Genomic DNA, 60,948 nt, shown 5'->3' on the forward strand with positions numbered 1-60,948 from the left:
GGGAGGCAGGGGGGGTGGGGGGGGGAGGCAGGGGGGGTGGGGGGGGGGAGGCAGGGGGGGTGGGGGGGGGAGGCGGGGGGGAGGCAGGGGGGGCGGAGCGGGGGGGGCGGAGCGGGGGGGGGCGGAGCGGGGGGGGGCGCGGGGGGGGGGGCGGGGGGGGAGGCGGGGGGGGGAGGCCGGGGGGGGCGGCGGTGGGGGGGCGCGGGGGTGGCGGTGGGGGGGCGCGGGGGGGGCGGTGGGGGGAGCGAGGGGGGCGGTGGGGGAGGGTGGTGGGGGATGGTGGTGGGGAGTGAGGGGGATGGTGGGGGGGAGTGAGGGGGATGGTGGGGGGAGTGAGGGGGATGGTGGGGGGAGTGAGGGGGAGTGAGGGGGTTGATGGTGGGGGGAGTGAGGGGGGTGGTGGGGGGAGTGTGGGGGATGGTGGGGGGAGTGTGGGGGATGGTGGGGGGAGTGAGGGGGATGGTGGGGGGAGTGAGGGGGATGGTGGGGGGAGTGAGGGGGAGTGAGGGGGTTGATGGTGGGGGGAGTGAGGGGGTTGGTGGGGGGAGTGAGGGGGTTGGTGGGGTGAGTGAGGGGGATGGTGGGGTGAGTGAGGGGGATGGTGGGGGGAGTGAGGGGGATGGTGGGGGGAGTGAGGGGGTTGGTGGGGGAGTGAGGGGATGGTGGGGGGAGTGAGGGGCAGTGAGGGGGAGTGAGGGGGTTGGTGGTGGGGGGAGTGAGGGGGATGGTGGGGGGAGTGAGGGGGTTGGTGGTGGGGGGAGTGAGAGGGATGGTGGGGGGAGTGAGGGGGATGGTGGGGGGAGTGAGGGGGATGGTGGGGGGAGTGAGGGGGTTGGTGGGGGGGGAGTGAGGGGGTTGGTGGGGGGGGGAGTGAGGGGGTTGGTGGGGGGGGAGTGAGGGGGTTGGTGGGGGGGGAGTGAGGGGGTTGGTGGGGGGGGAGTGAGGGGGGTTGGTGGGGGGGGAGTGAGGGGGTTGGTGGGGGGAGTGTGGGGGATGGTGGGGGGAGTGAGGGGGTTGGTGGTGGGGGGAGTGAGGGGGTTGGTGGTGGGGGGAGTGAGGGGGTTGGTGGGGGGAGTGAGGGGGTTGGTGGGGGGGGGAGTGAGGTGGGTGGTGGGGGGGAGTGAGGGGGGTGGTGGGGGGGAGTGAGGGGGGTGGTGGGGGGGAGTGAGGGGGGTGGTGGGGGGGAGTGAGGGGGGTGGTGGGGGGGAGTGAGGGGGGGGAGTGAGGGGGGGGGAGTGAGGGGGGGGGGAGTGAGGGGGGGGGAGTGAGGGGGGGGGAGTGAGGGGGGGGGAGTGAGGGGGGGGAGTGAGGGGGGGAGTGAGGGGGGGGAGTGAGGGGGGGGAGTGAGGGGGGGGAGTGAGGGGGGGGAGTGAGGGGGGGGAGTGAGGGGGGGGGAGTGAGGGGGGGAGTGAGGGGGAGTGAGGGGGGGGATGGTGGGGGGGAGTGAGGGGGGGGATGGTGGGGGGAGTGAGAGGGGGATGGTGGGGGCGAGTGAGGGGGATGGTGGGGGGAGTGAGGGGGAGTGAGGGGGATGGTGGGGGGAGTGAGGGCGAGTGAGGGCGAGTGAGGGCGAGTGAGGGCGAGTGAGGGCGAGTGAGGGGGATGGTGGGGGGAGTGAGGGGGATGGTGGGGGGAGTGAGGGGGATGGTGGGGGGGATGGTGGGGGGGATGGTGGGGGGGATGGTGGGGGGGATGGTGGGGGGGATGGTGGGGGGGAGTGAGGGGGATGGTGGGGGGAGTGAGGGGGATGGTGGGGGGAGTGAGGGGGAGTGAGGGGGAGTGAGGGGGAGTGAGGGGGAGTGAGGGGGGAGTTGAGGGGGGAGTGAGGGGGAGTGAGGGGGGAGTGAGGGGGGGAGTGAGGGGGGAGTGAGGGGGGAGTGAGGGGGAGTGAGGGGGAGTGAGGGGGAGTGAGGGGGAGTGAGGGGGAGTGAGGGGAGGGGGGGAGTGCGGGGGAGTGCGGGGGAGTGCGGGGGAGTGCGGGGGAGTGAGGGGGAGTGAGGGGGAGTGAGGGGGAGTGAGGGGGAGTGAGGGGGATGGTGGGGGATGGTGGGGGGAGTGAGGGGGGATGGTGGGGGGAGTGAGGGGGATGGTGGGGGGAGTGTGGGGGATGGTGGGGGGAGTGTGGGGGATGGTGGGGGGAGTGTGGGGGATGGTGGGGGATGGTGGGGGGAGTGAGGGGGGGAGTGAGGGGGGAGTGAGGGAGGGGGAGTGAGGGGGAGTGAGGGGGAGTGAGGGGGAGTGAGGGGGAGTGAGGGGGATGGTGGGGGCGAGTGAGGGGGATGGTGGGGGCGAGTGAGGGGGATGGTGGGGGCGAGTGAGGGGGATGGTGGGGGGAGTGAGGGGGATGGTGGGGGGAGTGAGGGGGAGTGAGGGGGAGTGAGGGGGATGGTGGGGGGGGTGGTGGGGGGGATGGTGGGGGGGATGGTGGGGGGGATGGTGGGGGGAGTGAGGGGAGTGAGGGGGCGAGTGAGGGGGATGGTGGGGGCGAGTGAGGGGGATGGTGGGGGCGAGTGAGGGGGATGGTGGGGGCGAGTGAGGGGGATGGTGGGGGGAGTGAGGGGGATGGTGGGGGGAGTGGGGGGAGTGGGGGGAGTGGGGGGGAGTGGGGGCGAGTGAGGGGGATGGCGGGGGCGAGTGAGGGGGATGGCGGGGGCGAGTGAGGGGGATGGCGGGGGCGAGTGAGGGGGATGGCGGGGGCGAGTGAGGGGGATGGCGGGGGCGAGTGAGGGGGATGGCGGGGGCGAGTGAGGGGGATGGCGGGGGCGAGTGAGGGGGATGGCGGGGGCGAGTGAGGGGGATGGCGGGGGCGAGTGAGGGGGATGGCGGGGGCGAGTGAGGGGGATGGCGGGGGGAGTGAGGAGGAGTGAGGGGGATGGTGGGGGATGGTGGGGGCGAGTGAGGGGGATGGTGGGGGGAGTGAGGGGGAGTGAGGGGGATGGTGGGGGGGAGTGAGGGGGATGGTGGGGGGGAGTGAGGGGGATGGTGAGGGGGAGGGTGGGGGGGAGTGAGGGGGAGGGTGAGGGGGAGGGTGGGGGGGAGGGTGGGGGGGAGGGTGGGGGGGAGGGTGGGGGGGAGGGTGGGGGGGAGGGTGGGGGGGAGGGTGGGGGGGATTGAGGGGGAGGGTGGGGGGTGGTGGGGGGGAGTGAGGGGGAGGGTGGGGGGGGAGTGAGGGGGAGGGTGGGGGGGAGTGAGGGGGAGGGTGGGGTGGTGGGGGGTGGTGGGGGGGAGGGTGGGGGGTGGTGGGGGGGGAGTGAGGGGGATGGTGGGGGGGAGTGAGGGGATGGTGGGGGGGAGTGAGGGGGATGGTGGGGGGGAGTGAGGGGGATGGTGGGGGGGAGCGAGGGGGATGGTGGGGGGAGTGTGGGGGTTGGTGGTGGTGGGGGGAGTGAGGGGGTGGTGGGGGGAGTGAGGGGGTGGTGGGGGGAGTGAGGGGGACGGTGGGGGGGAGTGAGGGGGACGGTGGGGGGAGTGAGGGGGACGGTGGGGGGAGTGAGGGGGACGGTGGGGGGAGTGAGGGGATGGTGGGGGAGTGTAGGGGTTGGTGGTGGTGGGGGGAGTGAGGGGGATGGTGGGGGGAGTGTGGGGGTTGGTGGGGGGAGTGTGGGGGATGGTGGGGGGAGTGAGGGGGATGGTGGGGGGAGTGAGGGGGATGGTGGGGGGAGTGAGGGGGATGGTGGGGGGAGTGTGGGGGATGGTGGGGGGAGTGTGGTGGATGGTGGGGGGAGTGTGGGGGATGGTGGGGGGAGTGAGGGGGATGGTGGGGGGAGTGAGGGGGATGGTGGGGGGAGTGTGGGGGATGGTGGGGGGAGTGTGGGGGTTGGTGGGGGGAGTGTGGGGGTTGGTGGGGGGAGTGTGGGGGTTGGTGGGGGGAGTGAGGGGGATGGTGGGGGGAGTGAGGGGGATGGTGGGGGGGAGCGAGGGGGATGGTGGGGGGAGTGTGGGGGTTGGTGGTGGTGGGGGGAGTGAGGGGGTGGTGGGGGAGTGAGGGGGTGGTGGGGGGAGTGAGGGGGACGGTGGGGGGGAGTGAGGGGGACGGTGGGGGGAGTGAGGGGGACGGTGGGGGAGTGAGGGGGACGGTGGGGGGAGTGTGGGGGACGGTGGGGGGAGTGTGGGGGACGGTGGGGGGGAGTGAGGGGGACGGTGGGGGGAGTGTGGGGGACGGTGGGGGGAGTGTGGGGGACGGTGGGGGGAGTGAGGGGGACGGTGGGGGGAGTGGAGGGGGACGGTGGGGGGAGTGAGGGGGACGGTGGGGGGAGTGTGGGGGACGGTGGGGGGAGTGTGGGGGATGGTGGGGGGAGTGTGGGGGATGGTGGGGGGAGTGAGGGGGATGGTGGGGGGAGTGTGGGGGATGGTGGGGGGAGTGTGGGGGTTGGTGGGGGGAGTGTGGGGGTTGGTGGGGGGAGTGTGGGGGTTGGTGGGGGGAGTGAGGGGGATGGTGGGGGGAGTGAGGGGGATGGTGGGGGGAGTGAGGGGGATGGTGGGGGGAGTGTGGGGGATGGTGGGGGGAGTGTGGGGGATGGTGGGGGGAGTGTGGGGGATGGTGGGGGGAGTGAGGGGGATGGTGGGGGGAGTGTGGGGGATGGTGGGGGGAGTGTGGGGGTTGGTGGGGGGAGTGTGGGGGTTGGTGGGGGGAGTGTGGGGGTTGGTGGGGGGAGTGAGGGGGATGGTGGGGGGAGTGAGGGGGATGGTGGGGGGAGTGAGGGGGATGGTGGGGGGAGTGTGGGGGATGGTGGGGGGAGTGTGGGGGGAGTGTGGGGGATGGTGGGGGGAGTGTGGGGGGAGTGTGGGGGATGGTGGGGGGAGTGTGGGGGGAGTGTGGGGGATGGTGGGGGGAGTGTGGGGGTTGGTGGGGGGAGTGTGGGGGTTGGTGGGGGGAGTGAGGGGGATGGTGGGGGGAGTGAGGGGGATGGTGGGGGGAGTGTGGGGGATGGTGGGGGGAGTGTGGGGGTTGGTGGGGGGAGTGTGGGGGTTGGTGGGGGGAGTGAGGGGGATGGTGGGGGGAGTGAGGGGGATGGTGGGGGGAGTGTGGGGGGATGGTGGGGGGAGTGTGGGGGGAGTGTGGGGGATGGTGGGGGGAGTGTGGGGGATGGTGGGGGGGGGGAGTGTGGGGGATGGTGGGGGGGGGGAGTGTGGGGGTTGGTGGGGGGAGTGAGGGGGATGGTGGGGGGAGTGAGGGGGATGGTGGGGGGAGTGTGGGGGATGGTGGGGGGAGTGTGGGGGGAGTGAGGGGGATGGTGGGGGGAGTGTGGGGGATGGTGGGGGGAGTGTGGGGGATGGTGGGGGGAGTGTGGGGGATGGTGGGGGGAGTGAGGGGGATGGTGGGGGGAGTGTGGGGGATGGTGGGGGGAGTGAGGGGGATGGTGGGGGGAGTGAGGGGGATGGTGGGGGGAGTGAGGGGGATGGTGGGGGGAGTGAGGGGGATGGTGGGGGGAGTGTGGGGGATGGTGGGGGGAGTGAGGGGGATGGTGGGGGGAGTGTGGGGGATGGTGGGGGGAGTGAGGGGGATGGTGGGGGGAGTGTGGGGGATGGTGGGGGGAGTGTGGGGGATGGTGGGGGGAGTGTGGGGGATGGTGGGGGGAGTGAGGGGGTGGTGGGGGGAGTGAGGGGGTGGTGGGGGGATGAGGGGGGTGGTGGGGGGAGTGAGGGGGATGGTGGGGGGGGAGTGAGGGGGATGGTGGGGGGAGTGAGGGGGATGGTGGGGGGAGTGAGGGGGATGGTGGGGGGAGTGTGGGGGATGGTGGGGGGAGTGAGGGGGATGGTGGGGGGAGTGAGGGGGATGGTGGGGGGAGTGAGGGGGATGGTGGGGGGAGTGAGGGGGTGGTGGGGGGAGTGAGGGGGTGGTGGGGGGAGTGAGGGGGTGGTGGGGGGAGTGAGGGGGTGGTGGGGGGAGTGAGGGGGTGGTGGGGGGGAGTGGGGGGGATGGTGGGGGGAGTGAGGGGGATGGTGGGGGGAGTGAGGGGGATGGTGGGGGGAGTGTGGGGGATGGTGGGGGGAGTGAGGGGGATGGTGGGGGGAGTGTGGGGGATGGTGGGGGGAGTGAGGGGGATGGTGGGGGGATGGTGGGGGGAGTGAGGGGGATGGTGGGGGGGGAGTGTGGGGGGGGAGTGTGGGGGGGGAGTGTGGGGGATGGTGGGGGGAGTGAGGGGGATGGTGGGGGGAGTGTGGGGGATGGTGGGGGGAGTGAGGGGGATGGTGGGGGGATGGTGGGGGGAGTGAGGGGGATGGTGGGGGGAGTGTGGGGGATGGTGGGGGGAGTGTGGGGGATGGTGGGGGGAGTGAGGGGGATGGTGGGGGGATGGTGGGGGGAGTGAGGGGGATGGTGGGGGGAGTGAGGGGGATGGTGGGGGGGGAGTGTGGGGGATGGTGGGGGGGAGTGTGGGGGATGGTGGGGGGGAGTGTGGGGGATGGTGGGGGGGAGTGTGGGGGATGGTGGGGGGAGTGAGGGGGATGGTGGGGGGGAGTGTGGGGATGGTGGGGGGGAGTGTGGGGGATGGTGGGGGGAGTGAGGGGGATGGTGGGGGGGAGTGTGGGGGATGGTGGGGGGGAGTGTGGGGGATGGTGGGGGGAGTGAGGGGGATGGTGGGGGGGAGTGTGGGGGATGGTGGGGGGAGTGAGTGGGAGTGAGGGGGTGGTATATCGGAACTGTCACGGTAGAGATCAGACGCCGGGACCGCGCTCCCGAACTCACCCTTCACCTCCTGCCGCTGTTACTCACTCAGGTAAAGGCCATAGCTCGGTGTCCACGGCTGGCCCCGCTCCTCCTTCCCGTAGCTCCGGCACACCGTCCTTGTGCAGTGGTGCAGCATATTCTCTGCTTCCGATCCTCTTCTCGATCCGAAACCGAACAGCCAGCGAGCGGCCTGAGCCAACCTCAGGATGGTGTACATCTTCCTAACGGACACTGTACTCGCGGGAGGAACGGTTACCGGGGACAGCCCGGAGCGCTCAACCTCCGAGGCTCAGCGCCCCCTCTCGGTGAACGCCATCACCGTCATTGCGCCACTGGTGCTTTCAGTGCTCCCCCTGCTGTCGGGTCGTTGTAATCACAAGCTCTTGCAACCATAGTGTCGTACAGCGTGGAAGTAGACCCTTCAATCAATCTTCCCAAACTAAACCAGTCCCACTTACCTGTGTTTAGCCCTTATCCATCGACACCATTCCTACTCATGTACCTGTCCCAACGTCTTTTAAATGTTGTAAGTATATCTGCACCTACTATTTCCTCTGGGTCCATTCCACATGTAAACCATGGAGACAGTCAGGACTGCAGATGGTGGAAGCTGGAGTCAGTAAATGTGGAGCTGGAAAAGCACAACAGGCCAGACAGCATCCGAGACAGGGTGAAGAGTTTCAACCCGAAACATTGATTTCCCTGCTCCTCAGATGTTGTTTGACCTGCTGTGCTTTTCCAGCTCCACATCCAAACTATCCTCTGTGACAATGCTGCCCCTCATATCACTTTTAAATCTTTCTCCTCTTAAACGTATGTCCCCTAGTTTTGAACCCCACCCCCTCTTGACGTTTGCTGGGAGGTTGCTGGCCTTTATCTAAAAAAATGCATGATTTGTAAAAATTATAAATCTAAACAAAATTACAAAAATTTGCAAATATGTGCAACCTGTCTGCATATGGCTCATTCCACCCAATAGCATTGCAATAGTCTGTGTCTGAAAATCAGATAGTCTGTATTCTGGTAAACTGGAATTTACAGAAGCTGGTCTGGATGAGCGGTATAAAAATACAGCATCTACCCAAGCAGGTCAGAGGCTAGGAATAGCTCCAACAACACACAAGAAACTTGCCACTGACCTTGTCCTCACCAGCGTGCCTGCTGCAGATGTGTCTTACCATGACACATCTGCAGGAGACCAGTTTACAGTTCTTTTGGAGATAATGTCCCGTTTTCACACTGAGGATGGCAAACTTTGTTTTAATGACACCTTATGAACTGGTGTTCTCAATAAACAGTCAAAAATTGTATCCCTCAAATACCCCAAGAGTAATCACGATCTTGGAACCGGAGGGTGCAAGTGCAAGTGAGGGTGCTGGTAAGTTTTATCTAAGGCAAAGTTATGTTTTATCACTGACCTTTGCTGTAAATAAACTATAACAGTGATATGTATACCCTTTGCCATATGTTAGTGTGTGTTTTTACATTAATTTTGTGGACTTCTTGATCAACTGGCACAGTCCTGATTCCATTTATGCTATTTGATAAAAAGTTTGCTGTACCCTCCATTGTGAAGGTACAACACAGGACTACTTGTATGCCAAGCAGTGGAAATCCCATGCAATAAAACAGGGCTAAGCAATTCCACTAACAGTGAATCAGATCCAAGATCTGCAGTCCTGCCACACTCAGTCATGAATGATGGTGGATAATGAACAACTTATAGGAGGAGGAAGCTCCACAAACAGCTGCATCCTCAACAATGGGAGAGCCCTGCACATCAGTACAAAAAATGAATCTGAAATGCTTGGGCACTCCTGACTGATGATGAATCCAAGTGGATAATCCATCTTGGCCTCCTCCTGAATCCTCCTGCATTATAGATACTAGTCTTTAATGAATTTCATTCTCTCCACATGATGTCTTACAGGGCCAGGACTGGTGTTGGATTCCAGCTTTGGGTGACTGCCTGTGTGGAGTTTACATGAGCAAGAATGTGTTGGTTAGGTGGATTGGCCATTTTAAATTTCTCGATAGTGTCCAGGGATGTCCAGACAAGGTGGATTTTCCATGGGAAATGTGCGTTTACAGGAATAGGGTCAGGAGCTAAATTTGCAAGGGATACTGTTTGGAAGGTCAATGCAGACTCAATTAGCTGACCTAACTCTTTCTGCGCTGTAGGGATTCTATATCAGGAAACACCTGAAGGCACTGCATCATTCAAAGGCTATAGGCTCAGACATCATTTCAGCAACAATGCTGATGACTTGTGCCCCAAAACTAATCACACTTCTAGCCCCAGCACATTACCACTGGAGTTCTTCAGGCTAGTGCCCTAGACCCAACTATTTTCAGTTGCTTCATTGATGGCTTTGCCTCCGTCATATTTGGTAATAACTGTGCAATACTCAGAATCATTCACAACTCCTCAGCTGTTGAAGCAGTTTGTGTCCATATGCAGTAAGACCTGGAAAGTATCCAGGCTTGGCTGGCAGGTGACAAATAACATTTGCACCACACAAGCACAAGCAATGACACCTCTAACAAGAGACGATCTAACCATTACTCCTTGATGTTCAATGGCATCATCATCACCACATCTCCCATTATCAACATTCTGAGGTTTTCCCATTGATCAAAAACTGATCTGGGCTAGCCACATAAATACCATTACTGAGTACAGGTCAGAGGCTATGAATTCAGTGGTAACTCACCTCCTAAATTCCCCAAAGCTTGTTCACCATCAACATAGCACAAGATTAGAACATGTTGTAATACTCCCCACTTGCTTGGATGAGTGCAGCCCCAACAACATTCAAGAAGCTTGACACCATCCAGGACAAAGCAGCCCGTTTGATTGGCAGTACGTCCACAAGCATTCACCATCGATGTTCAGTAGTAGCAATGTGTATTATCTACAAGATGCACTGCAGAAATTCACCAATGATCCTCAGACAGCACCTTCCAACCCCATCACCACTTCCATCTAGAAGGACAAGGGCATCAGACATCTGGGAACACCACCACCTCCAAGTCCCCTCTAACTCACTCACCATCCTGACTTGGAAATATAAGAAGGATGTGGAAGCTTTGGAAAGGATGCTGAAGAGATTTTCTAGGATGTTGCCTGGTATGGAGGGAAGGTCTTATGAGGAAAGGCTGAGGGACTTGAGGCTGTTTTCGTTAGAGAGAAGAAGGTTGAGAGGTGACTTAATTGAAACATATAAAATAATCAGAGGGTTAGATAGGGTGGATAGGGAGAGCCTTTTTCCTAGGATGCTGACGGCGAGCACGAGGGGGCATAGCTTTAAATTGAGGGGTGAAAGATATAGGACGGATGTCAGAGGTAGTTTCTTTACTCAGAGAGTAGTAAGGGAATGGAACGCTTTGCCTGCAACGGTAGTAGATTCGCCAACTTTAGGTACATTTAAGTCGTCATTGGATAAGCATATGGACGTAAATGGAATTGTGTAGATTACATGGGCTTGAGATCAGTATGACAGGTCGGCACAACATCGAGGGCCGAAGGGCCTGTACTGTGCTGTAATGTTCTATGTTCTATAACCATCTTCGATGTTGTGGCCATTTCGGAGACATGGATAGAGCAGGGTCAGGAATGGATGTTGCAGGTTCCAGGGTTTAGATCTTTCATTAAGATCAGGGAAGGTGGTAAAAGAGGGGGAGGTGTGGCTTTGGTTGGTCAAGGAGAGTATAACGGTGGCTGAAAGAACTTTTGATGAGGACTCGTCTACTGAGGTGATATGGGCTGAGGTTGCCGAGGATGGTTTATTGACTGAGTCAGTATGAGTGGAAGTTAGGAACAGCAAGGGAGCAGTCACCTCATTGGGGGTTTTCTACAGACCCCCAAATTGCAGTAGGGAGATTGAAGAACTCATAGGCCGGCAAATTGTTGAAAAGGGCAAACGTAACAGGGTTGCTATTATGGGTGACTTCAACTTTCCCAATATAGATTGGAACCTCCTTAGTGCAGATGGTTTGGATGGAGCTGTTTTTGTCAGGTGTGTTCAGGGGGGTTTCCTTACTCAGTATGTGGACAGGCCGACGAGGGGGGAGGCCATTTTGGATTTGGTGCTCGGCAATGAGCCAGAACAGGTGTCAGATCTCGTGGTAGGAGAACACTTTGGCGACAGTGATCACAACAGCCTCACATCTACCATAGCCATGGAAAGGGAAAGGAGCAGTTACCGGGGAAGATATTTAACTGAGGAAAAGGAAACTATGATGCTATCAGACAGGAGTTGGGAAGTACAGATTGGGAGCAATTGTTCCACATAGACACGTGGAGGCTATTTAAGGAGCAGTTGTTGCGAGTGATGCATAAATTTGTCCCTTTGAGACAGGTAAGAAGGGGTAAGATTAAGGAGCCTTGGATGACGGGTACAGAGGTGCTTCTTGTCAAAAAGAAAAAGGCAGCTTACGTAAGGTGGAGGAAGCAAGGGTCTAGGACAGCTTTAGACGATTACAGGCTTGCTCGGAAGGAGCTCAAAAATGGACTGAGGAGTGCCAGGAGGGGGCACAAAAAGGCTTGGCAGGAAGGATTAGGGAGAACCCGAAGGTATTTTACTCGTATGTGAGGAATAAGAGAATGATCAGGGAGAAGGTAGGGCCGATCAGGAATAGCGTAGGGAACTTGTGTGTGGAATCTGAGCAGATAGGGGAAGCCCTAAATGAGTTTTTTGCTTCGGTTTTCACTATGGAAAGGGACCTTGTTGTGAATGAGAACTTTGAGGAGCAGGAAAAAAGGCTTGAACAGATCAATATTAAGGAAGTTGATGTGCTGGAAATTTTGGCAAACATTAAGATCGATAAGTCCCCGGGGCCAGACCAGATTTATCCGAAGTTGCTCCGGGAAGCGAGAAACAAGTTTGCTAAGCCGCTGGCGAAGATCTTTGCTTCCTCACTCTCCACGGGAGTCGTACCGGAAGATTGGAGGGAGGCAAATGTTGTTCCTCTTTTCAAGAAAGGGAATAGGAAAATCCCTGGAAATTACAGACCAGTCAGTCTTACGTTTGTGGTCAGCAAGGTTTTGGAAAGAATTCTGAGGGATAGGATTTATAACTATTTGGATAAGCATAGCATGATTAAAGGGAGTCAGCATGGCTTTGTGAGGGGCAGGTCATGCCTTACAAATCTTATTGAGTTCTTTGAGGAATTCACGAGACAGGCTGACGAGGGTCAAGCAGTGGATGTGGTGTACATGGACTTCAGCAAGGCATTTGATAAGGTTCCCCATGGCAGGCTCATTCATAAAGTCAGGAGGTATGGGATACAGGGTGATTTGGCTGTCTGGTTTCAGAATTGGTTGGCTGACAGGAGGCAGAGAGTGGTTGTAGATGGTATGTATTCTGCCTGGGGGTCAGTGCTGAGTGGTGTCCCGCAGGGCTCTGTTCTTGGGCCTCTGCTCTTTGTAGTTTTTATAAATGACTTGGATGAGGAGGTTGAGGGGTAGGTTAGTATGTTTGCTGATGATGCAAAGGTTGGAGGTGCTGTTGATAGCTAGGCTATTGCTGGCTTCAGCGAGACATTGACAGAATGCAGAGCTGGGCTGAGAAATGGCAGATGGAGTTCAACCTGGATAAATGCGAAGTGATGCATTTTGGAAGTTCGAACTTAAATGCTGAATATAGGATTAAAGGCAGGATTCTCGGCAGTGTGGAGGAACAGCAGGATGTTGGTGTTCAAGTGCATAGCTCCCTCAAAGTTGCCACCCAGGTGGATAAGGTTGTTAAGAAAGCATATGGCGTTTTGGCTTTCATTAACAGGGAGATCGAGTTTAAGAGCCGCGAGGTTATGCTGCAGCTCTACAAAACCCTGGTGAGACCACACTTGGAATATTGTGTCCAGTTCTGGTTGCCCTATTATAGGAAAGATGTGGAGGCTTTGGAGAGGGTGCAAAGGAGGTTTACCAGGATGCTACCTGGACTGGAGGGCTTGTCTTACGAGGAGAGATTGACTGAGCTCAGACTTTTCTCTCTGGAGAGAAGGAGTAAGAGAGGTGACCTGATCGAGGTGTACAAGGTAATGAGAGGCATGGATAACATCGATAGCCAGAGACTTTTCCCCAGGGCAGGATTGACTGCCACGAGGGGCCATAGTTTTAAGGTGTTAGGAGGAAGGTATAGAGGGGACGTCAGGGGGGGTTCTTCACCCAGAGAGTTGTGAGTGCATGGAATAGTTTGCCAGTGGTAGCCATGGAAGCAGAGTCATTAGTGACATTTAAGCGACTGCTGGACATGCACATGGACAGCAGTGAATTGAGGGGAATGTAGGTTAGGTTATTTTATTTTCGGTTTAGGATTAGTCCATGGCACAACATCATGGGCCGAAGGGCCTGTACTGTGCTGTACTTTTCTATGTTCTCAAGGGCAACTAGGGATGGGCAAGAAATACTGGCCAGCCAGCCAGTAATGCCCACATTCTACAAATGAATAGAGACAAAAAAAAAATTCTGATTAGGGTAGCTATTATCCTGCAGGATGTGTTCTATTGCAGCAAATTCATATGGTGAACAAATACCTATTTACGATTCACCAACTAAGCCAATCTCATAGCAGACAGATCTGTAGGAATTCTGTCTTTGACAATACGATGCCCGACTTCCTTCTACTTGCATACTTCCAATTTGTAGAAGACACTGAGTCAGTGTTGCAATTCTTTCGACGTCTCAATGGGCCCCATCCAATGCTCAAATTCACACTTGAAATGGAAATCAAATAAGCTTCTTTTCAGCAATGTCCTAATCAAGATTTGGTCAGAGGCTTTTCTCCCTCAATCTGTGACAAACCCACCCTCACTGATCAGTATTCACATTGATGTTCCTGAAATGTGGGGCATATTGGGGGATCAAGAGTTCTACATCATAAGTTGTCCACCTGGTGCCAAGGTAAAGGACATCCGAAGCTAGCTTAGAGAATAAAAGGAACAATCTAGACATGTTACAGAGGCATAGAACACATACCCTTTCTCCCAATCTGTCCACGACAGCCAAGTTCCCCAAATTGAACTAGTCACCAATATTTTATAAACTGCTATAAAGTCACCCATGAGCCTGCTACATTGTTCTATGTACCTGCACCCCTAGGTCTGTCATTCCCTTGATTAGTTTCCACAAGATCAGAGTCCCTAGTGTGGAAACAGCCCTTTGGCCCAACAAGTCCACATCAACCAACAGAGCGTTCCACCTAGACCTATCCCCCTATAAACTCACTTAATCTGCACATCCCTGAACAGTATGCGCAATTTAGCATGGCCATTCACCTAGCCTCCATATCTTTGGATTGTGGGAGGAAACCGATGCAGACACAGGGAAGAACGTGCAAACTCCGCACAGACTGTCACCCGAGAGTAGAATTGAACCCTGGTCCCTGGCACCGTGAGGCAACAGCGTTAACCACAGCCACCATGCTGCTCAGAGACAGTGGTAAAAACGGTCCTGAGTAATTGTAATTAGTACAAGCTTGGACTTCATTCATTGAAAGGGTGCAGCCGCATAGAATTAAGATGTTAATATTTAGAAAGACAAAAATCATAAAACTACAGGTGACCTCATGTTGCAAAGGAATGGGAGACATGATATCTACAGTCCTTGCAGTAACAATCATTTGTTTTAAACTTATACAGAGGCTGAAGGCATTACTGGCCAGGCACATCCCTAATTGCCCTGACTGCAATTAAGAGTTATTTACATCACAGTAGGTCTGAAGTCACATGTAAGCCAGACCAGATAAGGATGGCAGTTTCCTTCCCTTAAAGGACAGTAGTGAACCAGATAGATTTTGTAACAATCAACATTGAACTTAGTCATTGTTAGACTCTTCCTTCCAAATTTTCATTCGATTCAAATTCTGCCACAGAACAGAATCCCTAGTGTGGAAACAGGCCCTTTGGGCCAACAAGTCCACACCAGCCCATCCCCATATAACCCACCTAAACTACATAATAATCGCTGAAAGCTATGGACAATTTAACATGGCCAATCCACCTAGACTGCACATTTTTGGCCCGCAGGAGGAAACCAACGCAGACACGGGGAAAATGTAACTCCACATAGACACCCAAGGGTGGAATTGAACCAGGGTTCCTGGTCTTGTGAGGCAGCACTGCTAACCACTGAGCCACTGTGCCGCCCCCTATTATCTACCATCTTGTGTGGTAGATAGGAATTAATAACTGTAAAGAACAAAACCACAGGCAAGGCATCCTAATGGTAGACTACCAAGTAGAAGAACTCTGGATTATTACCTGAGCCAGCTATTTATCCCAATACCATTTTGCAAGGTCAGGAGTGAAGAGTGCTGAATAATTGGTGTGGGAATGAGGAGTTTTATTTCATGGAACATGAGCCTAAGTATTGGGCTCCACCTAAACCCAGGATGGATGGCCTCAAAGATTTTAAAAATAGCAAATTGAGGGGAGGGCTTAGATAGAAAAGGTAGTACAAATTATATGCTGTAACCTCAGATCAAACTCCAAAATTTGGAAATGCCAGTAATTGATTTTTTTTTTGTCTATGCAACTCCAGGACTCACCATAGATAGTGCTGCAACATGTTAAAAGAAGTTTTAAAAATGTCAAAAAATATAGCAACATTTTTAAATAATGAGATTCCAAAACACTTCAAAAAAAGTCTACCTGCATCACCAAATGTTATCTCTGCAAATTTATTGCAATTTGCGGTTCACAATTATTTCTCTAATTCATTAAGACATTACAAATGTAGCATGTAGCCCCTGGGCCTATAGATAATTGTTTCTTATGTTTTTCCTGTACAATATTACAAACTTAGTGTTCTGAAATCAGTTTATTCCCTGTTCTCAGTCTTGTAAAATAAAAAGAAAAATCTTTGCTTGTTGGGATATCTAGGCAGTGAATAGAAAAAAAAATTAAAATTCTGCAGGAATGGAATTAGCAAATACCTCTACAAAACAGAGGTATGCTAGCTGTTTGACTTGCTTGTGCATTCAGCAGTTTATAAAACAGAGATCAATAGATTTTTTACCGATCAAATGTTTTAAGTTGCAGTTCAGCTATTATCTCAATGGATGGAGGTAAAAACTGTAGGAACTAAATGGCTTATTCCTTAGGTACATCCAACAACCCAGACTTTAACTGTTTCATATATGGATGAACAGTTTATGATAATAAAATGTGGCAAGACAAAAACAGACTAACTTGATCCAGTTTTTTTTAAAACGTCTTTATTTACAATTGGACATATCTTTTACAAACACCAGTTGATTTTTTTTAAATATAAAAGCTATGCTAGTTGTTTACTTTGGTCCTTCTGTAAAATTGAAACTCATACATTATTCAATGCAAACATTCCGCATAATTAATTCCAAGTGCAAAGGTTTGCAAAACTGATTGTAAACACCAATTGACTTCAGTTTTATATTTTGATAGTATTCACAGCTCTAGACTCAAAAAAAGAATACAGCATATAGGTAACAGCTAAATTAGGTTCTGGGTTGAGCATTTTAGACAATGTGTAAAAACTGAAAAGAAAGAAATCCTTGTAACATTGAAACTTCTGAGCTTCTAAAACCCTCTTGAAACCCTCCTAAAATAACACACAACAGATTAAAGCCAAAATTCCACAGGACTGAGAATCTAAATGATCAAAGACTGCTGAGGCAGTTAAAAAGAGGATAAAGTCCTGATGGTCGGCACAATGATTAAACTGAGGTGCCGCCTATAGATTTCAATCACATATTGCATCAAGTGGTTTAACACGTAGTGAAATTAAGTGACATGTGACAAACAGCTAAAATCAATGAATTTCAATGGCGGTGACTGGACAAAACTGGATCTGTTAAATGTCACTCATACCCCAAGTGGCAAGACAGGTAACATTGGATATCATGGAAGATCTGACACTGCAGTGGAAGACAGCCTATCAAACCTCTGACTAGAGGAAAACAGACCACCAGCAGAACCAATTCTTAATGCAGAGCCAATAAGTCTATTGACTTGATATTAATTATTTGATTTAAACACTGTATGCATCATTTGATACTTGTGTAAACTGAACAATAAAGCACTGTGCATTATTGCATTGTTCAAAAGGTAAGTGAGTGAATTAGATACAAATTTTGGCTGGCACAATTCAAGATCAGAATCTCACTGTCAGTTTTCATGAGCTTTCCTGGAAAACAAGGCAGTGTTTTGGTTAAGAATAAAGCTACACACGAACACAAGTATATCTTTTGCTACCGGGGAAGCAGCTTAATGGAATTGTGAAGCAGAGCGACAACATGAGAATCACCCTGTTTAACAAGTTGTTTGTTCCCCCAAATACAGATGCATCTGCAGTGAAGTACATAAATTTCATATTATACATAAAAATTTCAAGCTATTTATATGTTGCTGGTGCTGGACATTCGTTCAGTTTACTGAATGCTTGAAACTGGGACTGTGATGCACACATGTCAAGGAGCGCGAGAGAAGAGGTGACTAGAGAGGCGGTGCTAGATTGGAGCATACAGCCATTGCTAAAGGCCGAATGAACCAATTGTTTTAGGAGTCACGAAGCCTTTCTCTCCGCGCCCCCCCCTCCACTCACACAGCCTCTGAATGACCTTGATACACATTTAACAGTGGTTTGCATCTGGATGGCCTCCCAATTAGACCTTGTGGTCTTACAGACAGCCTGGATGCTATGTGCAGCTGCAACACAATTATTTGCATTAATATTACAGTAGTGATTTATTAGGAGGAAGACCGCAGAAAAGATACAAGTAAAATGCCTTCCATTGTAAAGTACCACTAGAGGCTTCATGTGGCTAGAATTAGAACTTTTCAGTTCATTCAATTTTCTATAAATGGAGCCAATTCTACATTACCATAGAAATCCAAAAAGAAACAAATTTGTTCATGACAAATAAACACCTAATAAATGTTGAAAAGGCTTTGAACAAGTACCATGTGGAATTTTGTTTTGCTTTGGTAGCACTGGGCTCAAAAGTCAAATAATGCACATACTGTCTTGCAAACAAATCACACTTCATAATGATTCAATGGAAAGTACAAGTGACCACACAATAAATAACTATTGCACTGAAAGTTTTCGTAAAACAAGACTGAACAAATACTTTTCAAGCAGGGTAGCCGACAATTTACCTTACACCTGACAAGTCAATTTGATGTCAAGGTAACAAGAATTTTTGCTCCCAGTCATTATTCATTCACAAAGTACAACTGAGGGGCAAGGGTAATTTTATGGCTCTTCAGAAACTGGATTATACCTTTATCAGAAAGTGGTAAGGTCTGAGCAGAATTATTCCTCAAGGTGAATCAAACTGAAAAATCCAACGTAAAAAGCCAAAAGAACTGCGGGTGCTGGAAATCAGAAATAAAAACAAATTGCTGCAAAATCTCAGGAGGTCTAGCAGCACCTGGAGAGAAATCAGAATTAACATTGTTTCTTCAGAACACTCATTTTAAAGTGAGTGCACTGATTAAAGTGCTACTAATTTAGGTAATTATTGCTAACTCTAGCAATATAATATGATGCACATTATAAAATGGCAAATGACTTTGGTTTAAAGTATTTTCACAACGGCCAGATAAAGAAACAATGGTAGGTAGCAATTGAATTATCAGCACACGCAAGCAGTCTCCAGATTAGCCACAGGCCTGCATACTATGCAGTTTAATTCCAAAAAAAACTATCCAAAAAAAAAACAGCTGAATAATAAACTTGCTGTCCGTTACACTGCATTTTCACTTTCACTGTAACAGCCGCAAGAGTGCAATTTTTATATTTGTTCAATATATTAAAAAGTGGTCAGTTTTAATAGTATAATGCATTTAAATATTTTTGTTAAAAGGCCAACTAAAGCTCGAGCTCAAATCAAAGGCACCAACAAGTCACGTAGATTGAACAGTGAATGGTCATCAGAACGAGAGGTTAATTGAAGGCAAGGTGAGAGGTTTGTTAAAAATCTCAACATTCCATTACTGGCTTGGCATTTCCAACTACTGGATGGCCAATCTTCTCAATTTGGCTGAGAATTTACCAGAATTGACAGCTATTCCTCAGATTTCTGGAAATGAATTGGGAGAAATTTAATAGAATATTTAAAAAACAAAGAAAGTGGATAATTCAAAGAAGGCTTCATTCATTCTTAAAACACAAGTTTCAGATGATTTTTTTTTCTTTCCCTAGGCAGCATAATGACATGATATTTACGTAAGCAGGTAATACCACTAAAAGTGGCATGCATGCTCATGAATGTTGTCTGCTTTTCCTGCAAGGTGAACATGATTTTTAAAAAAATCTGCATCGGCTATTTAGCTGACTATTCAAAACTAAAATGCAAAATATGATTGACAGGGGCAAGGAAGATTTTATACAGCACTGAAAAATAAGCATATTTGCTAATAGAAAAATGGCGTTCAAAAATTAACTTTGCAAAATCAACATGATTAAAACAGACTGCATTCTACATCAAGGTTTTCAGTGAAATAGAGACAAGTGCTGCCCAGCCACTCGAGAGAATAAATCAGAAGCAGCAGAATGTCACAAATCAAGTATTTAAACAAAGATTCAGCCTACTAAAATCTGGTGGAACAAGTTTGCCACCATTCAAGTTAACCTTTTAACTGAACCTCCATCGCCCCACCTCAACCTCATTTTTCAGAGCTATAATTGAGCAAGGTGGGTCAAATAGCTCCCTATGATTCAGTGAGACAAAAGAAATAAAAGCTCCAAAGACTGTGGATGCATATTACAAAGCTTTCTCTGAGGATTCAAGGGGTGTGTTGCTTACTTATAAAATGCAATCTGTTTTATGCCTGGAGCAATTGCATCAATTGACTGTAACTGAAGCAGAGTCAAGAACTTGGAGTATAAGCTGAAGGCTGAAAATTTACAAATGGTTAAAGTTCCAAATTGTTTGAACACTAGAAAACAGTTTTAATGTTAACCTTATCCTGCATGCATTAGTTTCACTCAACTTCATGGCCTTGTCCTTTGTAGAACTGGTTTAAAATTACCTACAGTTCGCAACTTTAGGTTTCAGAAGCTGAACAACCCAAGATGCAAAGTATCCTAAAGAAACTAGGCCATTTTTAGGGTACATTGTTTCTGCATAAGAAATGGCTGCTTCAAAAACAGAATAAGCAATCTTGAACAGCAATGTGCAGACTGACAACCACACTCAAAGTGCTGCTAAGAGTATCAGAAATGCCAGACTCTGCAACTCGGAATAATTCAAGTATGAGCCAGCCCCAAAGAGATCAGCCATCTCCCAAAATGAGAAATAAGAATGTTCAGGCTAACAGTGCAAACTGCCTCAATTGCTAAGTTTGTCTTTCTTCCAGGTTCAACTAAAAGCAAGAGAAAGATAGTCGAAAAACTTTAGATATTAGAAGGTGGGCAAGTAATAGCCAATATACAGTCCAGCAACTATGGTCCCGTAGCAGAAAGTTGATTGTATTTAAACTTGTACATAAGAATGAAATCTGTAGCAATAGCACTTTGGAAGTTCCAGGAGTAACAGCAGTGGCCATGAAATACATCCTGTCAGAAGATCTTGCTATCATAAATGCTGGCAATTTCATTGATGCAACTTTGGCCAAAATCTAGTATTGGTCTGACAATACCACTTTGGGCACTTTGCCATTGGATAGACTGGACCCTGATAGGACAATGACCACTATCATATCTCTTCTTTACACTTTTGGATATTTTTGATGCAGCCTATAGATATGACATCTGAATCATTCTTCAGCTGAACATTTTCAGTCTAAAAGCAACATTTTGTGTGTGAAAGTGTTCAATCACACCCAGTTTTGTGCATGCTTTAAGGGTCTACACAAGGAAGATGTCAGCATTCACAGCAAATGGCACTGTTAATGCCTGTATGTGGTATGATGCATGAAGCATGTGCAACATTGCAGAGATTTGAAACAGACTGAAGAATGTGTATTATATGCATGTATTTGCACAAGTATGAAGAATCAGGCATGCATTTGCGATGGTATTTTCCTGAGGGGGGGGGGGAGAAGAAGGGGGAGACACACAGAATCAGATATAACAACTGAAGAGGGAACTAGAAAGCAAGCACAGCTCAGGTTATGCTATATTAACAACCTTATTATGCTGTTAGGCATCTCTTCAAGGTTTTTCCTGACTGATTAATTATGTAGTTAGATCATTATATAAAAAAACAATGTTGCATTTTAGTGAGCTAGTTTCATGTGCTCATATTTTGACTGCTGTGATAACCAAAAAATTGCAAATACAAGAAGCAATATTCTATGTGAGAATATACTTCAATATTAACAAATGCTTTCAATAAAATCCAAAGATCCCAAGCCTGCATGTTTGCTAAAATTAACCGTTTCTTCCTAGGGAGATGCCCTATTTGCATACCAAGTTTTGATGAAATTCTGTTAGTTTTTGAGATGTGTTGTTTCCAGACAAAAGCATTATCTCCACCACCTTCAGATTCAGAGGGGAAGCTACCCTTCCATTTGATTACCAAACATTAAGACAAGGAAATATTTTCACATTGATGTAAAACAATTTTAGGTGAGGTCACTGAAACAACCACATCTTTCAACACATAGGGTAATACATATTACCATAATTTCATCATTAGGTTAACATCCTGAATATCCTAACCAATAGCAATGTGGAAACAGCATTACTGCTAGTACAGGAATGAGGGATGGGCAATAAATGGGACCATCAAATGACAGAGCAGACTCAAAAGAGCCAAATGCTCTAATTCTGCTCCTCTAACTTATAATCTTATCAGAATTACTCACATTGGAGAAAAAAACAACACAAAAAAGCCACACTGGCAATATATTATTAGTAGTTACTTTCCTAGCCAGCATCCCCAGTGAGCTAAAGTCCTCTTCACAACACTTGAATTCACAATGGATAGCTGACTTTTGATGGGACATCACTCTTCAAATTCAACGTTGAATTTTCTCCTAGAGTGAAAATGTGTTCAATCATCTCAGCCAAAGTCTTATAACAGTGAAATGTAATTCATTGGCAAACAGGCAGCTTGCCTTTGCTGGGTCTGTATCACATTTCAGATATCATATTCTCAGACATCTGTGTGAGTGCACACAAATTACAAATGCTTCATCGGCGATCTGAAGTGAAATAAAAGCATATGCTTCAGCTGATGAATGAACTGACGAAGCAACATATTTAGAACATAGGTGACAGGGTATTCATGAGAGCCTGAAAGTCACACCTAGGTTAGAAAACAAATGGAAAATCACTTTAGCATTCAGACTTTAAAAGTTTGTTTTGAAATAAGGGCGTAATTCTGAAACTGTCCACCCAGTGTGATGTTCGAGTTTCTGGAGCTGACATGATGAAATCCCAGCGGCAATTTGAGTTCATCATCAACAACTCTTGATAAAACAAGGAGAAAACACAGCGCATGAAGTTAAATTAATAAGGCACACATGGTACTCAGGATGAACAGAAAGACTCTTGAGTTTAAGGACTGAGTTCTCCACAGCTTTTTCTTATCTTGAAGGTGATCTTCCAGGCCCACCAATATCCACATCAATAAAGGTGTATAAAGGATATTTCTTGACCTCTAACACCGTGTACTTGAGTGAATTTAAACCATCATGTTCCATTGTCTGTCTTGTTTTAGAAATTCTGTTAAACCTGTAAGCAAATATTTCAGAAGAAGCAATAGCACATTAATAAGATTACATTTTTGTCAACCGAAGTTTACTTATCCTAGAATTCACACACATGGAAACAGTGAATTTATATTTAGTCTATTTCATTTGCACCACAAGATTAATCTCACTGGGTATTTAGACATTTATGGCTTAAGAACTGGCAGAAATTATTAAAATGCATGTAAATTGAAAAAATGAACTCATTTGAAAGATGTCTCATTAGATAGGCATGGGGAATGTAGTAGATTTATCATGTACGGGTTTTCAGAAGGTCAGAACCATAGAATTATACAGCACAGAAACACAGTGATTTGTATCAATCTGCTGTGGTAGTTGTATGTATAGATAATGCTGTTCAGTCAGTCCTATTCTTGCCCACTGCCTTCTCCCACCGCTAATGAATCACTACTCCACCTGTTTGAACACCATTTGAAGGAAGCACAGAGGCTGTCAACAGCACAAAAATGTACTCTGGGTGAGGATATCAATGTGCAGCACTAAGGCCACGTCAGTAGTATCATTACAGACTGAAGTGGCTGGGTCCTGAAGGAATTGCTTCAAGACCGGGTCTGAGACAGCTGGTAAGGGAACAAACCGGGGGAAAATAAGCTTTTTGTTTTAGATCCACTTGGGCATTGCTGGCTGGCCGGCATTTATTGCCCATCTCTAGATGCCCGAGAAAGGGGTAGTGAGCCGCCTTCTTAAAAACTGCTGCAGTCCATGTCCTGTAAGTAGATTAAAAATGCTAATTCCAAGGCATTGAGCCAGTTACATTGAAGGATAGTGACGTAGTTCCAAGTCAGGCCAGAGAGTGACTTGAAGGAGAACTTTCAGGTGGAGGATTATCCATATATTTAGAAGGATAAAGGCAGCAGATAGAAGCACTTGTGGGCTTGGAAGGTACTAAGGATCTTTGAATTTAAAAAAAAATTCACATTATGTGGGTGTCAAAGGCTAGGCCAGCAATCATTGCTTGCTCAGAGGCCAGTGGAGAGCCAACAACATTGCTCTGGGTATGGAGTCACACGCAGGCCTGACCAGATACAGCCAGCAGTTTCCTTCCCCAAAGGATAGTGAACCAGATGGGTCTCTTTCTTCGCACCTCCACCACCCCCCCCACCCCCAACAAGTACCAACAGTTTCAGGATCATTAGACTTTTAATGCTTGAATTCAAATTTCAAAAAAAAAAAGCAGATCCCCAGTACATTACCTGGGACTTCAGATTAATAGTCTAGCAACAATGCCATGAGGTCATTACCTCCCACAAAGTGAATCAGTAGATTGGAAAACTTGCTACTGCTGAGTACCTGTGGTGGTGTGGTGAATGTGGTAATAAATCTGGTGAGTTACTTTGTACTGGATGGTGCCAAGCTTCCTGCGTTGAAGGAGCAGCACCTATCCAGTTAAGGTGGGCGGCTTCCAGTATTCCATCATATTGAGAGTTGTGCCTTGTAAATTTTGGGGGGTTGTGTGGGGGGGCGAGGAGGAGGAGATCTCTACATTCTCCTTTCCTTACTTGTTGCAGTATTCCTAGCCTCTGACTTGCTCTGGAAGGCACTATGTGGCAAGTCCAGTTGAGTTTCAGGTCAATGGTAGAGGGGTTTAGTGATGATAACACCCATTGAATGGTCAGGGGTGGGGGGGGGGTGGTGGGTTACACTGTCTCTTCTTGGAGATGATCATTGCCTGTGTGGGGCAAAAAAAAAGAAAAGAAGAAGTCTTGCTTGCCACTTGACAGCCCAAGCTTGGATATTGTCCAGATCTTGTTGCATTATTTCAGTATATGAAGAGTCACGAATGATGTTGAAAGTTTGCCAACGATTGTACAACATCCACACTTCTGATTTATGGAAGAAAGGTCATTGCTGAAGCAGCTGAAGATGGTTGTGCCTAGGACACTACCCTAAAGAACTTCTGCTGAGGGGTTCTGGAGCTAAGATGGACGACCTCCAACAAACAGAACCATCTTCCTGTAAGCAAGGTATGACTCCAATCAGCACAGAGTTTTCTTCTTGATTCCTATCGATTCTAATTTTGCTAGGGCTACTTGATGTCACAGATTGTCACTCTCACTGCACCTCTGGAATTCAGCACTTTTGTCTATGTTTGAACAGAGGCTGTAACGAGGCCACGAGTGGGTGGCCCTGGCAGAACTTACCCTCAACTTCACCAATTGACTACTTGCAGATACATCTGTCCATGACAATATCCCTGGAGTGTCCACTACACAGTCAATGCACAGACAGGCAATGTCCCATCTTCATACTAAGAATACCCTTCATCTTGATGTGAGGCAGCATTGAATAGATAAATCTATTTGAAACCTAGGAAATAAAAATTCAGCATCCCCGATGCACCATGAGACACCAGTTTCAGAATTACCTTTAACCTCAATCTGTAACCTCATGGCCCAGCATAAGCCCCATCCTACCAGTGCCACCAAGGGAGGTTTATCCCGATTCACTGAAAGTGTAAGTGTCATGCCAGAACATGAACTAAGCATACCTAAAATGTCAGATGTCAATGTGGTGAAGCTGCAACACAACCAGCTACATGCCAAAACTGTGGCAGCTACACGCAACAGACAGCGCTAAGCAATCTCACATTCAATGGATAAGATGTAGGTCCTGCAGATTTGCACCATCTGGTCATGAATGGCAGTGGACATCTAACAAGACGTTCAGCAAAATCTACAGGAACGGTTCCACCAATAAAGGGACTGCATTTACGTGGACAGGCTGGTGAAGTTGCATTTTTAAGAAGCAAGGAAGGCTAATAGATTTAGTAAAGATGTTGGATGTCATAAGGACTTCAGTGGAGAAAGGGAGCCAGCTTCCAACAGCCGCAAAGTAAAACCACAGGGCACCGATTTACGATGGCTAGGAAAGAGTCTAGCCCAAGAGGTATTCAATTTTTGTCCTGATTCTCAATATTTAGGGCGCAACACAAACACTACATGCTGAAAAACCAAAACAAAATAAATGTTGGATAAGCTCAGTAGGTGAGATAACAATGGAGACAGAAGTGGCATGAACTGAATTGAGAAATTAATCCCATTTCTCTCTATCCCAATCAGTTGAGCGCTTCCAATATGATCAGGATTTATATTATGCTATGCTGTTTCAGAAGGTGACAACTTACCTCTGAGGGTTAGGTGCATTGTTTTTATCTCTGTTATGTCTGATCATACGACATTTCCCAAAGCCACCATTCGGACGAGAAATCTTCATGCCCTTGAAAATTATCCTATTAGAAAAGAAAAAGATAGGACTTGAGCAAAGTCCTCTAAGGTCTCTTTAACCATTATCTAGCTGAGTGGGATTGTACTCATATGATTCTATTATCAAACTGTAGTCACAGAATTACCTCTGATGGATTTGCTTCCCAGCCCTGCTGTACTTCCTCTCATGTTCCCCCAGAAACTAGCCTTAAGCCCCCACCTTTTTCTCTGTTACGTTTTGCTACAGCAATATAATCTGGAAAGTCTTAGTCTCCACAAATACATTGATAACACCCAACTCTACTGCATCACCTTTCATAGCTGTATCACTATCTAGACAGATCGATCGCTTGTCTAGCATTTAGACAAGAAATTCCTTTCAACTATATCCCCAGACTTGAGTATTCATATGCACACTTGGCCAGCTACCACTTTCCACCCTCCCTAAATATGCCACATGTGCTCTTGCACACTTCAAGTTCATTCACTTACCAATGCTACATCTGGTCTACATTAGCTCCTAGTTTATAGAACAGCCGGACTTTAAAATTTTCACTCGTCCTCAAGTTTTCCATGGTCTTCTGCATCGCTTTAATTTCCTTCAGCCCTACTGCCTTCTGAATACTTATGCTCTGCCTGCTAATTCTGGCCTCTTGGTCATTTCTCATTTTAAGCATCCCACTTCAGCTACTAAAAACCTAAAGGATTGGAATTTCATTTCTACTCTTCTTTCATTGAGCTGATTTTGTTTTACAACATACCCGTGAAGCATTTGTAGTAACATTATACTAGAGGTACTGTATAAAGAATTATTTGCTGTTATACCCCCATACCAGTAACTATCGGAGTTTAATATGTAATAAGCAATGCAGAATTTGAACTAGCTGAACACCCACTGGACCCTACACATTCCAACTTAGAATTATCTTCATAAAATTATCTGGCACACCCCACAGAGAAGACACGGGACCCAATGAGTCAGCACCACTCATTCAAAAAGAAATCAAGCTGGTTTCAAAATGTCTTTCTTCATATGCCTGGTATCTTTTAATCATTAAAACTGCAGCAATTCAGAGCATGCGGGCAAAGGTTTCTCCATTGTGAGTAACTGGTAGCAAACTCCAGACAGAGGTAGACAAGTGAGTTACAGCTTAGGTCCCTTGTTTATCATAGGTTGGCTTCTTTGCTTCACATTCATAAATGAGATGAAAATTGATACCACGTCAGATGGGGAACAGGGCTGCATCCTGTGTGTACATGATGCTCGAAAATGGATTGATTAGTGCACGTTTAATAAGTTTCAGGAGGCAGGTGTTGAATGAGCTAATTCCTGCTATGAGGAAGTGAGTGGCCAGAAGCTGTCCAATAAATAAATATATTGGGAGTGCAATCAGTGGCAGTAAAAGAGATTAATTACTGTTGGAGCAAGGAGAGGAGAGGAACAGGACTGAAAAGAGCAGAAAGGGGTGCGGACTTTAGGGAAGGTAGTAGGGAAAGCATTTGCCAAGTCTTCCACTACCAGGTATTGTTGAAAAGATTGGCTGAAGAGAGCGAGTACATTTAATAACACTGTTAAAAAGTTGATCCATGATGATATGTAAATCATTACATACAGAGTATTACTATGTCTTCTTATTGCTCCTTTGTTTCACTGGCATCGAGCATCATGTTAGTTTTTCCAAGCGGCGGCAAGGCAGGGTTGGGTACACAAGGATGGGAGGAGCAGATTTTAAAAACATGATAGGGGGAGGAGGTCTCTCAGATGAACAGAGGATCACCAAAAAGGAAATATCCACCACATCCACAGCAGCTCAGGCAGCTACCAGGCTACACACTTGCATGCACCCCCTTCTGCAATGGGATGAGGTACTTAAAAAATTTACAGGCACTCTACCTTCCAACCCACGGGGAGTGGGCCACTAAATTCCAGAGTGTTAACTGCATCAGAATTACATTAACAGAAGTTGCAAAACAAGTATTGTATGGAACAATCTTAAGATCAAAAAAAATCAACATGATTGAGATGAAAATCAAATCTTATTTTTAGCTGAACAGTAACCCAACAAGTTGAACATGCATGCTGCATGCATTACCATTGTGCTGCTCTCTCTCCAGCTGGGTTAGGTTGAAAGTTGCTATTGAGATCACACTGCACCCTTCAATTGGAATGCTCAATATCCACCTACTCACTGTACAGGCACTTTTTAAAAAAAAAACCAACTGACAATCATTTCAACTGCCATGACGTGATTATTCGGACTGCAACTTCAGTTCTGGTCCCAGAAGTTGATCTAACTTAACAGTTGTGAATGAAATACTATTCGTATTATTTTGCAGACTCCTAGAAAGGCTTTGCAACCACAAATACCAGGTTGAGAACTGCTGATTTTGTTTGAACAAGGAACTACATGGGTGCTACACAACGGACTCAGATCTACGGCATTAAAGGTTCAATTTGGCATTCTACTGCTTTGCTATTTTGTTTTTCTGAAGTAGTTGCCAATGACTGTATTGCCTATCATTACTGTCAAAATGAAGGTGTCTCTGCTCAAGGTGTTTCAACACATTATGCTTACAACTTAATTTGGATTGGGTAGCATTTCACTTAACCATTCAACTTCACATCTTTATTTTCTTCATTTCCACATTTCCCATATTTAGTGACTGGTTCTTCAGACAATTGCTCCACTTTAAAACATGTCCCATTCCCTATAATTTTGATCTCAATTTGCAATATTCTGTACAGTACACATTAAATTTTTGTGACTTCGTGTTTCTACTTTCCAAAGGCCAGAATCAGCCTCAATCTGTAACAGATTCCCATTTATTCATTGACTTCGGACTTTTATCGCTTGTTGAATTTCACTGACAAAACTGCAAAGCTGGAGAGACACATACACGATCTTCTTGTTGCCTTGGGGAAAATCCAAGATGCGCACTTTTGGGCCTTCTGAGACAAAACGTAAACATGTAACTTTACCCTTTTGTACCGGATTCACATTTGAAGTGCATTTTGAGAGAAATGACACAATAAGAAAGGCAGGTGGGCGCAAAGGCAGTGAAAAGGCCTACCGAATCTCCGACAATGGTCCAGTTCTGAACCAGCATGGTTTACAGATACACACTTGAACACCACTGCCTCCAAAATATCACTCCTTAGCCATACCCACCACATTCCCCCTCAGCTCACATTCATCTTCCATGTCCTCCACAACATTGTAATACAATGCACAGCCCACAGGAGCCCTGCAGTACGTAGGAATTATTTTAAAATCCTCAGAAAAAGACGATGACATTGCTAACAATTTAATAAAATCCTGAAGTCAAACACACTAACATTGATATCAAGAAAAGTGCTCTAATGTAAGTGAATGAACTTATTCTGAACTCTTCCTGATGAAATTTTACAATTTAATAACCAGATATGTACACAGCAATTTAAAATTCTCATTTTTATGTACAACTCCCATACAACAAAATTGCCTCTACTTAAATAACCAAACCTACCCTTCGAACAATTTACAAACTGTTGTGCATCTGCAATTTTCTACCTTCCCCTGCCTTCTGTGCTCTATTTATCTCAATTTCTGCTTTGGCTCAGTGTCAGTAACTACAATAACTGGTTTACCGATTGCACGTACCTGGCAAAGAATTGTGCTTAAATTCAGAATCGATTTTTTAAAAAAAATCAAAAAATGACAATGTTTGTCATTAAGAATTCAGAGTAAATTATTCAGCAACATCAAACATAAATCCCATAAAATAACTGATGCAAACAGTACTGTCAGATCTAAAAAGGGCTTGTTCTCGGAGAAACGAGAATCTAGGCATTTGATGGAAAATCAAAATTGTGGGTGGATATCAAAAATACTGGCCTTAGAAGTTCCACGTTTTTGTAAATGCTCACTAGAAGCTTATTAAAAATAGCTGTAGTGGTCTGGACCTACAATCATTTAATCGTGACTTCTCAAATGATTTTGAATGATAAGAGATATGAAATCTTCAACTCAGCACCATTGTGGTAGCACCAGAACAAAGTGACAACTAAACCCCTCTTGCTCCTCTACAGTTCCTAGATATTCTTCACAATAAAATATTGGATCTTCCTTTGAAGTACTCTCACGTTCCCCATATTTAACTTCATCTGCCAAGTTTATGTATCTGTTCCTTTGTGACTTCCCAATTTCTCAGCCATTAACAAGAATTGTGAAGATTGATGTGTTTGTGTTAACTACAGCAGAATTTAAGATCTATAATGTTTTGAAAAAATATATAGTAAAATCTGGGTCAAAAACACAAACCACTTGACTACATGTTCAATTAGTTGCTGGTTTCTTGTATGTATTGTCTTGGCACACTTTCATTGGCAAGGTGCCAGTCTTTCTTTCCTCCAATGATACACACCTTTTGCAGCTACGGCCTAAATTATCAGGAGACTGCAGAACTCCTTGAATTTTTATTTAAGGGTTGCATAAACACTATTCAAGATAAATCTAACATTTACTGGTAACTGAATACCTGTTGCGTGACGATACCATCAAGATTCAATTGGAATTCACACGCTAACATCTGTATATAGATGCCCAATGTAGAGTCACGACAGGGCAGAATTACAGTCAACTTATGTGAATCCTACACTCAATTCAAGCCATTTAAATGTACCCCATAAATCAGTTACCACTTCTTTATTGACACAGCTTTGCACAAGCTTGAACATTAAAAAGGGAGAGATTTATATTAACATAGGATCTTGTTTTCTTTTCCAGAAGCACGTCAGAAACATTTCAGAGAGCTGTTTTGAAATGCAGTGTCTGCTGGTAATTGGGTATACCTCACTGTCATTTTGGGCACAAAGGGGTCAATGACCAGGTAAACTACCTTAAATGTGATTTTATGGGAGGATGTTGACCAAGATACCAGGAGAACTCACTGGCTCTTCTTCAAAGTAGTTCCAGGGACAGGCAGCTGACAAAGCAATTCAGTATCTCTCCAAAAATGCAGTATTTCCTGCAGACAGAACATTAGACCATGGTGGAAGTAATCCAGAGGCCTGGACAAATAGTTTGGAGAAACTAGTTCCAATCCCACTACAGTAAGTTTGAAAACTTATCATTGCAAACTTATACAGGTGATTAAATTTAACGTGTGATCCAGTAACAGTGACTATGAAACGACTGATTTATTGTAAAACCAATCCTTTATTACTGAGGGAAATGCACCCACAATTTAGTTAATCTTCTTACGAAATGTCCAAAACAAGCTTCTAAGTTGCATTAAAAGAAATAAAGACACTACTGACCCATCAATAGCTCAAGTTAGGGATACATCATAAGCACTACCTTGCCAGCAAAACCCATATCCTGTAAATGGATTAACAAAGAAAATGTAATAAATATCCAACTGCATTTAGTTTGTGAGCAATTCCAACAGGGATGCTTGTTGGAAGCAAATTTCAAACAAACTCTCATTGCTCTAAGTCAGAAGACACAGAAAAGCAGTCAAAACATCTAGATAATTCAGGAAGAATTAAATGCAAGGTTTTGGAACAAGTAATTAAATCAGCAACACACCTGTTGTAGATGTCATCATCTTCTCCTCCCCAACCCCAGTAATCATTAGGGAACCCATTAATCTTTTCATGCTGTTCTCTACTTAACGCTGATATCCCTCCAAAGTACTGGTTATAGGGTAATCTGAAACAAACAAACAATTTAAAATTCATTTTCAGCATTTTACATAAAAAAGGTGGTAAAATCTCTAAACTAGCTTGAGCTTTTAAATGGCAGATCAGAACACATTCGAGAAGTATTTCATCCAAAACAAAAGTGTTATACAATAGAAACTGTGGTGTTACATTTTATTTTGCTTTTCAACTTACTACCCATTTACAGTGTCACAAAAAAACCTCCAAACTCAATGCTCACCACAAATGGCTTCCAAGTATTGAATGGAATCATCATGAAGTGTAATTCAGCTTAAACAGGTACACAGGATTCTTGCATCCTATATTTGTTATAAAGGAAAGGCTTTGAAAGTGAAACAGCAATAAACTCCACGTAATCTGATATTACTCAGTCTGAGTACAGAAGAGTCAGTACAGCATGAGGTCCCAGAGATAAATGTATCATCAGTAATTAGAGGGGCTAACCAGTCAAATTGTACCTATTACCACACCAAAAAAAAACTCCATGTTAGCCAAGACAAAAGGGCTCTTCTCATAAAGGCTCAATAGTGGATAATTGTCTATCGTTGCTATTAAGGATTGGTGGCAGCAATTTACCCCACCCACAAGTGGTTGATACTGTACTATGCAACAAGTTTGTGCTTAACGTAACAATAAAAAGATACCAAAGATGTCCTTTGGGATACTGATGTTCGATCTGAACCAAACACCCTATTTATGTTAATAGGGAGTTCATTAATTTGAATCTGGATATAGTAAAGAAGTATTAATGTTGTATCAAATCATATCTTGTCTGATAAAACAGATGTTTATAGACCACAAAGATGAAGCTACATGGTTGAAGTGAAACACTTAAGATCAAAGAGGGATGTCACAATTAAGTACAAACAGATGAGAGATGAGAAAGCATATGTAATTTACGATCAATACTTCTCACTTGTGCAACTGAAAGCGTGCGTTTTCCTCCACAGCCTTGTGGGAGCTAAAGGTGCTCAACAGCTCCAAGAGAACAACTGGTCCAGGAACAAACAGTTGATAACCAACCAGTCAAGGGGAAACTGGCAGAAGATTTCACTGGGTTTCACAAACTCATGAAGAAACCAAAGAAAGAAATAATTTATGCAGAATGCTCATGTTGGCACCAGGATCTGACTAAATGCTGGAAGAGCCTCAAGGAACAGACGTGCCACTAAAAACCAAGAATCATAGGTGGTCTAACATTTAATTTGGGTAATTACAGATTAGTTAACAACATGCATAGCAAGAAAATTTAGGACTTTAATTTAGTACACAATTATATCTGAGCAAAAGCCAGCACAAATTTTGAACGGTACTATGTTCAGTAAATAGAAACATAGAAAATAGAGTAGCCCATTCAACCTGTCAATCCTGCTCTGACATTCACGATTACATTTAAACTCAGTACAATAAAAGAGCACTCTAATAATACTTGACAATTTTAGTATTTAGACGTCTATTCCCTTCTTCAATGTATTCAGGGACTTAGCCTCCACAATCTTCTATGATAGAGAATTCCACAGGTTCACCAGAGTGTAAAAATTTCCCATCTCAGTCTAAAAAGGCCTTTCACATAGTCCAAGACTGTGATCTCCTGTTCTGGTCTCTGGTTAAAGAAATAACATCCCTACAATAAGTCTGTCAAGCTGTTTAAGAATTTCATACTTCTCAATGAGAACTCAAATCTGTCATCCCTGGAATCAGTCCTATTAGCATTTGCTGCATTCCCGCTATGGGAAGGAAGTACATCTTTCCTTGGGTAGGGAGAGCATAACTCGACGTGGTAGTCTAGGCATGATCTTACCCAGAACTGGGCAGCTGAGTAACACTTCCTTGCTCTTGTATTCAAGCACTCTTGCAATGAGGCCAATATGTACAAATGGATCTGGGCATCCATTTTCCACTCTATCACCATTTAAGTAATGATATTGAGTAACTTCATATTGAAGTGGACAACTTCACAGAAAATCAATGACTCCTTTATTCTTAATAGATAGAAGAAATGCAGATGATGTAAACAACATGAACTTTAGGCAAGTACCTTGACACAGTTGGTCACTTTGCTTCATATGGCTCAGGATAGTGTGGTAGGCAAGTCCATCAAGGAATTCCTCACACCATTTACCACTGACCCATTAGAAGGCTGGGCTTCAACAAGCTTTTCTTAGCATGGAAGCCTAAGCTCAGCAATGCCTTTTGTTAACGCAAGTTACTCATTTTGAATGATGCAAGGTACTTCAGCAATGGTGTATCAAACGCTCACAGTGAACCAGAAGGATAAAATGCTGACTAGTACTAAAAATACCACACCTAATTCTTTTGCTTTACATCCACATGCAATTTGCAATGAGTACATCCATATTAAATGGAGATATACTGATTGGATTGAACTGGCACATCAAGTTTAAAGCGGATTCCGTAATTAAAATACCATTCAGTTAATGATGACAGCTAATTACCGCCAATTCAAAAAGAAAGGAATGAATGTCCTTTGGATTATAAGTATGGAATTTTGTTTGTAATCTATCCATTGCAAAATAAAATTGCACACTTGGTCTTACCTGAAACCAAATTTATCCATTGATACAGCCAGGTGCCTTGGTTGGCTGTAACACCTGTATAAATTTCGATCATCCATGGGAATCAAATCAACATCACTGAACACAAAGCAGTTGTAGTCGTATTCTTTCAAAGCTTCCATAAAACCTACGTTGAGAAGTTTGGCACGATTAAAAGTATCTTCTCCATGCTGAAAAAAATTAAATTGGAGAAATGGAACACCAAAACACCAAACACAAACTAGGGAGCTATTAAATCAACGTTTTTACATGTAAAGCTCCTTTCCTATTTTGAAGCATTAGAAATTAAGGCACAATTAAATCAATGCAGATTCTTAAACGATACAAAAATATCCAAAGTTCAGATTCTGAATACTGCAATGGTGACTTTTCACACAATTTTGAGAAGTGGTACAGGTACAGCACCTTCATTTACATTGACCCACACAGTGGTGGTACTCAACTGCCATTTCTGGATCAAAGCACAGTGGACTTAAAGGACTATGCAGTCACAGTATCTTTGCAGCCTCCTCCACCGAGTGGTTTGGAGGATCATTACCACCTTAAGAGCAACAACTATCAGTGACATTTACACCTGCTGAAAGATCAAAAATGTTCACTACTACTCATGCCTAATGTGCTTGGGCTTGCAGAGCTCTGATCCGATCTATTGGTTGCTTGGATTACTCAACCATTTATAATATGCAGCTCCCACTACTTAGCATGCGTCCAATCTTGCGTTGTAGGATGAACAGGCTAGCGCTATATTTTATCGTATGCCTGATGATGCTCTCCTACAAACTCAAGTTCACCCCAGTACTTCGGCATCATGGCTACACTCAATCAAGGATTGGTCCTTTGACAACATCATAAAGAAGAATGTCAGGTCATGAGATTACAGACTTAGCCATATACAATTCCACTGATAATGGTCCAAAGTGCCACGTGACCAGCTTTGAGCTGCAGGATTTGTTTCACATCTGTCCCAGTTACTGTGGTAACAGTTCTACACAACGCAGTGGTCACTTATCATGGTTGATCAACCTAGCCTGCACATCCCTGGACACTACAGGGCAATTTAGCATGACAAATCCACCCAACCTGCACACCTTTGGACTGTGGCAAAAGTTGGAGCTCCCAGCAGAAACACACAGACACAAGCGTGCAAAGTCCACACAGACAGTCGCTGAAGACTTGAATTGAACCCAGGCCCCCCTCACAGAGGCAGCAGGACTAAACACTGCCTCACCAAGCTGTACACATGCTTTGTATTTAACCAGGTCAAGAGGTGCTCCTGTGCCAGTTTTGGTGATCAGCATGCAAGTCCCCCAAACAGAGTACACTGTGCTGTTTTTACTCAAAGTTTAGTGGTGGTCACCACGAAGCACACAAAACACGAATATCAGCAGGTTTCTCTCCAACACCATCTTGACCGAAGGCAGATCCATGTTTCAAATGTCACTGGATGAAAATCTCAATGCGCTTACTAAACAGCAATAAGAATCTGCAAAGAGTGGGCTGCAGGAGTTCAAGAAAGCAGCTTAATGCTTATTCCCGGGAATTAATAGCACCCTTGCCAGAGATGCACACACCCTAGTAATTAATAAGGCAGGTAAATGCCAAGCAGGAGAGGGAGGAGCAAATCTCCAGTAAGGCAGTAATGGGTAGACTGTAGAGAGAGGAAGGGTGAAGCAACAGAGACTGGAAGAAATGCCTTCGCTTACTAGCAATCAAGAAGGTGGTTAATACGTAACTTATTTAAAACCAAACTCCTACTTTCTGTAAATATCAGTTAACAAAATTACAGCTTATGGCTATATATGATCTTGCTTACGTTGGTCTAAAGCACCTCAATGAATAGCAACTTTGAATTTATTTGTTTCACATCTATCCCATCATAGTAGTTCCATGTAATGCAGTAGCCAGATTCTACAGTGATAAGACAGGACTTGGTCTCCACAAGGACTGAATGATTACCAATCACAAATGCATCTGTCCATGGCAGTATTAGTAGGGGTGGCAAACTATTCAGGGCAACTAAAAATTGTATGAAATAATAGTAAGCCCTGTGGCCTCTCAAGCCAGCTCAACCATTCAGCAGATCATTGCTGGTCTCTTAGCTCAAATCCTTCTTTGCCATCTCTTCCCATATCCCTCAATTCTTGGTTAATGATTCTCTCAACTTACATATGCGTCCACGGTTCTGATCAGGTACAGGAAGTCCAGATTGCAAATGCATTCCATTCTGGAATCTGTTTGCAAGTCAAATTATATGCAAAGCAGGAGAACGGGATAAGTACAGGAAACATTCCTATGTTGGTCTTTAAAATTGTAAACATGCATGGGATTGTGTTCAGGAGGGTAAGCATAAGTCAGATGTTTGTAAGTCAGGAACCACTTGCAATTCAGAGGTGAGGAAATTGACCAGCGAATTTCTCGATTCTGGTGCCTCAGCCACACACACAGTCACTGTTCTCCCATTATAGTTTGATCAGTGATCTACGAAAACCCCATGCAATAATGTTACACAGCATGTTGACAAACCACATCGCAGTAACTAAGGATCAGGTCATGGACAGTGAACTTTCTAGCATTCAGATTTATCAAATACTGCAGATAATACAAAGATCTAATTCAAAACATAAAAGACCAAAATAAATCAAAAAGGAACACTTGGGACAAACAGGATAAAAGTAATTTAAAGAGGGGACATTTAAATCAAAAACTTCAGAATTAGGCAAACGTAGATGTCGGCATTAGCTTCATGCATCAGGCCCTCACTGTGTGGTGATATTGCTTGTATGCAAAGTAATTATTCTGTTTCCTACATAAACTCAAGTACATTTCAAAATTCATATTGGGATGGCCTTAAACACATTATGCAATTGCAACACTTTCTTTTTAGTGCTTAAAAGTTCCACTCCATCTTCGAGATCTTGATTTTTCCAAGAGATCACTGGATTATCTAGCCACTGATGCATTTATGAGCAACTATTCAGCTCAATTCAAAATGGACGCTGTTTAAAGTGGATCTGAATCTCTAGCTTTACATATTTAGATCTGAAACTCTAGTTCTGTTATGTCATTTCTACTTTTGTAAATCTGCTTACATTGAGTTGAAACCTCATGTCGAAATTACTACAATTAAATATCCATAGTTGCTACTCCCAGGTTTCAGTTATACATCACAATTTTCTATTTTTAATAATTTACTAAACTCTATACATTGACGACAATGCAACAATGTTGCATTTCTTCTGCACTCGTCACAATATGCATTCAAGTCTACTATTTCATCTCAGTTGATAAGGTTCCCCATGGTAGACTCATTCAGAAGGTCAGGAGGAATGGGATACAGGGGAACTTAGCTGTCTGGATACAGAATTGGCTGGCCAACAGAAGACAGCGAGGGGTAGTAGAAGGAAAATATTCTGCTTGGAAGTCAGTGGGGAGTGGTGTTCCACAGGGCTCTGTCCTTGGGCGTCTACTGATTGTAATTTTTATTAATGACTTGGATGAGGGGATTGAAGGATGGGTCAGCAAGTTTGCAGACGACACAAAGGTTGGAGGTGTCGTTGACAGTATAGAGGGCTGTTGTAGGCTGCAGCGGGACATTGACAGGATGCAGAGATGGGCTGAGAGGTGGCAGATGGAGTTCAACCCGGATAAATGCGAGGTGATGCACTTTGGAAGGTTGAATTTGAAAGCAGAGTACAGGATTAAGGATAGGATTCTTCGCAGTGTGGAGGAACAGAGGGATCTTGGTGTGCAGATACATAGATCCCTTAAAATGGCCACCCAAGTGGACAGGGTTGTTGAGAAAGCATATGGTGTTTTGGCTTTCATTAACAGGGCGATTGAGTTTAAGGGTCGTGAGATCTTGTTGCAGCTGTATAAAACTTTGGTTAGACCGCACTTGGAATACTGCGTCCAGTTCTGGTCGCCCTATTATCGGAAAGATTGGATGCTTTGGAGAGGGTTCAGAGGAGGTTTACCAGGATGCTGCCTGGACTGGAGGGCTTATCTTATGAAGAGAGGTTGCCTGAGTTCGGACTTTTTTCATTGGAGAAAAGGAGGAGGAGAGGGGACCTAATTGAGGTGTACAAGATAATGAGGGGCATAGATAAAGTTGATAGCCAGAGACTATTTCCCAGGGCAGAAATGGCTAATACGAGGGGTCATAGTTCTAAGGTGGTTGGAGGAAAGTATAGAGGGGATGTCAGAGGTGGGTTCTTTACACAGAGTTGAGAGAGCATGGAATGCATTGCCAGCAGTTGTGGAAGTAAGGTCATTGGGGTCATTTAAGAGAGTGCTGGATATGCATATGGTCACAGAAATTTGAGGGTGCATACATGAGGATCAATGGTCGGCACAACATCATGGGCTGAAGGGCCTGTACTGTTCTATGTTCTATGTGCCCCTATTTTGATTGAATCAGATACTATCCTAACCATTCCTATTGTTCCAACTACTGAATCATTCATAAGCTTATTTCCACTTAAATGTCCAGCATATTCCATGGCTCGTTTGCCCTACCAAATCCTTATTTACAGATCATGTATGTAATTACATACAACAAATGAAAAACAGCAAACGAGGAATCATCTGGTGTTGCACGCTGGCACCACTTCGTTCAACTGGGAACGTCGGGTGGCTTGACAGAAGTTGAAATTCCTAGATTAAGATTAATGCAGTTGATCTTAATCAGGAAGATAAATCCTCTGTCTTCTTACACAGAATGAGGTAAGCTGCCTCATCACAAACATTATGCAGAGGAAAGTTGATGGCACATTAGCACATAGCACTTGTGTATCTACTCACATTGCAGGCGTTTATACTCAATCCGGTACTGCGGTTTCAGTGTTATGAAAATTGGGATTTTTACATAGGAATCAAACAGCAGTGTTAGATTTCAAACATCTTGAAACTTTGTACACGATACAGTTTTTAATTAGATGTTAAGAGAATCAAAGGAGAATATAGCAAAACATGGAACAATATTTTTTCCATTATGAATTAATACACGAAGCAGTAGAAGATACAGTTGGCAGGCGATTTGGCAGGAAGGAGCCACTGCCAGGCACCACAGTGGTTGGGTTACATTCACTTATAAAAGTCATCAAATGCCACTGATCAAAGTGAGTGTAGATGGTGTTAAATTTAGTTTATTTAAAATACAGTGTTCAGAAGATGACTTTTTGCAAATATCTAATTCATGGTCCACGTGTTTTAAAAACTCACTTTACATTACAGTATCAGAGAAGAGAAACAGACCCTTTGGCCAAATCAGTTTCCTAACCTGAACTAGACCACACAAATTTTATACCTCTTAGCGAAAGGTCACCAGCCAATGTTCCAGGTGACATACCTACATCTCTAGGTCTCTAAACTCAGCTGATTAGTTTCTGAAATAATTGAGAAAGTGGTACAAACAGCCCTGAGTAATTGCAATTAGTACAAGCTTAGATTTTATTCATTGCAAGAGTGTGGCCATGTAGAATTAAAAAGTCAATAACAGAAAGGCAAGACCTTAAAACTACAGGTGACCTCACGTACAAAAAGAATTAGACATGATATGTGTAATCCTTGAAGTAATAACAGTTTTTAAAAATTATGGGGTGAGGGCAATGCTGGCTAGGCTGACGTTTATTGCCCAGAGAGCAGTTAGGAGTTAATTATGTTGCTATGGATCCAGAGTCACAGATAGGCCAGACCAAATAAGAATGGCAATTTCCCCCTCTGCAGAACATTAGTGAAGCAGGAGGGTTTTCCAACAAACAATGGATTCATGGTCATCATTTAACTCTAATTTCAGACCGTTGATTTTAAACTCTACCATCTGCCATGGGGGAATTTGAACCCAGATTCCTAGAACATTACCTGGATCTCTGGATTAACAGTCAGGTGATAGTACCACTAGGCCATCACCTCTCCTAACTACAGTTCACAGATATTTTTGATTTTGGGAGTTATAGTCAAGTTAGCTTGAAGACATTTGGACCCTGAAGGAGTGAAAGGAAAACAAAAGGGAGAGAGTTCACAATCAGTTCCAACGAGAAATGTGAGGGAGCGATCCTTAACCAAAAGGTCTACTTCAGGGCATTCCAGAGCTTGCAATGCCATCATGGATATGAATGGATCACAGGGAATTTCTCAGGTTTCAGTTTATCCAGGCCTTAACTGAGAGTGTTTTTTGCAGCTCATAGAAAAGACTGTCGAAATAAATAACAGCTAGTATGCCTGAACTCTCAGTAAAAACAAAACTAACTTCATTTGCTGAGAAATTAAGGTATGGTTTAGTCTTGGTTTGGATATTAAGAAACTGAACGCCTTTGCTACTTTCAGGTTGGACAACAAAACCATTGTGATCCTCACAGTCTGGTGTCTAAAGAGGACAAATCAGATTAGTTGAGAAGGCAGCCAGAACAAAGGATGGAGGCAGAGACAACAGGTAGTGAAATAACATCTTACCTCTGAGGGATAATATTCCTAGAGGACTGAAGCATACCTTGGAGTGCAGTCAAAAGTAGTAAATAACTCTGAAGTGATATGATCAAGTGTAAGAGAATTTTTGGGGAAGTAAAACACAGTGCATAGTGTGTAACAATGTTTGTTACCTATGCAAGTTAATTACTCTAAATCTTTTTGTGTACTACTACAATTGTTTTTGTTCAAGGCCATGAAAACTTGTGGCCTAGTATCCACTGGTTACATTACTGTAAGCTTGCTTTTTTGGTCAATGATTCCAATCCAAATGCTAACAAGCACAAAAAAAACCCACATTTTTATCTACTGTTGAAAGCAACCTACTTCCCTTAGTCATGAGAAATTTCAATCTTATAATTATTTTCTTGGTTAACGTGCCTGCTTCAATTTTGAATTCATTTGGCACTGTCCAGAGAGTTTAAAAAAGGCCAAGAGAGATATTATGTATTATGAACATCACTTTTTTAAAAAAAAATAAGAAACCTAGTTTAACAGTTGTCAACTGAGTTTAAGATAACCCATTCACATCTTTCCTTCTGTACCAATATACAAACAAACACTGATACTAATTTCTAGCCTGAAATTCTCTAATTCCAGACAGTACATTCAGATCTCCAGTTGATGTCACTTCCTAGAGAAGCTTCATCACAAATCTTTCAGAAAAGTTGTCATAAAGGAAAGATAACCAAAAGCAATAATGCCCTATACATAGTCTTCTATCCTTACTATAAATGTTTATGCTCCCTTTACATATATATTTTAAAACAAAACCTTGACATTAATTATTGCAACAACAGCAAATACAATTCATATCAATTACTGTTGCTGCATTAACTCTGTAAAGACTTGACAAAATTGTAAAAGCACCATGCGATATTTTAGCTCACTGATATACACTAAAAATTAGACAAGGAAAACAATGAATCTTGATAAAATTACTGTGCAGCATTTGATCCTTTGGTACAACACCAACTAACAATTCATCATAGGCCACTGATGAAGTGGCCATTTTCCTTCTAATTATAGGTAAGCATACAGTGTCCACAATTACCAATTCCTTATCGGGCATGAAGCACATATCACTTTACCGGCCCAGCTGAGCAGAGGACTATTTCTTCCTTCTCCATCTGAGCTAGCTAGTGCAGGGAGGGAGAGATGCAATCAGATTCCACTGCAACCTTCACAATCTCAATGTTCTGCAGAAGATAGAAGAAACAAGCACAGATCTAGAAAAAAAGCAAGTGGGATGCAGGTGGGGGAGGGAAAGAAAAGAAGAGAAGGACATGAGCCGTGAACACTGAAATAAGCAAAAAGACATTTTCAGAGTTTGGTTCTCCCCACACCCTCCTCCCAACAACAGCAGTGTGATTACTGAGTAGGATTGCTAAAAATTTATGCTTTTAATAACAGGTCATTTAAACTTTAATAAAGTAGGAAACATTTCTAAGAACACAACAGATCTACAAAATTTTTATAAAGACAGAGCTAAACAAAAAAGTCAGAATGTGATGGAGACAAATATTGTGTTACCTGCCACTGTGGTCTTCCTCACTGAATAAATTTCAATTTTCACACACAAATAGGAACTTCTGTCAAGGGAAAATTGACTGACAGTGCTGTCGATGAACAATTCTGAATTAAGTGACATGTCCTACAACATTCAGTTCATTCTTTAGATACAGAAACTCTGATATTATTACCAAGTCACCACAATTCTAAGTGAACTGTTTTGAAGAGGAGATACACCTGGTTCAAGAAACGCAAAGACGAGGACAAAAATACAATTCCCACCAGTGACCAAATTCAAACCTGGAAAGGATAAGTTAACAAGCTAGATTGAAGGAGCAAAATATTCAAGTGCTTAAAAGATCCTTAAAAAGGAAAAAAAAACAGAACTGAATGAAGCTTGTGATTCCAATGAAGTTTGAAACCAGGGGATATGGGCTCAAACCTTAAAAGGAAGTTGAAAACAGACAGTTCATGTTTATAGAGTATATGTAGAAATTCACAAAGCTGTGGGAGAAGTTCATGAAGACAATGCAGGCAACAGCATGAAACACATGGAGGCAAGAGGACACCACCACGAAACAGCCATAGGGGAGAACCAGGAGATGCAAGAGGAAACAAGTGACTGATAGGGCGATTTTTTAAAAAATCTACTCTAATAGAACAAACAATATTTAAGACCTGTACTTTTATTATAGTCTGCTTATAAGTCCATTTTAAAACAGAATGCAATCTTCAGACAAAGATATCAATTTTTTAAAAAATCCAAGTCATTCTTTCTGTTATCTTTCTAATGTTCCTTCACCACATCTGTGGCTCTTTTCATCCCTAAGGGGCCACTTCAATATTTATTTGCAAATATTATTAATATGCTAATAAGGTATTCCCTTCTCCATTGTTGTAACAATAGTATCAATCCATTTAAATAAAACAATTTTCTGTCCCTGCTAGAAGATATTCACATCAAAAACTCAAGTCTTTGTCCACAAGTTTTCATACAGCATCTAAACATTCGCCTCTAATAACAGAACTATTTTAAAACCTAATCAGCAGCAATAATTTACAACTTAAGACTCCTATAGGATTTCTCCTTCTGTCACTGGATTCCAGGAGTCAATGAACTGCTTTGAATAAAACTGTCCTTTCTTATACAAATAGATCAAAGCTGTACACATTATGCCCCATGTGATCTCAGCAAAGCCCTGTACAATTGTAGCAAAATTCTTATACTCCATTCTCCTTGCAATAAAACACACAAATGACATGAACTGCATACTTAACCTTTCAGGATTCACATACCTGGATATCTAGATCTCTGTGCGCTGTGGAGACCTGCAATCTTTCTTCACTTACATGCTATGTTTCCTGTTCTTCTTGCCAAATTGGATGAATTAATTTGTACTGGCATTATACGCCAACATTTCGCCCACTCCCCCATCCTGTGACCCTTTGCAGATACTTCACACTCCACTGGAGCAACGATGGACATTTGTGTCTGATGTGAATATTAAATAATGTCTAAATGAGAAACAAACTAGTCACCTCTGCACTAAAACAAACTAAGTGTACGTGAGCTGTGGCATGTGAATGAGTACAGCGTCATTGGTCAGATTTGTGAGCCATCTTCAATCTGTGACTCTACATTCAAGACATTCTGTCTATCCTTGAATGCCACCAAAGCAAACCTGATCAAACCAGATCTGGCCAGTCAAACATTTCTCCAACACTACATATTACAAAACCCTCTAGAATACACTGAGCACTTTATGCAACTTGACAGTCATCTCTGTCAAAAAAACACAGAGATCCAAGCCAGCCCTGGCTTCTAAAAACTATGGGATCCTAAAAGCACGAGGAAAATTACAACAGCAATGCCTCCACCACATCGTCCAATCTTAGTGCTCACCTTGAAAATAGCTCTTCAGGCATCCAGGCAAAATTCCAAAAACAAATACAATCAAGAGCATACTTGAACAGCTGAAAAGCATCTCCCCTGCTAGGTCCATTTTTAAAAAACTTTGAATGGTCAATTTTCTAGACTAGGCAAGGGTAAAGGCAAAGAAAACAGAGACACTTTAAACTCCCCTTGAACCACAGCCGCATTGACATAAGTGGCTGGGAGGAGCTTGCTACCAGTCATTGAAACGGCAACAACTCATCCAACAAGCTGCATTTGCTTCGAGCAGTGGCAAAGGAGGGAACAGAGGAAAACCTTGCACACTGGATCTCACCAGATGTTGCATCCTTGTGCCAAAACATCTGCATGTCAAGAATTAGCCTAGCTAGTTACATGAACTCCCATGGCAGAAACATGAGTAATGTCATGCTAGAAATGACACAGCCAATCACAGATTCAGACAGCACAGAAGAGACTCTTTGGTGAATATCCAATGGAAAACTGCTGTCAATGATCTGATAAACCTCTACAAAAGGACAGAATTATTATACAATTCACTGGGTTGCTATATTATTTCAGCAGACAGCCAACAATGCTAGAGTGACATTAGAAATAACTTCTTTAAAGAAGGACATATGCAAACCGATTGGGGATTTAAAAACACAAGATTCTAGTTTTGTTCCATATTTTATGCAAATTCACAAACTAGCATGCTTTGAATTAACATTTTCTTGTTTAGTTCTTTTTGGTATATTACTACACAACCACCAAACTACGGATGCTGAAAATCTGAAATAACAGAAATTGCTGGCAACTTCAGCAGTTCTGGCAGCCTATGGCAGTAAAGCAGAGTTCATGTTTTGGATCCAGCAATCCTTCTTCAGAAGGGCCTTTGTTAACCAGTTTTTCTTCCACAGATGCTGTCAGACTTGTAGTTCCCCCACTGATGTGTTTTGGTTACTAAAAACCTGAAATAACATGCAGCCAGCAAATTGACCTTAACGATTTTTCATTAACTAAATTGAATTTTATTCAAGATACAAATCTACAGCATGCCAATTACTAATTTATGGCCAACTCTAGTATGGTAATAACGACAACCAAATACTAATAGACAAGCTACAATTCTCATGCTCAAAACCAACATGTTTCAAAGTGCAGGTAGCAACACAAATCTGAAAAAAAAAATTAAGTGGCCCCAGAAAATTCACTGGGCGCTGCATCAACTATTCTAGCCTTTTGAGAGAAACCCACATCAGTTCCACCATCAAGCAATTCCAATTGGAAGCAATTTCAAATTCTTAAACCCAGGAAAAGAGCATCAGAAACAAAGACAGGGAGTGAAGCTGAGAAATAAAAGGAAGCCTGGAGGGGCTCTGGCTGTAAGCTGCAAGACTTAATCAAATGGGAGGGTGGAAAGTTAAAAACAAAATCGTGAAGACACGCACAAGGAAGTAGTTATACGGTGCAAGTACACTGGTAGACATTTAATATACTCTAACTATATAATGTAATTACCTTATCAATAAAGGTAATGTGGAAACTAAAAGTTAAAGCTAACTACATGCATCAAGTGAAAAGTGTGCTTGTTTAAACAATTACATCTAGACTATTCAGTCATTTGGATGCATACATGGATAGGAAAGGTTTAAAAAGGATATGGGCCAAGTGCAGGGAATTGGGGTTAGCGTGGACAGACATTTCGGTTGGCACGGACTGGTTTGGGCTGAAGGACCTGTCTGCGCTGTAGGACTCAGTCTATAAATATTGAACGGGAACACAAAGGCTGTCTAATCTTTTAACTTAAAATTATTTAAAATCCGTTAGATTCTAAGAATGAAGCAAAAACATTTTCATTGAACTCCCTATATCATAAAGTGAAGTCACCTGAAGATAAGCAGCTGGCTGTTGAACAGTTGGTGAGTCTTTGTTATATTTTGAAGCTTACTACTTAAGTAAAAGTATTGCAAGGCAACTTCAAGAGCTTGAAGTACACACCCTGTTCTATGTAGGAACTTCAGAATGCTTCCTGTGTCCAGGATGGCCACATGTTCAGGTGCTGTAGTCAGCTGCAGATGTGAAAGTTCCAGCACTAACCAACATCACTGCAACACCCCCAAAAAATTTGAGTTTCAAGGTTTGCATGTCTTATTATGACCACAAACACACAAACACACAAACACACAAACACACAAACACACAAACACACAAACACACAAACACACAAACACACAAACACACAAACACACAAACACACAAACACACAAACACACAAACACACAAACACACAAACACACAAACACACAAACACACAAACACACAAACACACAAACACACAAACACACAAACACACCCTTTAATTCAAAATCAGGAGTAATTTGCAGAAGGGGATGGGATCCCATACAAAATCTGCCAAGACAAAACAATTTTAACTAGTCCAAAAGCAGTTCAGACAGGTAAATATAACCAGGATGCCAATGGGACAGAAGCCCAGGTCAAAAGCTTATGACGGTAAGGTGCAAGTCTAAACATTTTGACACGGTAACCGACAAAGGTGATGTTTCTTGGAAGGGTGGAAATCTCATACGGAATCTGAAAAGGAAGAGTGTACTGAGGTGCGATACACAGCAAGGACGTTTTCAGGTTAACCACTGAACAGAGCACTAGTGAGGACAGATACCTGGTTCTAGGATAAGGCTCATGAAAAGACTATGGTATCACCAGAGAGTGTGCCTTGCTATTGGAGATCTACATCATTATGCTGAAATGGTACAATTATATTTTGTAAAAGAAAACGTAAAACCAGAGGAAAAAATAAAGTAAGGTTAGTTTTCTCTGAGTAAGCTGTGTAACGTTAAAAACATGATTTGGGTTTTCAGTCATGTAAGAGATTAATAAGAAATACCTTTTCTGTAGTTTAGTACATTAGCTTAATCATTATTTCGTAGTAAACTGATTTTTAGTATCTTACAATAAGAGTCTTAAAACAACATCTTGTTGAGCAATCCTCCAAGTTGGTCACTTCAAAATTCACATCTCTTAAAACACTGCAGGTAACTATACAAATCATACCAGACTACAGATATGGTCATTCCACAGCTTAAAGTCATGGGGACAGAGCAGAGCAGTCAAGAAGAAACAGGTGAGTAGTGCAGCACTCGAAGACTGTATTTCCCTCTTCCAACTCATTCCATTCTGTAACTGACAAGAATAAATGGTTCCTCTCGAATGTGCAGTGAGTCTAGTCTACAGCACCATGGCTTACTGAACTACAATGGGGATCAAGGAGAAGATCTGAAATCAATAGAACAGGGAGACAAAGTCAAGCAGCACAATACATAGCGTCCTAGTTGGAGCTAAAAAGGTTTGAACCACATTACCAGTAGAAGCAAGGAGTTTGAAGCCTACTCCAGCCAGGGTGGTTTTGGGATCTGCCTCCTTGACTCAATAGTAGCGAAAGCTGCAGTGCTGTGAATCAAACCTTCCATCAGGCAGAGAACTGAAGAAGTGATTGGGGGAATTCAACAGTTAGCATGATAGACAGATGTTTTGGCTGCCTCATCCCTAAATTTAGGACATGACCCTGGTGATAAAGTAAAAGGAAGTAACTAGGCAGCAGCACATTACTTCAAGGGCAAGAATAAAGAAGCCAACAGTCACAGCTCAGATGGAAACTACTGACACGGTTAGAAACAAGGAAGAGGTCCTGCAGGCAGAACTTAGGAGCTGGGAGGGAAACTAGTAAACAGTAGCTGAAAAAAGGTAGTCACCTCAGCGTTACCAGCATCTCTCAAGTGAATACAGAAAAGAGACAGAGCAGACAAATGTGTGGCAGGAGACATCACAGGGGGAAGGCGGGATCTAATTTTCTTGCCAAGTGATTTGTTAGGGAGGGTTTGAACTCATTTGAAAGGAGAAAGAGAATGAGTGGGTAATGACCAAGGCTTAGATTGATACTAAGTTATTAGGCAAGGTCAAAATAAGAAGGAATATACAGTTTAAATTAGATTTACTATGAACATATGTGAATGTACTGATGGTGGTAAATAATTGTGAACTGCAGGTGCAAATTGCCACAGTAATCTGGCTTAAAAAGAAAATGGACAGAATGAAATATTATGGATACAGGGTACTCAGGAAAGATAGAAAAGGAAAAGAGAAAGGGGCAGCACGGTGGCTCAGTGGTTAGCACTGCAGCTTTATAGCGCCAGGGACCAGGATTCGATTCCAGAACCGGGCGACTGTGTGAGGAGTTTGCACGTTCTCCCCGTGTCTGCGTGGGTTTCCTCCCACAGTCCAAAGATGTGCAGGCTAGGTGGATCAGCCATGCTAAATTGCCCGAAGTGTTCGGGGTGTGTGGGTTATGGGGGATGGTTCTGGGTGGGATGCTCCAAGGGTCGGTGTGGTTTTGTTGGGCTGAAGGGCCTGTTTCCACACTGTAGGGAATTTAATCTAATCTAAAATCAGAAGGCAGGATAATAATATCGATTAAGGACAACATTACAGCAGTAAGAGATGCTGTCAAAGGCAATCAATTTGGTCAGAGCCAAAACAATATTGAACAGTGTTGAGTGTATACTACAGGGCACCAACTAGTGAGATAAGATTTAAGACTTAGAAACACTATAATCAGGGCATTTAATGAGGCTAATATACAGAAGAAATAGTAGTGAAGTGTAAAGTCAGAGTGAGAGAGGCAAGAATTCTGTGTGTGTATAAGCATGTTTCCAGTGCAACAAAGCTGGTATTTCAGGAAATAATGAAGTATAAATAGGGAAACATTCACGTAACAGTGACCATAGCAACATAAGCAGCAATCCAGCATAAGAATAATTAAATCAGCGAAGGTCAATTTCAACAGGGTGTCAAGATTCATTTGGTGATTAAAGGTGTACAGGGAGGTCAAAATAAAACGGCACAATGCTTAAGGTTAGGCTGGAATCAAACAAGCGGTCAGTCTGGAAGAGAAGATAGTTCGGGTGAAATCCATGCTTGACAAGAGAGAAAGGTAGTGTTGACAAATCCAGATCTCCCTGCTCAAAGAGTTAGACAGCAAGATAAAACAGACAAATAACACAAAAGTCAACCAGGCTGAACATAAAGTTTCTGAAGAAGGGTCTAGACCTGAAACGTCAGCTTTCCTGCTCGGTCTGCTGTGTTCATCCAGCTCTACATCTGGTTATCTCTGAACAAAGTCTGGTGTGATCTGGACAGAGTAAATGATAGAGAAAGGAGGAGACCAGTAAAACCTGCTCTACCATTTCACATGATCATGGCTGATCAAACACTTCAATGCCTTTTACTCACTATCCCCCTAATTCTTCAAACCAATAATGAAAAATTAACCAACCAGCAATTCAAATATACTCAAGAACTGAGCTTCCTCAGCCCTCTGGGATGGAAACTGGGATAATTCTTTCCAGTTGGCAGACAAAACAAAAACCAGACGACACCAGTGTAACGTGAATAGCAAAAAGAATCAATGGCAACTGGAGAAAATCCTTTCGAAGATAAGCATTTAGGATCTGGAATTCATGATCTGAGCACGCAGTGGAGGTGTATTCAAACAAAACCTTTGTAAGTGAACTGGACAACAGGAAGTCGCAGGGAGTGGGATCAGGTTAGTTACTCTCAGACTCAACACAAATACAATAGATCAAATGGCTTCTAATGTGCATTCATTTCATGATTCTACTTGCATTAGAAGACAAATTCCTTACCTGGTTAATGATATACACTCCATAATCCAGTTGCTGGCGCTGAAGAATTGGATGCAAGTAATACAACCAATATTTCAAATGCTCAAATCGATTGCGAAAAGGAATAATGATGGCAACTTTCTGAAGAGCTGTACAGTCTATTGGAGCAAATCTGCCTCCTTCCCTTAACAATGGATTAGTATTTTTCACATCTTCTAGATCAACAGTCTGAGAAAATTCTATTGAAAGTGGTCCCACTGCAGAGAAAACAAAATTCCAGAATCAGCTCAAAAAGAATATGAACTGCTCAAAGGGGCTTTGAACAGCTTTGAAGCTGAGCCAGTGATAAAATGACTGGCATACTGGTACTTTCAATGATCAGTAGCTAGGACTTAAGGGAGATTTTCCTTTCAGCTAGGGAACCCCTACATGTCACTCAGGTGAAGTTTAGCTAAATACAGCAGAATTCATAGAATCAAGTTAGGAAATCACATCCTGACGTAAAATTATATCCTCCAAACACACAGCTCCTTCATCAGTTCCAGCCTGAAAGAGCATAACCTATCCCAAGACTCAGTTGGTATCACATGTGCCAGCACCAAAAAATGATGAGCCCCTAACACTTAAAAACCAAAAGGACTGCAGATCTGTAAATCAGGAACAAAGACAGAAGTTGCTGAAAGCTCTGCACGTCTGGCAGCATCTATTAAGAAAAAAAAAAATCACAGTTAAAGTTTTAGGTCTGTGACTCTTCCTCAGAATGGAGGAAGAGTCACCACACCAGAAATGTTAACTGATTTTTTTTTCCTTCACTGATGCTGCCACAGATGTTGAGCTTCCAGCAACTTCTGTCTTTGTCCCTGACAACACTTACTACAGTTCAGAAAACTGTTGCACAAACAAATAAATGGTCAACTTTTCAGATCAGGTTCTTCAGCTATGAGCCATTAAATGAGGGGCAGCACGGTGGCTCAGTGGTTAGCACCACAGCCTCACAGCGCCAGGGACCCAGGTTTGATTCCAGATTTGGGTAACTATCTGTGCGGAGTTTGCACATTCTCCCCGTGTCTGCATGGGTTTCCTCCCACAGTCCAAAGATGTGCAGGCTGGGCAAATCGACATGCTAAATTGCCCACAGTGTTCAGGGTTGTGTGGGTTATAGGGGGATGGGTCTGAGTGGGATGCTCCAAGGGGCAGTGTGGACTTGTTGGGCCGAAGGGCCTGTTCCCACACTGTAGGGAATCTAATCTAAATGAAATCCCTCCTATTTTCACATGAAATTGAATTAAATTCTGTGCCACTATTTCAAAAAGAAAAAAGGGGCAAAGGTAAATGCACGAAGTTTTACGGCAGATTTGACTGTTTCAGCAATGAAATAGTAAACACAAATGGCAACCAGATTTTTAAAAAATAAACAGAACTCTGTTGTGGTCAATTGGTGATTGGAGAAAACAGTAATCCACTCTTTTAATCATCGCCTGACATTAATATTTATTTCTTGCTGTTTTCTCTAATTTAAGCATTAGCCTTCACAGACAGGTTTTTTAAAAGTTTTGTTTTTTCATTCGTTCATCTTTCCTCACTGCAAACCATGCAAAATAAATTGCATGAGTTGAAACAGAAAGTTTCTAAATTAGCCTTGATAGGTTAGAAGCAGAAAAATTGATCCGAATTGTAGAGGACTCCAGAATCAGGGATCACGGTTTATGGATAAAGGGTAAACCATTTAGGATTGAAGGGAGAAATTTCATCATCCAGACTTGGTGAGTCTGTGGAACTCACTATCAAAGAAAGTAGTGGGAACCAAAGCATTGTCCCTTTTCAAGAAAGCAGACATTGATATAGTGGCTAAAGAGATCATGATGGGAGGGGGTTGCGGAAGACAGGATTAGGGTTTTAAGCTCGATGATCAGCCATGATTGTAGAGAATGACAATGCAAGCTCAAGAGGTCAAATAGCCTACTCTTGCTCCTGTCTTCTAGGTTTCTGTGATGAGAGGCAGATATAAGGCATTAAGTACAATATGGCCAAGCAAAATTACAACCACTTTGAACCTGCGAAAGACAAATCAGAGATACCATTATACTTGTCGTGGAGAGAGTGGGACTTTAACCTACGCCTCCTATTTCACAGACAGGGGCATGACCTCTACATCACAAGGGCCCTCAAAGAGCAAACATTCACCAAGCTTCAGCAATGCAAGGATAGCATACAGTGTGGCACCTTAAGCACTTAGCCATCCACAGAAACTGTCAATATTTTTAAAATCAAAAGACAAAATCAGAATACTGCTTTAAATAGTGAGACATTAAGCACTGCAAAGGGGCATAAAAGATTCAGCGTTTATGTATTCAAAAAGGTCAATGTTAAGTCAGTCTTCATATCAAGTGGACTAGAGTAGAAAAGTGAGTAAGCAATGTTGTGTCTCATTTGGAGCAGACAACTCATTATTGGGGGGCAGGAAGAATATATACTGGCATTGGATGAGGTAAGCTGTTTCAAAGTTATAGCAGGGCCGGTGAAGATGGGACTGCTTAAATTTAGCATCTATTTCTTTTGAGTTCAGATCCCACTAAAATGATTAAGGGATTAGATAGATTAGTTAGGAATGCATAATCTTAAAATTACAGGATGGATGTTCAGGAGCTAAATCAGGAAACTGCTTTGCTCAAGGCTCAAGAAAATATGGAAACTCCTGCCATCCCTTGGAAGTGTCCCTTATTGGGATAAAGGCATTAAATTGATAGTTTTTGAAACTGAGTTTTATGAAGAAGGGACATTAAGTGAAACAGTGGAGGTTAGAGTTCACCCATTTTCTAGGAGAACGGTGCAGCAATCTCAAGTGGATGAATAGTTCATTCCTGCTCCCATATTCCATAAATTGCACCTTAGCCAAAAGTGGCGATGATTTGGTCAGGATCAGCTATTTAGTTGTTGGTTATCCTCCAGCACTTTACTAAAAATAGCAATTATTCAAACAGGAATTTGAACAACGAATGCTGATAGATGATCTGACCAACAAAGAAATCTGCAATGCCCAGTCGATTTTCTCCTGCAATGGATGTTTACAATTTGCAGTATTAAACTTGGTCACCTCCTGCAAACTCAGCACTAAGCCAATTAAAACATCTGACAAGCTCATTTGCACTGTTGTTGAATATCAATCTTGATTTAAATGGTTCTTTATAGTTAGTATTGAGGTTTAGTCATTCAAAAACTTCAGTGAACAATCTCTGGGCCACCAAGAAAGTGCTGCAGTGTCAGGAATGCCGTTCAGCCTGAAATATTAGATCCTTTCAGAAGCGACATCATGAAGCTTTTACAAGTAGAGTGATTTGAAAGGAATGGTGACATGTCTAAATGAGAAGAGTAGGTGAGGAGGGAGCTTAGTGGTATCCCTACTGTTGTTAGCCTCTCCATTCATAAGTGGTAGGTTCAAAGGATTAAGAAGTGTTAACAAATTGCAAAATTATATGCTGTAGATGGCAGGACCCAACAATGTGCATTGGCTAGCAGGTTATAAGTAACTAAGTCTTGTTTAATAGGGCTGCCATTTACAACTGCCCATTAGTATCCCTTTTGAACTGCTGGAACTGCTTATAATTTATCCTAATTAATCATGATTATGTCGCATACGGTGGAAACCCTCTGCAGTGCAAATTTAGCATGATATTGTTTCCACAAAGATGCTTGTGATGGTCATACCTACAAATAAACAAACAGAGTACCACTGTACCACAATGGCAGAAATGCAGTCTAACAGCTGTCCTGAACTTGAGCAGCGACTAGTGACAAATATGTTGAACTGAAATTCCCCATCCACAGTATTCTGTACCCATGTCATCCTTATGGTCCATTCAAGTGAGGAGAAGTACTGATTCAACAGCTGACAGAAGGCAGTCACTGGAGTTGGCAAGTTTCCTTGTTCTATTTGATCTGATACTGCAAGACTCCCTACGGTTTGGGGTTAGGAAGAATAAAAGGTGACTTCATTGAGGCATACAAGTTCCTGAAGGACCTTGACACTTGCATGGAAAGATGCTGTCACGAAGAGAGGGTGTGTTAACGGTTACTGAGGCATGAACTATTAAAAGGAACAGAACCTTCAAAACACAAAGGGGATAGCAGGCAAAGAGAGCATGCTGGAGCTGGTAAAACACTGTAGTATGATCTGTTGAAAATGAAGGCTGGTGCACACAAACGATTGGATAGGGAGAATCCTATCAAGGGGTCCTGGGAAGGAAGGGGTGACAGAAGTTCATAAAATGAATATAATAAGTTGGAGGACCCTCTACACCATGGCAAGTGGTAATTCTCAGCTGACGTAAACAGAAGACATTACAACGAGCAGACATATGTAAAACTGCATCATCAGAACAGATGCGACAGAGACGAAGAAACTGGGAAACTGGAATGACAAGTTCATAAGGCACAGGAGCAGAATCAGGCAGGGTGCGCTCCACTATTCAATCGTGGCTGATATGTTTTCCAACCCCATTCTCCTGCTTTCTCCCCATGTCCTTACTAAGGAAGAAACTAACTCTGACGTAAGAACTTGGCCTCAACAGCATTCTGTTGCAAAGTCAATGAGCCCCACTGATTCACTACCCAATGGCTGAAGAAATTCCTCCTTAGCTCTGTTCAAAAGGGTCACCCCCTCACTTTAATGCTGTGCTTTCGGGCCCCAGTCTCTCCTACTTGTGGAAACAACTTTTCCACATCCATCGAGGGCTCTCAGTATTTTCTAAGTTTCAACAAGATCCCTTCTGATCCTTCTAAACTCCACAGTAGACCCAGAGCGCTCAACCACTCCACATACGACAAGCCCTCCATTGCCAGGTTCATTCTTGTAAACCTCCTCTGGGTTATCCTCTAATGCTAGCACATCCATCCTTAGGTCTCAGACACAAAATTGCTCTCATTTTCCCAAATGCGGTCCTACCAGTACCTTTTACAGCCTCAGCAGTACACTTCTGTTCTTGTATTCTAGTGTTCTCGAAATGAATGCCAACATTGCATGTGCCCTCTTAACTGCCAACTGAGCCAGCATGTTAACCTTAGGAGAATCTTGAACGAGGACTCAGGTGTCCCTTTGTGCTTCAGATTTTCAAAGCCTTTCCCGCTTTAGAAAATAATCTAAGCCTCTATTCTGCCTCAAGTGCATAGCCTCACGCTTTCCCACATTGTATTCCATCTGCCACTTCTTTGCCCACTCTTGTAGCCCGTCCAAGTCCTTCTGCAGCCTCCCTACTTCCTCAACATGACTTGCCCCTCCACCTATGTTTGTATAATCTACAAATTTAGCAACAATGCCACAGTTCTTTTGTCCAGATTGTTAATGTATAACATGAACAGTTATGGTCACAACACTGACCTCTGTAGAACTTTACTGGTCACTGGCTGCCATTGCAAAAAGACGCCTTTATCCCTACCCTCTGTGAGTCAGCCAATCCTTTATCTACATCAGTAGATCTTCCCTAATGGGTTCTCATTCTATTTAGCAGCCTTCTGCGTCACCTTGTTAAAGATCTTCTGGAAATCCAAACAGATCACATGCACTGGCTCTCCTTTATCTATCATGCTTGTTACCTCTCAAAAGAATTCTAACAGACATGTCATGAATGACCTCCCCTTGATGAGGCTGTGCTGACTCAGCCCTATTTTGTCATGCACTTCCAAATCCTCCACAATCTCATCCTTAATAATGGATTCTAAAATCTTACTGACGACTACGGTCAAGCTAACCAGCCTATATTTTTCTGTTTTCTGCCTCCCTCCGTTCTTAAACATTAGCCATTTTCCAGTCCTGTGACCTGCCCTGACTCCAGCAATTCCTAAAAGATCACTACCAATGCATCTACAATCTCTTCAGAATTCTGCGTGTATGTAGCTTGTCCTGAGGAAAGCTTGCTAAGCAGAAATCCCTTCCAAATAATAGCTATATGCAGGATATGTTCCCAACCAGTAATTTTTACATTATAAACCTGCTGACAGCCTTAAATCAAAGCAACTCCAAAACTCACTTCCTGTTAGCCACTTAAGTATCCCAGGCTCCCCTTTCTGCCAATTCTACTCCTCAACCTGCACTGTTCTACCCATTTCCTACTCAACTTTCACATAGGGGCAAGCAATGAGCTGGGGAGGCTGAGAGGCAGCAAAGGAAAACAATTGCACATTCTGAAATCAGAAATTGCTGAGAAACTCAGCGGGTCTGGAAGTATCAGGGAGAAAGTGGTGTTAGTGTTGAGTCCAGTGACCCTTTTTCAGAGATAGTGGGAACTGCAGATGCTGGAGAATCGGACATAAGGTGTAGAGCTGCATGAACATTGCAGGCCAAGCAACATCAGAGGAGCAGGAAGGCTGACATTTCAGGCCCAGACCCTCCTTCAGAAACGGGAGAGCGAAAGTGGGTTCTGAAATAAATAGGGAGAGAGGGGGAGGCAGATAGAGGAGAATATAGGTGGAGAGGAGACAAACAGATCAAAGGGGCAGGGATGGAGTTAGTGAAGGTGAGTGTAGGTGGGGAGGTAGGGAGGAGACAGGTCAATCCAGGGAGGACGGACAGTTCAAGGGCGTGGGTTGAGGTTAGTAGGTAGAAGATGGGAGTGGGGCTTGAGGTGGGAGGATGGGATAGGTGGGAGGAAGGATGGTTAGGAAGGTTGCGGGGGGGGGGGGGGGGAGAGAGAAGAAGAGGAGAGATGAGCGGGGTTGGTTTTGGGATGCAGTGGGGGAAGGGGAGATTTTGAAGCTTGTGAAGTGCACATTGATATCATTGGGCTGCAGGGTTCCCAAGCGGAATACGAGTTGCTGTTCCTGCAACACCCCACTGACATCCTCATCCACTTAGCCGAACTCGTCCTCACCCTCAACAACTTCTCTTTTAATTCCTCCCACTTCCTACAGACAAAGGGTGCGGCCACAGGTATCCGCATAGGCCCAAACTATGCTTGCCTCTTTGTAGGTTACGTGGAACAATTCCTCTTCTGTACCTACACTGGCGTTAAACCCCACCTCTTCCTCCATTACATTGATGACTGTATCGGCACTGCCTTGTGCTCCCATGAGGAGCTCAAACAGTTCATCTACATCACTCCAACCCAACCTTAAGTTCACCTGGACCATCTCTAATACCTCTTTCTCCTTCCTGGGCCTCTGTCTCCATCTCTGGCAACCACCTAGAAACCGACATACATTTCAAGCCCACCCACTCCCACAGTTACCTAGAACACACCTCCCCCCACCAAACTTCCTGCAAAAATGCCATCCCCTATTTGCAATTCCTTTGCCTCCATCACGTCTGCTTCCAGATGAGGCATTCCACTCCCACACATCTTAGATGTCTTCGTTTTGAGGATGTAACTCACCCCCCACCTCAGTAGTCGAGAAAGCCTTCGACTGTGTCTCCTGCATTTCCCACAACTCATCACTCACACCCCCTCCCCGTAATAACAACCAAAACAGAATCCCCCTCATCCTCACGTACCACCGTATCACCCCAACAACCTCGGGATCCAACACGTCATCCTCCGACACTTCCACCATCTGCAATCCAACACTACCAAAGACATTTTACCCTCGCTACCCTTATCTGCTTTCCGGAGGGACCAGTCTCTCCAGGACTTCCTTGTCCGCTCCACACTCCCCTCCAGCCCCATCAGACCTGGCACTTTTCACTGCAACTGCAGGAAGTGCTACATCTGCCCCTACACCACCACCCCCCACCTCACCCCCATCCCAGACCCAAGACTTTCCACATCAAGCAGATGTTCACCTGTACGTCTGCTAATGTGGTATTCTGCATCCGCTGCTCCCATTGTGGCCTCTTCTACATTGTGGAAACCAAGCGGAGGCTTGGGGACCGCTTTGCAGACCACCTACATTCAGTTCACAACACAAAACAGAATCTCCCAGTTGCAAACCATTTCAACTCCCCCTCCCATTCCTCAGACGACATGTCCATCCTGGGCCTCCTGCACTGCCACAATGATGCCACCCAAAGGTTGCACGAACAGCAACTCATATTCCGCTTGAGAACCCTGCAGCCCGATGGTATCAATGTCGACTTCGCAAGCTTCAAAATCAACCCCCCGACCGCATCCCAAAACCAGCACAGCTTGTTCCCGCCTCCCTAACCTGTCCTTCCTCCCACCTATCCCCTCCTCCTATCTCAACCCCCATCTCCTACCAACTAACCTCATCCCACCCCCTTGACCTATCTCCTCCCTACCTACACTCACTTTTACTGACTTCATCCCCGCCTCTTTGATCTATCTGTCTCCTCTCCTCCTATCTTCTCCTCTATCCATCTTCCTCCCCCTCTCTCCACAATTCAGAACCCCCTTCCCCTCCCCCATTTCTGAAGAAGGGTCTAGGCTCAAAAACATTGCCTTCCTGCTCCTCTGATGTTGCTTGGCCTGCTGCGTTCATCCGGCCGGACCCTTTTTCAGAATGGATCATCAGACCCAAAACATCAAAATTAGGCTTCTATTCATTGGAGTTTAACACGGTGGCTCAGTGGTTAGCACTGCTGCCTCAGCACCAGGGGCCCAGGGTTGATTCCACCCTCAGGTGACTGTGTGGAGTTTGTACACATTCTCCCCCTGTCTGTGTGGGTTTCCTCTCACAGTCCAAAGTTGTGCAGGTTAGGTGCACTGGCTATGCCAAATTGCCCACAGTGTTCAGGGATATGTTGATTAGGGGGATGGGTCTGGGTAGGATCTTCTAAGGGGTGGTGTGGACTTGTTGGGCCTGTTTCCACGCTGTAGGGATTCTAATGATCTAAAAAAAAAGTGTTTTTGTACAGCCGCAGAACCCCTATCGGAGAATCAGGTTCAAGTCCTACGTGCTCTAGGTGTGTAATCATATCTCTGAACAGGATATTATAAAACCACCAAAAGAATGAGTCAATCTTCCAGAGACATGAAAGATTCAGACGTGGACAGCAAAGACAGAGAGAGGCTAGAAACTGATAGGGTCCCTTCAAAAGGAAAACCAAGGGAGGCAGCTTCAAAACAAGCAGTTGCCCAAAATTAAATCAAAAAGTGAGGAAAAATATATTTTCTGAAAGGTTTGCAGGATTTTATTCTGCCAGAAAGCCACTGGCTCACTGAATACGTTGAAGGCTGAGCGACAGACTTTTAATGAAAAGCACTCAAAGGTTACAAGGGTAGCCAGGCAGAAAAGTTCGATCAGTTGCAGATGACAGAGAACCTAATGACCTAGTCCTGCTCCTCAGTCTCACGCTCGTTCACAGCCCAGCAAAAAAAAATTCGGGCGGATTTTGCAAGGAAATAGAGACGTTACAGCGTAGTCTCGTCAGCTTCTCTCCATTATCCTGTCTGCAGGTCCTGTCAGCTCCTGCTGGGGTTCTCCAAAGCTTCCCCTTAAAAGGTGATTTAAGTTTCACTGCCAGTTGGGAGACGGTGAACAGCTCAGGGAGCGGGTCACATTTAGAATCGGGGAGGGTCGGGACGGGAAAGATATGGGATGGGGCAAGGGGGAAAATAAAAGAGAAGGCGATTTGGAGTTGGACGATGAAGGGACTGGATTTTAAAAGAGGGGCTGTTGGTTACGAACCCCGTTGGTGCTTTAAGAGGAGAATGGGTGAAGTGAAGGTACATTTTTAAGACTCAGCTGACTGGACGTCTGAAACCCAAACGTTAACAAAATAACAGGACTGACACAGAACTGTAACGTTAGAAAAAAAACCCCAGCAGCTGCAGGAAATAACCGCTAGGTCTGTAAATCCAGCTGCGTTATTCGGTTCTTTCCCTCGGGGGGTCGACAAATAAGAAGAGGCGGCTCGCGGAAATAAATAGAAAATTAAACAGCAACCGTCCACCCCCTCCCCTCGAGGCCGCTTACTCAGATGCGGTGAAGTGTCCGGACACGGCTGCAACGGCAGGCGAGGGGGAGACGGGGACTCGACGCTGCCATTGGCGTTTGTGGTGTTGGGGACCGGGCCCGCCGCTGTGCCGATCCCGTCCGCCACCAGGAAGCTGCCGAAGCGCCGCACCATCTGCCCGCTGTAGACGTGTATGTCCAGGTAGTAGAGCAGAGTGACGGCGAGGTGAATCCCGCTCAGCACCATCACCGCCAGGCACGTCACGTGGAGCCCACGGCCCGGCATCACCGAGCTCAGCGCCATGCTTTGCCAAGCACCACCACCGTCCGCGTACTGGCGGCTCCGCTCCCCGTCGGGGAAGCCTCCAACGACGGCTCGGAAGCCAACCCGGAGGAGGGGGGGGGGGGGGTTGGGCCCGCGAGATAAACCAATCAGAGACGGACCACGTGCCGGGTGGGTTCGCCAAACCAATCAGAGCCGCGCCAGCTCGGGAAGCCTATCAGAACCGGGATGGTTTGGTTGAGGGGGGGGGTTCGCCAATCAGAGCTAGGCCTTTTCGGAATACCGGGCCATTCAGGTCCTTCGGACTAGAGCCAATCAGAACCTGCTATCTTCGAACATTAGCCAATCAGAACCGGGTCCGCTGGTAGAGAAAATTGGTGCGGTGTTCGTGGGAAGGCTGACCGGATCTGAAACTTTTGAGATAATAAAGTGTGAAGCTGGATGAACACAGCAGGCCAAGCAACACAACGTCAGCTTTTGTGCTCCTGAGATGCTGCTTGGCCTGCTGTGTTCATCCAGCTCACACTTTATTATCTTGGATTCTCCAGCATCTGCAGTTCCCGTTATCTCGGAAACACTTAACTCTGATTTCTCTCCTGAAATGATGCCAGGCCTACTGAGCTTTTCCAACGACTTCTTTTCACGTTCCTGATTTCCAGTAGCTATAGTTCTTTCAATTTTTTTTTAAATGGAGCATGGTTCTATCGTGAAAGATCCAATATTCGAGACGTCTGGAAAACTGACCAACTAACCAATCAATGTCACCCCTAGGAAAATGCAACAGTAGCCCCATTGAGGGACAAGGGGAACCAGACTGGCCCATAATCCTCAGAGTGTGAACCAGTCAGAAGAGCAGTGGCATTTAAAAATTCTTTCATGTAGTGTGAACATCAGGCTAGGCCAGCATTGACTGCTCATCCCTCATTGTCTTTGAGAAGGCAGTGATTGTATTTTTGAAGCAGTCCTCAGGGTGTTGATCGATCCACAGGACTATTGCAGAGGGTGTTGCAGGATTTCAATCCATGTGCCCTCAAGAGCTATCACTTGTGACCAGGAACACATCGTTTTTAGAAACAGTAGGAACTGCCGATGCTGGAGAATCTCAGACAACGAAATGTAGAGCTGGATGAACACAGCAAGCCAAACAGCATCAGAGGAACAGGAAAGCTGATGTTTCCGGTCTAGACCCGAAAGTCAGCTTTCCTGCTCTTCTGATGCTGCTTGGCCGGCTGTGTTCATTCAGCTCTACACCTTGATGTCACACATCATTTTTAGTTCCTTGACCATCAAATCAAGTCCCATTGGAGTTACATATTCAGGCACTATAATAAATCATTTTTGTAGTGTTAAGCATAAGCCTGACAAAGACACCTACAGGAACCCCAACATTAAACTAC

At 45.0% G+C, this 60,948-nt stretch overlaps 2 protein-coding genes across 3 annotated transcripts in view; both read right to left on the reverse strand.

Moving 5' to 3' along the window:
* The window catches only part of LOC125451257 (inorganic pyrophosphatase-like), a 63,947-nt gene extending 57,007 nt beyond the window's left edge, over window positions 1–6,940 (reverse strand). For both annotated transcript variants that reach the window (XM_059643474.1, XM_059643472.1), the window contains exon 1: window positions 6,716–6,940. In XM_059643474.1, the coding sequence (XP_059499457.1) occupies window positions 6,716–6,887 (172 nt within the window). In that variant the 5' untranslated portion in view covers window positions 6,888–6,940. The remainder of the gene's footprint in view (window positions 1–6,715) is intronic.
* An 8,950-nt stretch (window positions 6,941–15,890) lies between these two features.
* On the reverse strand, window positions 15,891–59,650 carry LOC125451306 (beta-1,4-galactosyltransferase 1). Its single transcript, XM_048528290.2, has 6 exons — window positions 59,290–59,650; window positions 49,447–49,682; window positions 33,841–34,028; window positions 31,149–31,271; window positions 25,500–25,604; window positions 15,891–22,337 (listed from the first exon to the last, which is right to left on the reverse strand). Exons 1-6 carry the CDS (start codon window positions 59,570–59,572, stop codon window positions 22,190–22,192), a joined length of 1,083 nt encoding a protein of 360 aa, XP_048384247.1. The 5' UTR covers window positions 59,573–59,650; the 3' UTR covers window positions 15,891–22,189.
* Window positions 59,651–60,948: the final 1,298 nt, after the last annotated feature.

This window comes from Stegostoma tigrinum, chromosome 3 (genome assembly GCF_030684315.1).
Source record: "Stegostoma tigrinum isolate sSteTig4 chromosome 3, sSteTig4.hap1, whole genome shotgun sequence".
NCBI classification, from domain to species: Eukaryota; Metazoa; Chordata; class Chondrichthyes; order Orectolobiformes; family Stegostomatidae; genus Stegostoma; species Stegostoma tigrinum.

What these genes read in the sequence shown, in the direction of transcription:
- LOC125451306 (XM_048528290.2), bottom strand. Translation starts at nt 59,572, where the DNA reads ATGGCGCTGAGCTCGGTGATGCCGGGCCGTGGGCTCCACGTGACGTGC. An exon ending in GGACACTTCACCGCATCTGA is followed by an intron (nt 49,683 to 59,289) that starts GTAAGCGGCCTC and finishes TTTTCTCTGCAG; the next exon opens with TGGGACCACTTTCAATAGAA. An exon ending in GATGATGACATCTACAACAG is followed by an intron (nt 25,605 to 31,148) that starts GTGTGTTGCTGA and finishes CTTTTCTAATAG; the next exon opens with GATAATTTTCAAGGGCATGA.